The sequence below is a fragment of the Schistocerca serialis genome, chromosome 9 (assembly GCF_023864345.2).
Source record: "Schistocerca serialis cubense isolate TAMUIC-IGC-003099 chromosome 9, iqSchSeri2.2, whole genome shotgun sequence".
Lineage (NCBI taxonomy): Eukaryota > Metazoa > Arthropoda > Insecta > Orthoptera > Acrididae > Schistocerca > Schistocerca serialis.
In genome coordinates this window covers 82,610,067-82,682,155 of record NC_064646.1, presented here as the reverse complement: position 1 = coordinate 82,682,155, position 72,089 = coordinate 82,610,067, and the positions used below count along the sequence as shown (strand labels likewise).

At 43.0% G+C, this 72,089-nt stretch overlaps 1 protein-coding gene across 1 annotated transcript; it reads left to right on the top strand.

Annotated features, from left to right (window-relative positions):
* The first annotated feature begins 16,869 nt into the window (after window positions 1-16,869).
* On the top strand, window positions 16,870-53,450 carry LOC126419827 (serine protease inhibitor I/II-like). The gene is made up of 4 exons (XM_050087059.1): window positions 16,870-16,954; window positions 43,297-43,347; window positions 46,611-46,722; window positions 53,355-53,450. Exons 1-4 carry the CDS (start codon window positions 16,891-16,893, stop codon window positions 53,386-53,388), a joined length of 261 nt encoding a protein of 86 aa, XP_049943016.1. The 5' UTR covers window positions 16,870-16,890; the 3' UTR covers window positions 53,389-53,450.
* Window positions 53,451-72,089: the final 18,639 nt, after the last annotated feature.

Here is a 72,089-nt window from a genome sequence, read left to right as displayed (position 1 = left end):
AATCTTATAACAATCATAAATATAATTTATGTTTATATTGGTCAGTTAAAAGGTTATATCGAAGTTTGAGATCCATTCTAGCGCCGATGGGGATGCCTCCAGGAAGTCGGACCAGTTCCCTGCATATGCTCGCAAGGTGCGTTCACCATGGATGTGTTGGATCGTCTGTCTAGGGGCACCGCAGTCGCACTCTGGTGACATCGCTCTTCCCCATTTGTGTAGTGAATCCGCACACCTGTCATGTCCAGTACGTATTCGATTTAATGCGGACCATGTTTTCCGTGTTAGTTCCATTCCAGAGATGTTGCAGTTATAGCTCTCAAACCAGGTCTGTAGTTGGTCATTTGTCTTTTGGTTCCAATCTAGTCTCCATTGTTTCATGTGGTCATAGTTATTATTTTGAAGCTGCTCAGCTGTGCGTATGGGTGGCTTTCTTGATTTCAATCGAGTGTGTCGCAGTTGTGAGAATTCTTCTTTAATTGGTAGTTCTGGTTTTGTCTCAATCTTTCTGAATTCGTGCAGTAGGGCCGCTTTTCTACGCAGGTCCGGGGGCAGGATATTACATAGCACCGGTAACCAGTACGTGGGCGTTGATTTAACAGTTCCAGAAATCAACCTCATTGTGTTATTTAATTGCCTGTCAATAAGTTTGGTGTCACAGCTATTAATCCAGACTGGAGCGCAGTACTCAGCCACAGAGAACACTAAGGCGATAGATGAGGTGCGTAATGTTTTTGCATTAGCTTCCCAAGTAGTACCGCTAAGTTTTGGATGATGTTATTCCGTGTTCCAATTTTTGCAGTGGTGTTCTCCAGATGTTTTCGGCAAGAAAGAGTACGATCCAATGTTATACCTAAGTACTTTGGAAACTTATTATGTTTGAGGTTGGTGTTTCCGAGTTTTATGTTAATAATTTCATTTGCCATTTTGTTATTAAGATGGAATGTAGATACTTCAGTTTTGTTAGGGTTTGGCTTGAGTCTCCATTTCTTGAAATAATTTGTAGTATTTCAACGTCATTATTAAGGACTTCCTCTGTATTGAAGAGATACTTGTCTCTGGTAGCCAGTGCTATGTCATCCGCATAGCAAAATTTTCTTGACTTTGTGTTTGGGAGATCTGCTATATAGAGGTTAAACAGAAGAGGGGCCAATACAGAGCCTTGCGGAAGCCCGTTGTTAATAAGTTTTGTTTTGCTTGTCTTTCCGTTTAGGGTGACCTGGAAGGTTCTGTTACTCAGCATATTATGTATTAAGGATGTTAGAAACTGGAAAGGAATCACTCTTAAGAGTTTGTAAATTATTCCATCTCTCCAGCAGTTAACAGCAGCTATACTTTCTAGAACAGTATACTTTTATTACTGCTGCGTATAAGCCTCTTCTGTTTGGCGTCATCTCTTCCAGTTCTGCGCGTCCCGCATCCACACCTCAAAGCAGTGAAGCTATTGTTACTTATTACGTAAAATATGAAAACCAATCCGTCTTTTAGTAGGCTAGCATTATTAAATGATAGAGCTACCTATTTATTTTCTATCATATTTTCAAATAGTTGCGCACGAACTTAGTTCCATGCTTTAATCTGTCTTACGAGGCGAATGCCCTGCTGTGGTCTGATGACAGCGCACTAACAGACGCGCCATTAAAGCGTGGTATGCGGAGCGCGGGGCTGTGACCTGGTGCGGCGTCCCGAACGGGCAGTCGCGAGGGGCGAGGGCAGGCGTCGTTAATTGGTTGGTTGGTTGGTTTGGGGAAGGAGACCAGACAGCGAGGTCATCGGTCTCATCGGATTAGGGAAGGACGGGGAAGGAAGTCGGCCGTGCCAACCATCCCGGCATTTGCCTGGAGCGATTTGGGGAAATCACGGAAAACCTAAATCAGGATGGCCGGACGCGGGATTGAACCGTCGTCCTCCCGAATGCGAGTCCAGTGTCTAACCACTGCGCCACCTCGCTCGGTGCGTTGTTAATGGTTGTGTCCATACTGCGAGTATTTCTGGCGAATTTAATTAAAACATAGACTCAGTAGTTTGATGTTGTTTTGATATTTATCTACAGTGGCAACGTATCTGAGTTGTATTTAAATTTCATGTTTTATCATTTTTTGATGTACCTGTCTTCTGTTTTTATTTTATTTACTTAGCATTCCCCCGACTTGACGACGTTTGGATCAGAATATTACCACTTACATAAAACTTAAGCGGGCAATACATATTACTTTTTCTACTTCGTAGAGTTTTTTGTGTCCTTTTTAAGTTTCTGATTTAGCTTTTATTTCATACTTTTTAACCTTCATATTTTACTAGCAGACACAGTACAATGCACACTCTATCCTCACATTCACACAAATACTTTCCGGGGCGAAACACGAAATTAAGACACGAAATCTTTTAATTCACTCACACCGCGCGGGATTAGCCGAGCGGTCTTGGGCGCTACAGTCATGCACTGTGCGGCTGGTCCCGGCGGAGAACCGAGTCCTCCCTCGGGCATGGGTGTGTGTGTGTGTTTGTCCTTAGGATAATTTAGGTTAAGTAGTGTGTAAGCTTAGGGACTGATGACCTTAGCAGTTAAATCCCGTAAGGTTTCCCACACATTTCAACATTTTTTTAATTCACACACATTTTCACTGACTGTGTTTTAATATATATTTGACTAGTCCAGGTCACATAAGCAGCAAGCAGTGGCGATAATTCTAAATCAAGTGGGCTGGCCTTGTCCTCCTTTGCAATAGGTTGCCTAAATTATTAGGGCAAAATCATTTGTTTTAGTACTGGATTGTAGAACTGAAAAAGAACTATAAAAAGTCTCAGATAGGGTATGTTTATTTTTTACAGGTGAGTCATAATCATCCTTGTCCTTCTTCGTAGGCGCTGAAACAGGCGAAGTCAAAAATTATAATTTTTTGGTCAACCATAATAGACTTTTATTGAGATCTTTTTGTATTCTAGAATCGGGTAGTGCGGTACTTAATTTAGCTGATTGAATTTTAATTGAGTGAACTGACTTTCATGGAACATGGCTAAGAACCATCCCCATTCAACCAGCTACCAAACAGGAAAACTGCATATACATCGCCTGATCGTACAATTCTGGCTACGAGAAAAATTTGTTCGCTGTGAATGTAATTTGCACCTGTGGCATAATGTTAGTTATTGTCTTAACCAATATTTACACGATTACTGCATGTGGTGCGCTTTAATATGATGTTCAAATAAGGATTTCTTCTGTGGGATGCAGGAGCACAAATGGCGGCGGATTGTTGAAAGCTGAGCCTGAGATGTAGCGAACCTTGTGATAACTGAAGCACAGGTCTACGGTGCCGACGTTCTGCTGTCCTCGAATATTGCCGAGCTGGAGTGAAGCCCAGTTACACTGTCGCGTACCACTTCGTACACAACAGTAAGGAGAGATGAACTACAGACTGATGCAGCACCCATCAGCGCAGGAAAGCTGTACAGTAAGAGAACTGTTTGGAGAACAAGCAAACAACGTATACAAAAGCATTACTTGACTGGTAGCTTAATCCAAGCATACAAAGACCCATTACAAATAATGCAGCAAGGAACAGAGTTCAGCTAATACAACAGCAACAAGTATAAGGTTCTCTAAACTGTAGTACGAATGATGGTGTCGAAACTGCGAGTAGCTGGCGTCTGCATACCGTCACGTGGCACGGTGGCTCCGAGTGCGACCAACACCGACTCAAAGGAAGGCCTCGGCGCTTGTTGGTGACGTCACGTCAGCTAGGCAAGGCGAACGCCAAGTCTGTTGCAGGCAGAAACGCCTGGGCGTATTTTTGGACAAAATGTTTGGTATTGTTTTGGATTCTGCAGTTTTATTTAGATGAAAGATTTTCTTACTATCGTAAAGCTACAAATGAAGATCATAGTTCTGTATTACTGAATCCTGTCGAAACAAACGTAGATCAATATGAGAAGATGCTTTGCCCCGTTACAAGCTTCGGAAATTTTACATTCAAGTATTATATTTACTTGATCCATTTTGCTATCGAAACTTACCCCTACCCCATAACAATTAACTCGTTCCTTTTATTTATTTATTTATTTTCGTTTGACATCGTCACTGGAAATGTGAACTAATTTACATGTGTAAATGTCCAACTGTTGCCAGTCATTAGATTACAGTCGTTTTCAACGAAAGGAATTCTAAACAGGAAACAAAATAGCTTCATACATCGAAAATACTGCTGAGCTTAAACTTCTTTAAACATGCACATTATAAAAGATAAATATTCCCCTCTTGCAACTGAAAGGAGAAACTTCATAAGACAAAAAAATTTTATTTGATAAAACAAGTATCTCTGTTTTGCCTCTTCTTCTGTCCCCCACCCCCTCGCCCAACGTGTACAATCGCAAGATATTTAATTAACGTTCAGTGCTCCTCACCCCATAGTCAACCAAGATATCTAAAGAAGAGCACCAATATGTTCACAGTTCCTTGTAAAAGCAACCCAGTATAAACGAATCTTCCTCAGGTTTACAAATAAGGTAAAGAAGCACGAATTCTGTTGCTGCTGGACCATGAAGTTGTTTCTGTATGTCAATACTTCAAACAGGTGGAAATTTAAGTTCAGGAGTACACTATTTGTTAAGAAGTGTAATGAATTGCACAATTAATTGATTGCAGAAATCTCTCATAACAATGTGTGTTGGTCAACTACCGCCAATAGTTTCACATTTTCCTGTGTCAGAGAGGGAGACACCACCATTATGAGTAAGCCTGCAACAGACCTGGCGTTCGCCGTGCCTAGCTGACGTGACGTCACGAACAAGCGCCGAGGCCTTCCTTTGAGTCGGTGTTGGTGCGACTGGGCTGTCTGGCTGCTGCTGGCCGTCCTGTTTCGCAGCGGCAGAGGGCACCCGTGGTACAGAGCTTCTGAAAGCGTGACTCAGTGGGCGTGCACCACTGGGTCCGCCGGATCCCGCACAATCGCTATTGGTGTCTGACGGAAACTTGCGTTGCCGTTGCCACCTTTGAGACTCCCATGGAGTGGTATCGATAAGTGATACCACAGATACCAATGGGGGGTGGCAGGAGTGGGATGTTTTTACATTGTTGGATATGAGTCAGTACGGACACACATCCGTGCACTTCTGTCAGAGTTCACATCAAGCACAGTACTTCTCGAGTACTGCATCTGCATCGCAAACTTAGACCATCACTCCCTGCTTTTGTATGACCTCAGTCGTAAGGATTACAGGAACAACAGGAAGAAGATCGAATACGTTTCAGTTCTTATGCAATTTTCAAATTATATTAATCAAAGTTACCAAGATATTGGCTGAAATAAGCTACAAATCTTTCGCGTGTGATGTTAAATCGTGTTCCAAATCTTGAAATGTATTTCTTGAATGTTCTGTTCGCTCCAATAATTCAAAATATTCATCTTCACTAAGTTCTGTTTCATAAATAGTTATGAAGAATGCAAGCTGCATTTTCATTTAATAGGGCATTGTCGACGGAAAGTTCAGTTTAGTTCATAAAATATTCTCCAATTTTGAACGTAAAACTCAAGGGCATTTTCTATAACTCTGGTTCAAATGGTTCAAATGGCTCTGAGCACTATGGGACTTAACATCTTTGGTCATCAGTCCCCTAGAACTTAGAACTACTTAAACCTAACTAACCTAACGACATCACGCAAATCCATGCCCGAGGCAGGATTCGAACCTGCGACCGTAGCAGTCGCGCGGTTCCGGACTGAGCGCCTAGAACCGCGAGACCACCGCGACCGGCTTCTACAACTCTCCTGGGCTTCGCATAATCTTTTATTGTAACATTCTTTCCTTGCATCTTGTCTCGATTGCCGATACGGAAATGGTCTCATTAGATTCTCTTCAACTGCAAAATCTTTAACACCTGTAAGAACACAAACACATAAATCGCATTGCCTAGGAAGGCTTCTGTCTTTAGGCACATTAATTTTGAAACTTTAAAATCTTACCATGTTTGAAGTTTCAAAAACACCACTGTCACTGTTTATTCCGTAATCTCCAATGGCAACACATGAAAATCTGTAATCTGCTCCAGCGATTGGCAAAAGAATTATATAAATTTTTTTGAAGTGGGAGTAGTGATTAGAGCCACTGATGTTTGGACATTTGACAGTTACACGTTTTCCGTCAATACTTGCAATGCTTTTCCCGTTTTCTGTAGTTTCTTAGTTCCTCCAAATTTCATGGCGGTATATTTCGTCTTTGAAACTAAATGAAAAATTAAATGCAGTTTATTTTTTACCATACATGTTCCGCTTCTTTTATGTATGAAACCTCTTCAGTGGCCTGTAATACATGTTTGTTTATATGTAATGAGGACCGAATAAACGCAACTCCAGGATGACACACAAGGACCAGCAGAAATGGAAATCATAAGTAACACCAAACGATAATTTCACTCGACAAAACGTTTTCCGTCAATACTTCCAATACATTTTTTTGCGTTTTCCGTCGTTTCTTAGTTGCTTCAAATTTCAAGGAGGTATGTTCCGTCTTTGAAACTAACTGAAATGCAGGTGTTTTTTGCCGTACACGCTTCACTTCTTTTATTTATGAAGCCTCTTCAGTGCCATGTAATGCATGTTTGTTTATATACATAATGCATTATGGTTCAAATGGCTCTGAGCACTATGGGACTTAACATCTATGGTCATCAGTCCCCTAGAACTTAGAACTACTTAAACCTAACTAACCTAAGGACATCACATAACACCCCGTCATCACGAGGCAGAGAAAATCCCTGACCCCGCCGGGAATCGTACCCGGGAACCCGGGCGTGGGAAGCGAGAACGCTACCGCACGGCCACGAGCTGCGGACAATGCATTATGCAATAGTTACAAGTATGTTACTATGCTAGAACTTCTTATGGTTCTCTTTTGTTTTTCACGTTAGAAACTTGTACAGCAAAGTTGTTTCTAACAAGAGAAAAAGTGAGAAGATGTAACGTAGTAACATACTTGTAACTATTGCATAATGATATATATATATATATATATATATATATATATATATATATATATATATATATATATATATATATATATATATATATATAAAAAGAAACGTTCATTACACGGCACTGAAGAGGTTTGATAAATAAAAGATGTGAAGCGCGTATGGAAAAAAAACTTCATATCAGTTAGTTTCAAATACGGAACATACCTCCATGAAATTTGAGACAACTAAGAAACGACGTAAATGCAAATAAAAAAAATGTATTGGCAATATTGGTGGAAAACGTTTTGTGAATCATTGTTTGGTTTTACTTATGATTTTCATTTCTGCTGGTCCTTGTGTGTGATCGTGGAGTTGTGTTTATTCGGTCCCCATACTCTAGTTGGTCAATATCTATGTTTGTGTGTTTACAGGTATGTGTTGTTTCCAACTGTCGCTGTGTGTTTATCTTTCGTCTTTTGTCTGCGTTGTGTCTGTGGTTTGATATTCGTTCATTTGTTTTATGTGTGTGCCTGTGTGTGTGTGTGTTTTGTTACCTGCGAATGTGTCGTGTTCTGTGAGAATGCATTTTCTTCTGTGTGTGTCTTTTGTTATGTGTGATTGTGTTATTCTGTATGTGAGTTTGTGTTTGTGTGTTTGTGTTTGTGTATGTGTGTGTGTGTGTGTGAGAGAGAGAGAGAGAGAGAGAGAGAGAGAGAGAGAGAGAGAGAGAGAGCGAACCATAGATCCCCATAAACAATACAGACACTACAACACACACAGAAACGCAAAACAGTAAGACGCATGAGATGAGGAATAGAAACAAATGGTACATGTTAACATACAAACAAGATCAACACACAGAATAGCAAATTTACTAAAGAATCAAGGATTTCACATTGCATACAGAATAAGAAACACACTTCAGTCACATTTACAAACAACAATAGTCAAACCAGATTTATGACAGGCAGGAATTCCATAACTAGGTATAAAGAAAATATGACAAGCTGGAAGAATGAGAATAGTCATTCTACTTTTGCCGGACACCTGATAAAACATGGGCATGAACCATCGGAAATGAAACATGACGCGAAAATTATTGGAGTGAACAATTGCAACAAAAGACTTCTGACATTAGAGGAAAACTTTCATATACAAAGAGCCGTTGCAATAAATAAGAAAGTAATTAACGACCAAACCAATAAAAGCAATAAGTGACCATGTTATCCACTAAAACAATAACATACAGAAGTTTGAAACATAACCACAATCAGTAATTAATGAATCCTACCCCCCCCCCCTCCTTTCAGTTTGTCTCTCTGTCTCTCTCTCTTTTCTTCTCTCTCTCACTCTCAGTCTCTCTCTCTCTCTCTCTCTCTCTCTCTCTCTCTCGCACACACACACACACACACACACACACACACACACATGCACACCAACCCATACATTCACACACATTCATATTCTGTGTTACATTCATTCCGTGCTTTTCACATGCATCCCTCATCTTTCCTAGACAGGTTAATTCGAGCAGAAATTTTGACTGTTAGTGTTCAACATCTGTCAGATTTTCGATGTGGACTTTTTTAAGTGCTAGTTATTGTAATTTACGTTGTTTAACTTTAAGTTTCATAAGCTGAAAGAGAAACAAAGCATAATCCGAAATGGCTGTGCAACGTAACATTACATTCTCGTTAAAAAAATAAGAAAGCGATCAATGCTTAGTGTGAGAAGAACGCTAATACGAGCAGCCTGCACAGATAACACAGCACTTGACACACTGAGCGTTGCTAGCGTGAACTTCATATCTGCCGTTTTACGTAGGTTACTGATAAGTTAGTAGCTGTAAATGGTTCACGACCCCAACATTTACTTCTCAAGAGCCACGTCCGCTGTGTTTATTTCAGTTTATTTCCTTCGAAGTGGGAGTCATTCTCTTACGGTAAAGGAGTTCCTCTGCTACCGTGGCAAAATGTACACGTGGAAAGTGCTTTCTACCACATCACGGCGACGGCTCAAGAGAAATGAAATAACCAACTTCTGCGTGCAAGATCACACGACTTCTCGAAGCAGTCACCACCAAGGATATTCGGCCTAAAGTAATTTAGAACTTCTCCAGTCCATTTCTCCTTCTACGTTGTGAAAAAGCATGTAGTCTTTATAGACACGCAAAGAAGTACCTCCAACTGTGAGAGTAGTTTGCCCAGTAAATTCAGTTGCTCGAAAACGTAGCGTTAGGAGACATGAACTACCACTATATCCTGCTCTTATACTGCAAATATGAACTTGCAAGGAAACTTTCACGTAATCAAAATGGCTCTAAGCACTATGGGACTTAACATCTGAGGTCATCAGTCCCGTAGACTTAGAACTACTTATTCCTAACTAACCTAGGGACATCATACACATCCATGCCCGAGGCAGGCTTCGAACCTGCGACCGAAGCAGCCGCGTGGTTCCCGATTGAAGTGCCTATAACCGCTCGGCCACAGCGGCCGGCTCCATGTAATCGCTGACGAAAATGACCTCCTGAATCATCTCCATATTCGATTTACGTAATTTATATAAAGGTGAGATATAGATTCATTTGATACTAGTACTGCAAGAAGCAGTTACGCACATAAGAACTTGAACAAATTACATCTTGTAGTATTGGACCTGAAGATTTTCTGCATGTCAGATAAAGGCTTTCTTCACCAAGCCAACAGTGATTACTGTTTGGTTATACACCCATGTCTTTAGCAATGATCTGTAACATGTTCAGTTGCCTCAAAACCTCAATTCCGTTTCTAACTAGAGAATCCGAAAATTCTTGGGCACTTACTTGGATTTTATCTAAGACTGAGAAAGAAATTGTTTTACGAGTATTGCATTGTGAACTTCCCTTTATTTCAGTCACAAGCACTTTTTATGACGCAATCGTTACCGGTTTCAGTCTACATTTGACAACGTATGTAATGAACATTTGAGTCACCACATGCGTTCCGTTACCAGTCACGTCTAATGACAGCCAATGTAACGCTAAAACGGTTTTTACTACGTCGTGGAATGTGATTGTGGCTAAAGTAAGGGGAGCTTAACGTCAGTCACATTCTTGTACCACGAAATGTTGATTCTTTTGTAGTAAAATACCTAGAAGTAACCGTCCTGAGTGACCTAAAACGAAATGGCAGCACAAATGCAACTGGGAATTGCAGACGTCGTGCTGAGATTCACTGGAAGAATTTTATGGAAATGTAATCCGATCGGGAAAGAAGTCGCTTATAAAACACGTGTTCCTCCGATTCATGAGTACTGTTCTTCAGTCTTGGACTCTTACCTAGTGGAAATAACAGAAGAGACAGCGAATGCCCAGCGAAGAGCGCCACTTTGGTCACGGGCTCCTTTACAAAGCGTGAGAGCAGTACGGAAATGCTCGAGGAACTCCTATGGCAGTAGTTACAGTTGTGTGTCACGCAGAAGGTTGCTGTTTAAAACTGCGAGAGTGTACATCGGATGAAGAGTTTGGCATCATATTCTCCCTCACGCAATGGCCATGATGAAGGAACCAGAAGAATTATGACTGATATGAAAATTTATCTGCAGTCGTTCCTTACAAGCGTCATTCGTTAATCGATCAGATACAGGGAAAACTCTCGTGTTACCAGTGATAACCTCCGCCACACACTCTAAGATGTCTTACGGACTATAGACGCAAATGTGTAATTCTATAATTGGTTTGATGCAGTTTTCCGTTGCTGGCTCTTGGCAATTATCCTCTTGAGCGTGGTCTCGCGGTTCTAGGCGCGTCGTCAGGAGCCGTGTGACTGCTACGGTCGCAGGTTCGAATCCTGCCTCGGGCATGGATGTGTGTGATGTCCTTAGGTCAGTTAGGTTTAAGTAGTTCTAAGTTCTAGGGGACTGATGACCACAGCAGTTGAGTCCCATAGTGCTCAGAGCCATTTGAACCATTTGAACCTCTTGAGCGTAACTAATGCTTACCACCCCATCGACGAACTGCCTTACAAAGTGCAAAATCTGTGGCTGTGACGGCCATTCGTTTCTGCGACAGCAACTTCAAGTACGGTTTTCAGTAACGACTCATGTCTCATTATGTTCCCATTATTCAAATAGCTCTGAGCACTATGGGACTTAGCTTCTGAGGTCATCAGTCCCCCAGAACTGAGAACTACTTAAACCTAACTAGCTTAAGGACATCACACACATCCATGCCCGAGGCAGGATTCGAACCTGCGACCGCAGCGGTCGCGCGGCTCCAGACTGTAGCGTCTAGAACCGCTCGGCCACTCCGGCCGGCTCCCGTTATCTGGCTGGTGCATACGTTCGTAGGCTTTTTCCATAAATTCACAACAGATACACGTAACACAGATATTAGTCATCAATAATATGTTCTCCTTCACTATTTACAACAGTGTGCCCTCGCTGGGGTGATTTTCCGATTCCGCGACTATAGAAATCACGTGGTTTTGTGACGAAGATGTCGTCGAACCGTGGTCTGAGCTCATTTTCATCCAGAAAGGAATTTCCTTGGACGTTGTTCGACAGAGAGCGGAAAAAGTGTAAATCTGAGGGCGAAAGATCAGGGAAACAAGTTTGATGTGGAATGGTTTTCCATCCCAGCCCCTGTGCAGTATTTTTTGTAAATCTAGCAGATTGCGAGCGGGCGTTATAGCAGAGTAGCATCACCTCGCGCAGTCTTCATGGTCGTTGTTCTGGGATTGCGTCTACAAGACGTCACAGCGGTTGATTGTAAACGTTAGCAGTGATGGTTATATCCTGGGGAAGCAATTCGTAGTACACCATACCGTCGTTGTTCCACGAGATACAGAACATTATGTTTATGTACGGGGAGTTGCTGCTTTGTTTGGGCTCAGCCATTAATTACTTTTCCTCATGTTAGCCATAAAGATACCATTTCTGGACACCAGTAACGTTATAGGAAAGGAATGGTCCGTGTACTTCACGAGCCAGTTGATGACGACCAAGCAGTGATACACATATGACCACCCACCGAGTTTTGTGATTTTGGTTTAGGGGATACGATCCCCTTACACCCGATTTTTGAACCTTCTCCACTTTATGCAAATGTCGCACGATTGTGGTATGATCACAGTTCATCACATTTGCCGGTTCTCGAATACAATAAAGTGGATCATTGTGAATTAGTGCGTTTAAACGATCTCCATCAAACATTAAACATCTTCCTGAACATGGAGAGTCAGTAGTGTCAAAACGATCCTCCTTAAATCGAGAAAACCATTTTCCTGCCGTGATCCGTGCACTCGCATTATCCCCATACACGGCGCATATATTTCTGACTGTCACCCCTCTGCTGAACTCGTACCGAAGAATAAGCCGGAAATGTTCCAATTTCTCCACTTAGCACTCCATTTCCAAGCGTCCCCAGCTCCTCTCATTATCTCCAAATGACAGAATGACAATATGTAAGCTCAAATAGCAACAATGAACTATAAATGAAAAATGACAGTCGATAAATAAAGCCATAGCAACCGGAATACCAATATGCAAAACAAAAACCCCACGAACTTATCCACCAACGTAAAAATTTTACGTCTTCTTTTCAGTACTATTAGACTATTTTTGTCCTTGGCTCGTTGGAAGACGACTTCAGTCCCTATTCGACCGCTCCATGTGGACATAAAGTCTCCCTACCAAGACACTGTGAAGGTTTCGAATCGTTTACTTTTCTCTACCTAATTGTCCAAGTTTGGCTCCTTTCAGAGCTTTTCATTTAATAATCGCGAAAGCGTTACGGAGATGACAGATAAACTCCAGAGGAAGACTCTGCAAAAGAGACGCTCAGCAGCTCGGTACGGGCTTTTGTTTAAGTTTCGAGAACATACCTTCACCGAGGAGTCAAGCAATATATTGCTCCCTCCCACGTAAATCTCGCGAAGAGACTACGAGGATAAAATCAGAGAGATTAGAGCCCACACAGAGACATACCGACAATCTTTCTTTCCACACGAAACGTGTGAGGTGATCCACATGAGTTCCAAAAGAAATCCGTTGGAATTCGATTACTCGATAAATAGTACAATTCTCAAGGCTGTCAATTCAACTAAGTACGTGGGTGTAAAAATTACGAACAACTTCAGTTGGAAAGACCACATAGATAATATTGTGGGGAAGGCGAGCCAAAGGTTGCGTGTCATTGGCAGGACACTTAGAAGATGCAACAAGTCCACTAAAGAGACAGCTTGCACTACACTCGTTCGTCCTCTGTTAGAATATTGCTGCACGGTGTGGGATCCTTACCTGGTGGGATTGACGGAGGACATCGAAAGAGTGCAAAAAAGGGCAGCTCGTTTTGTATTATCACGTAATAGGGGAGAGAGTGTGGCAGATATGATACGCGAGTTGGGATGGAAGTCATTAAAGCAAAGACGTTTTTCGTCGCGGCGAGATCTATTTACGAAATTTCAGTCACCAACTTTCTCTTCCGAATGCGAAAATATTTTGTTGAGCCCAACCTACATAGGTAGCAATGATCATCAAAATAAAATAAGAGAAATCAGAGCTCGAACAGAAAGGTCTTGGTGTTCGTTTTTCCCGCGCGCTGGTCGGCAGTGGAATGGTAGGGAGATAGTATGATTGTGGTTCGATGAACCCTCTGCCAAGCACTTAAATGTGAATTGCAGAGTAATCATGTAGACATGTAGATGTAGACTGGAATAAAAGGGAGAACCGATAGAGGTACTCAAGGTACCCTCCGCCACACACCGTCAGGTGGCTTGCGGAGTATGGATGTAGGTGAGGACGTAGAACCTTTTTATGATCTCAAGCTTTATGTTTGTGAAAGTTAGCAGCTGTTCTATTCTTCTTGCAGGAAGCTATTTTGCTACGTACAATCCTTGCTACATATTCCTTAACTTTTCCCTTCTACTACCGAGGCCGGAAAATTCTTACACTAGGCAAAGGAAGCGAAACTGTATAGTGCCAGCACATTTCCGCCCCAGACAACAGTGGCGGGTTGTCCTTCTGCATCACTACCTGCATCATCATTATCAGAGTCCTCACCATCATTTGGCAGAGCAAGTACAGATTTACACTCCTGACATGTATGAAATACGTCAGACAAATTTTCATCATCTTCTTCTGTTGAGAACTGGAATCATTCATTCCCACGCTGTTATAGCGACAGAGGCTTTCATTACAAATACTGGCGGGTGATAAAGGTATATTAGATTAGATTAGATTAATACTAGTTCCATGGATCATGAATACGATATTTCGTAATGATGTGGAACGAGTCAAATTTTCCAATACATGACATAATCAAGTTAATTTAACAACATAATTAAGTTAATATAATAACTTTTTAAATTAAAAAAATTTTTTAATAATTTGTTTGGTTTTTTTTTTCTTTTTTTTTTCTTAATTTATGTCTAAAAATTCCTCTATGGAGTAGAAGGAGTTATCATTCAGAAATTCTTTTAATTTCTTCTTAAATACTTGTTGGTTATCTGTCAGACTTTTGACACTATTTGGTAAGTGACCAAAGACTTTAGTGGCAGTATAATTCACCCCTTTCTGTGCCAAAGTTAGATTTAATCTTGAATAGTGAAGATCATCCTTTCTCGTAGTATTGTAGTTATCCACACTGCTATTACTTTTGAATTGGGTTTGGTTGTTAATAGCAAATTTCATAAGAGAGTATATATACTGAGAAGCTACTGTGAATATAGCTAGATCCTTAAATAAATGTCTGCAGGATGATCTTGGGTGGACTCCAGCTATTATTCTGATTACACGCTTTTGTGCAATAAATACTTTATTCCTCAGTGATTCCCAAAATATGATACTACACTCCTGGAAATGGAAAAAAGAACACATTGACACCGGTGTGTCAGACCCACCATACTTGCTCCGGACACTGCGAGAGGGCTGTACAAGCAATGATCACACGCACGGCACAGCGAACACACCAGGAACCGCGGTGTTGGCCGTCGAATGGCGCTAGCTGCGCAGCATTTGTGCACCGCCGCCGTCAGTGTCAGCCAGTTTGCCGTGGCATATGGAGCTCCATCGCAGTCTTTAACACTGGTAGCATGCCGCGACAGCGTGGACGTGAACCGTATGTGCAGTTGACGGACTTTGAGCGAGGGCGTATAGTGGGCATGCGGGAGGCCGGGTGGACGTACCGCCGAATTGCTCAACACGTGGGACGTGAGGTCTCCACAGTACATCAATGTTGTCGCCAGTGGTCGGCGGAAGGTTCACGTGCCCGTCGACCTGGGACCGGACCGCAGCGACGCACGGATGCACGCCAAGACCGTAGGATCCTACGCAGTGCCGTAGGGGACCGCACCGCCACTTCCCAGCAAATTAGGGACACTGTTGCTCCTGGGGTATCGGCGAGGACCATTCGCAACCATGTCCATGAAGCTGGGCTACGGTCCCGCACACCGTTAGGCCGTCTTCCGCTCACGCCCCAACATCGTGCAGCCCGCCTCCAGTGGTGTCGCGACAGGCGTGAATGGAGGGACGAATGGAGACGTGTCGTCTTCAGCGATGAGAGTCGCTTCTGCCTTGGTGCCAATGATGGTCGTATGCGTGTTTGGCGCCGTGCAGGTGAGCGCCACAATCAGGACTGCATACGACCGAGGCACACAGGGCCAACACCCGGCATCATGGTGTGGGGAGCGATCTCCTACACTGGCCGTACACCACTGGTGATCGTCGAGGGGACACTGAATAGTGCACGGTACATCCAAACCATCATCGAACCCATCGTTCTACCATTCCTAGACCGGCAAGGGAACTTGCTGTTCCAACAGGACAATGCACGTCCGCATGTATCACGTGCCACCCAACATGCTCTAGAAGGTGTAAGTCAACTACCCTGGCCAGCAAGATCTCCGGATCTGTCCCCCATTGAGCATGTTTGGGACTGGATGAAGCGTCATCTCACGCGGTCTGCACGTCCAGCACGAACGCTGGTCCAACTGAGGCGCCAGGTGGAAATGGCATGGCAAGCCGTTCCACAGGACTACATCCAGCATCTCTACGATCGTCTCCATGGGAGAATAGCAGCCTGCATTGCTGCGAAAGGTGGATATACACTGTACTAGTGCCGACATTGTGCATGCTCTGTTGCCTGTGTCTATGTGCCTGTGGTTCTGTCAGTGTGATCATGTGATGTATCTGACCCCAGGAATGTGTCAATAAAGTTTCCCCTTCCTGGGACAATGAATTCACGGTGTTCTTATTTCAATTTCCAGGAGTGTATATTCAAGCAATGAGTGAAAATAGGCATAGTAAGCTAATTTACTAAGATGTTTATCACCAACATTTACAATGACCCTTATTGCATAAGTAGCTGAACTGAAACGTTTCAGCAGATCATCAATGTGTTTCTTCCAATTTAATCTCTCATCAATGGACACACCTAAAATTTTTGAATATTCTACCTTAGCTATATGCTTCTGATTAAGGTCTATATTTGTTAATGGCGTCACACCATTTACTGTGCGGAACTGTATGTACTGTGTCTAATCAAAATTCTGTGAGAGTCCGTTTACAAGAAACCGCTTAGTATACTAACGTTCTCAAGAACTATAGAAAATCATTATGAAAGTAAGTGTTCCATTTCAAAGAAGGAAACAATCTTGTTTAAGCATCTCTTTACAAAGGTCAACCATATTAACGAGCGCCGTCTTTGTCTCATTATTTTGTATCAGCCAAACAAAGAATAGAAATAAAGACATACAGTGGAGGGATTATCCGAGAAGAAATGGCAGTGTATCGATGTGAGTACATTTATGCGAAAAGCGACCGCTCCACTCCCTGTGCCGTTGCAGCCATAAACGCAGCAGCAGAGGGGTGGGGACGGCCGACCGCCCGGTATATAGGGCGCCACCGCGGCGCCTGGGACAGTCGACTGCCGCGTCACCACCGCCGACGCAGCCACCACCATGAAGCTGGCGCTCGCACTTTGCGCAGGGTTCCTCTTCGTCGTACTGGTCGAGGCAGACCGGGGTGAGTTCTGAGGTTGACGTGTTCCTTGCAAAAGCGCTGTCCAGCGGCTGGTCCAGGTTAGGGCTACTATCTTAACGGCTCTTTCTTCTACTTGAGGTACTGATATTAGGCCATAAAGCAAAGCAGCCATTGTACGGCACTTCTTCCTGCAGCATAAAACAGACGGTAAATGTTTCCTTAGCCACACTCCCCAGTTTTACCACGTCGGCGCCTCATATGCTGTCGTCACCATGACTTGTACATAATTGCAGGGTACTGTACAGTGCCTGGCGGAGCTTACTCTGTGCTGTTCCTGGTCATCCCCTATCCTGCAGCACTCTCAACTAGTGCAAGCAAGATTTACACTTTATGATTATTGGAACCACTAGAATTTGCTAACTGTAGTAAAGTCTCGGTATCCCTCCTGCCCCTCTTCCACACAGTTCCCTCAGTTACCAAATTAACTGCTCTTTTATGCCTAAAAATGTGTCCTATCAATTTGTCCACTCCGTCACTCTCGCTATACTTTTGTTGACGTCCATCTTGTAACTGCTTTTCAAGACCAACTATTCATTCCGTTCAATTGATATCTCTAGGTTTTTGCTGTCCCTTACAATTCCATCGGTGTACCTCAAATATTTCACTTATATGGCAATTCTTTTTCCAAAATTCTTCATTACTGCTTTCTCTAAGTACAGATTGAATCGCATGAGAGATTGCCTACAGCCCTGTCTTACTCACTTCTCATTTATTGCCTACGTTTCATGACCATCTTTAATTTCTGCAGCCTGGTTTCTACATTACTTCATACACTTTAAGCGAATGTATACGGTCATTTTTAGTGGACGTTAATATGGAGTGAGTCTATCTTTCTTCTTTATGACGGTTTTGATGGGGACTCATTAAATGAGGTGTCTGAATGTCTGTAGAGGAGTGACATCCCTTTCACCCTCAATAACGAAAACCGCATTGTTATACTGATGCAAACAATTATCTTCTCCAAACTATTTGACGACTGTACGAAGTACACAGTATTGTAAAATGTTCAAATGGATCTGAGCACTATGCGACTTAACTTCTGAGGTCATCAGTCGCCTAGAACTTAGAACTAATTAAACCTAACTAACCTAAGGACATCACAAACATCTACGCCCGAGGCAGGATTCGAACCTGCGACCGTAGCTGTTGCTCGGTTCCAGACTGTAGCGCCTAGAAACGCACGGCCACTCCGGCCGGCATTGTAAAATGTGTACATATCCTTCTGCCCTTAGCATTTTGATAAGGACAATTAGGAATCATACCTTAACGAAGTAAAACACCTCCATGCCGTAACACCACCTCCTCGCTGTTGGAACCATACAAGATGGCAGGGAACTTCCTGCAGGCATTCGCCAAACCCAAATCCTTCCATCGGATTGCCACAGGGTACAACGTGATTCACCATTCCATTTCACTCGTATGCATCATAAACTACTGATTGGCGTCGGTCTCTACACCAGCACTAATGTCGCCCAGCACTAACTTCAGAAATATGTGGCTCATCTGTAACTGTTGGACCCCTGTGCTACATTCTTCTTAACACCATACGCGCAGTCATTGTGTTAGCTGGACTTCTGATAGCACTTTGGTAGTCACGGGTCATTCGTAAGTTGCATTTCAAGTGATCATGTGATTTTTTACAACCCTCCTTAATGCACCACTGTCCCTGCCTGTCAGTACCTTAGGTCATCCACATCTGCATCTACACGGATACCCTGCAAATCACATTTAAGTGCTTGGCAGAGGGTTCATCGAACCACCTTCACAATTTTCTATTATTCCAATCTCGTGTAGCACGCGGAAAGAACGAACACCTACATCTTTTCGTGAGAGCTCTGATTTCCCCAATTTTATCGAGGTGATTGTTTCTTCCTATGTAGGTCGGTGTCAACAACATATTTTCGCATTCGGAGGAGAAAGTTGGTGATCGGAATTTCGTGAGAAGATTCCGTCGCAACGAAAAACGCCTTCCTTTTAATGATGTCCAGCCCAAATCCTGTAGCATTTCAGTGACACTCTCTCCCATATTTCGCGATAATACAAAACGTGCTGCCCTTCTTTGAGCTTTTCCGATTTACTCCGTCAATTCTATCTGGTAAGGATCCCACACCACCCAACAGTATTCCAAAAGTGGACGGACAAGCTTAGTGTAGGCAGTCTCCTTGGTAAATCTGTTACATTTTCTAAGTGTCCTGCTAATATAACGCAATCTTTGGTTAGCCTTCCCCACAACAGCCCCACAACAGTTTCTATGTGCTCTTTACAATTTAAGTTGTTCGTAATTGTAATTCCTAGGTACTTAGTTGAATTTACTGCCATTAAATTTGACTCATTTATCGTGCAACCGAAGTTTAACGAATTCCTTTTAGCACTCATGTGGATGACCTCACTTGTTTCATTATTTAGAGTCAACTGCCAATTTTCGCACCATTCAGATATCTTTTCTAAATCGCTTGGCAATTTGTTTTGATTTTCTGATGACTTTATTAGTCGATAAACACCAGCGTCATCTGCAAGCATCCTAAGACGGCTGCTCAGATTGTCTCTCAAATCGTCTGTATAGATAAGGAACAGCAAAGAGCCTGTAACACTACCTTGTGGAGCGTCAGAAATCACTTCTGTTTGATTCGACGATTTTCCGTTAATTACTGCGAACTGTGACCTCTGATAGGAAATCACAAATCCTGTCACATAACTGAGACGATATTCCGTAAGCACGCAGTTTCACTACGAGCCGCTTGTGTGGTACAGTGTCAAAAGCCTTCCGGAAATCCAGAAATACGGAGTCGATCTGAAATCCCTTGCCAATAGCATTCAACACTTCATGCGAATTAAGAGCTAGTTGTCTTTCACATGAACGATGTTTTCTAAACTTATGTTGACTGTGTGTCAAGAGACCGTTTTCTTTGAGGTAATTCGTAATGTTCGAACACAATATATGTTCCAGAATCCTGCTGCATATCGACTTTAATGATGTAGGCCTGTAATTTAGTGGATTACTCCTACTACCTTTCTTGAATATTGGTGTGACCTCTGCAACTTTCCAGTCTTTGGGTACGGATCCTTCATCGAGTGAACGGTTGTGTATGTTTGTTAGGTATGGAGCTAATGCACCAGTATACTGTGAAAGGAACATAACTGGTATACAGTCTGGACTAGAAGACTTGCTTTTATTAAGTGATTTAAGTTGCTTCACTACTCCGAAGATATTTACTTCTACATTACTCATGTTGGCTGCTATTCTTGATTCGAATTCTGGAATATTTACTGCGCCTTCTTTGGTGAAGGCATTTCGGAAGGCTGTGTTTAGTAACTCTGCTTTGGCAGCACTGTCTTCGATAGTATCTCCATTGCTATCGCGCAGAGAAGGCGTTGATTGTTTCTTTCCGCTAACATACTTCAAAAAGGACCAGAATCTCTTTGGATTTTCTGCCAGGTTTCGTTGTGGAAACTGTTATAAGCATCTTTCATTGAAGTCCGCGCTAAATTTCGAGCTTCTGTAAAAGATCGCCAATCTTGTTGATTTTGTGTCTGTTTAAATTTGGCACGTTTGTTTCCTTGTTTCTGCAACAGTGTTCTCACTCGTTTTGTGTACCAAGGAGGATCAGCTCCGCCGTTTGTTAATTCATTTGGTATAAATCTCTCATTTGCTGCCGACACTATTTCTTTGAATTCAAGCCACATCTGGTCTACATTTTTATTATTAATTTGGAAGGAGTGGAGATTGTCTATCAGAAAGGCCTCAAGTGAATTTTTATTCGCTACGACAACCATGTATTCACTAATCCCTATGTCCGTTGTGATGCTACTTATTAACTCAGGATTATTTGTTGCTAAGAGGTCAAGTGTGTTTTCACAACCGTTACTATTCCCGTAGGCTCATGAAGTAACTGCTCGAAATAATTTTCAGAGAATGCGCTTAGCACAGTTTCGGATGAAGTTTTATGCGTACCTCCGGTGTTAAACATGTATTTTTGCCAACATATCCGGGGTACATTAATGTCACTACCAACTATAATCGTATGAGTTGGTTACATTTTTGAAATCAAACTCAAGTTTTCTTTGAATATTTCAGCAACTGGATCATCTGAATAGGGAGGTCGGTAAATGGATCCAATTATCATTTTATTCCGGTTGCCAACAACGACCTCTGCCCGTACTAACTAACAGCAATTACCTACTTCAATTTCGCGACAAGATAAACTACTTCTAACAGCAACAAACATGCCACCGCAAGAACCATTAGGTTTTTTGCAAAAATTTCGGCTGAGCGTATCTCCGGCTTTGGGCGGCTTTCAGTGCCTATAACGATTTAGGCATCAGTGCTTTTCATTAGCGCTTGGAGCTCTGGTACTTTCCCAACACAGCTACGGCAATTTACAACTGTTATATCGATGGTTCCGGTATCTACGTTCTTCCTGTGTTCAGCCTGCACCCTTTGTGATTCAGGCCCTTCTTGTGCTTTCCCAAGACTCTCTAACCTAAAAAACCGCCCACCTAAAAAACCGACTGATCTTGGTTTAACTGTGATTGATTCTTCATGATTACACTTCACAGTCGTCTCACCGTCTCCATAATTTTAACCCTAATGATATGAGACACACTGCATGCTCAAACGTATGCCTTTTGAACAAATGATACCATTTTTCGAAGTGCTATTATTAATATTATAGACGGATATAGTTCCAGGGATTTTTCCTCTGAGCATGACTGACACTTTTCTCTCGCCTGCTCATTTTCATTTCTGTTCCTTTCAACGCAGGTGATTTACTTTTTAAAGGTTTGTCAGACAATCTCTGACGTCGGTATGTTGTACAAGTTAGAGCTACACTTTATAATCGAATATTATGAAATTTTTGAAGACCGAAAATCTCCTCTGTTGATGTTAACTTGGGTTCCGAAAACAACGATCGTGTGAAACCCAGTTCACTCCGTTCGTCTACGAGACACAGAAAGTAGTAGGTACAGGAGTCCAGGTAGGTGCCGTGTTCCTTGACTTCTGGAAGGTTTTCGAGACGCCTGTACGAACGCATACAATATCAGACCAAGTGTTTTACTGGATTGAATACTTTCTAGCTAACAGAAAATCCTCAGGAGCTAGAAGACTTCAATGTAAGTGTAACTTCGGGTGTGCTTTAAAGGATTGTTATAGGACCTTTACCTTTCACAATATGTAGAAATGACTTACTGGATAATATCGGAAGTTCTATGAGACTCTTCGCGGCTTATGGTGTTGTATACAGAGAAGTTGTAGTAGCGCTATAAAACTGTAGCGATTTGCAGACGATAGATGTGTGGTCCAGGCAGCAGCAGTTCATCATCATTATAAACAATTGTAACGCAGTGCCAATAATTTACAATGTGATGACACGATTGCGGAACAATCATTTGAAGATGTCACATCCATAAAAAACAGATACGTAGCGATTAGAAGTGGAACGACCGCATCAAATTGATCGCAGGTAATGGAAGAGCTTACTAAATCCTTGTTCGATGAGTACCTGTATATTGTTCACCAGTATGGGAATCGTACAAGGTAGAATTGATTGAGGAAATGGAGAAAATCCAAAGAACAGCAGCGCGGTTCGTTAGAGGTTCATTAAGTAAGGGCGAAAGCATCGCAGAGACGCTCAGTTAATTCCATTAGTAAGAGAGGCATTGTGCATCATATTGTGGTTTGGTGTTAAAGTTTCGAAAGCGTACGTTCCTAGAAGAACCAACCAATATACTGCTTCGTTCTACGTATATATCGCGGAAAGGCCATGAATCTGAAATCAGAGAAATTCAGTTTCTCACTGTGGTTTAACAACAATACTTCTTCTCCGGAGTCATTCGCGACTGTAACAGGAAGGATTGGGAGTGATTGTGGTATCAAAGCACCCTCCACCACACATTATAAGGCGGCTTGCGGAGTGTAGCGGTAGACGTAGATGTATAGATTTTAACATGAACACACTTTTCTGTCACTTCAACTCGTTCAAGAGAAAGACCAGTAGTGTAAGCTACAAATAACACATGATGATGGACGATAGCGGAGATGCATAATGTAGTATTGAAGCACCCAGAGGGTGGTTTACTCGAATGTTCAGAAGTGTGTGAATTCCGAAGGGACTAAACAGCCGAGGTCATCGGTCTAGAGACTTACACACTTCTTAAACTAACCTAAAGTAACTTATATGAATATATGAAAAAGGTATCTGTTCTTTCGGACCGTGAAGCTCTCTAGAAAGAAATGATAATTAAATCAAGACCTTAAGCTGCCAACAGGCGTTGATATTCATCAACGGGGACAGTTGAAAATGTGTGCCCCGACCGGGACTCAAACATGGGATTCTCCTGAAACTTCCTGGCAGATTAAAACTGTGTGCCCGACCGAGACTCGAACTCGGGACCTTTGCCTTTCGCAGGAGAGCTTCTGTAAAGTTTGGAAGGCAGGAGACGAGATACTGGCAGAAGTAAAGCTGTGAGGACCGGGCGTGAGTTGTGCTTCGGTAGCTCAGATGGTAGAGCACTTGCCCGCGAAAGGCAAAGGTCCCGAGTTCGAGTCTCGGTCGGGCACACAGTTTTAATCTACCAGGAAGTTTCATATCAGCGCACACTCCGCTGCAGAGTGAAGATCTCCTTATGGGATCTCCTGCTTACATGGCAGACGCTCTATACATCTGAGCCACCGAGGGCGCAGAGGATAGTGCGACTGCAGGGATTTATCCCTTGCACGCTCCCCGTGAGACCCGCATTCCCAACTTAATGTCCACACACTACATTCGTAGTGCCCCTGCCCATTGCAGTCATTACTCGCGGCAGACAATCTTACCGAGTCCCGTAAGAGTTCGGGCAATGCTTGTGCATCCGCACAGAAGAAGGTCAATGGACGGTTAGCCTTAACTATATGAAGATGGTATCTGCTCTTTCAGACAAGTCTGAAAGAACAGGTAGCATTGGTGACCGTGTAGCTCTTTAGAATGAAATGATAATTAAATCAAGATCTTAAGCTGCTGACAGGCATTTCATTCTAGAGACACATTTCGACTGTCCCTGTTAATGTATATCAACGCCTGTCGACAGCTTAAGGTCTTGATTTAATTATCATTTCATTTTAAGCTAACTTATACTGCGAACAACATACACATCCATGCCCGAGGGAGGACTCGACCTCCTGTGAGAGGGGCCGCGCAATCCGTAACATGGCACCTCAAACCGAGTGACCACTCCGCGTGGCTAGTGAGAGTGTACACGGTATTATATGGAACTGGTGTCCCAAAGAGACCAATGTTTCTACAGTGAGGGTAAAAGTAGCGTCTTCTATCAGTGTTTGTGAATATAATGCTGGCTCTCACGGAGTTATTTTAGAAAAAATTGACAAAATTAGGATTCAAATATGCTTATCCAACAGCAGAAGCATCAGCAAAAAAGGACAATGTAGCATTGTAGCAATCTGAAGTGAAATATTCGAAAAAATACAAAGAAGTTCGTCGAAAAATTGATGTTGCAAAAATCGGAGAGAAGAAGCTATATTTGAACGTGATAGTAGTGTAAACTAAGATGTCGGATTGTTTTGTAGAATCTTGTACCGCAAGGAAGCAAGGGATAAGAAGTTGCCCGCATCTCGTGGTCGTGCGGTAGCCTTCTCGCTTCCCGCGCTCGGGTTCCCGGGTTCGATTCCCGGCGGGGTCAGGGATTTTCTCTGCCTCGTGATGGCTGGGTGTTGTGTGCTGTCCTTAGGTTATTTAGGTTTAAGTAGTTCTAAGTTCTAGGGGACTGATGACCATAGATGTTAAGTCCCATAGTGCTCAGAGCCATTTGAACCATTTGATAAGAAGTTGTTATGGGTGGCCAGTATCCTATTTATACAACACAAATACACACGTGCATAAATACGGTTCTTTATTTACATGAAGATTTACGTATCTTGAATAGAGTCCATGTGTTGTGGTACAAGCTCATCAGTAATAGTCCTTTTGCAGACAGTCTCGGTAATCTTGCTATTACAAACTTCAGTCTCACTGCTTGTCCCGCTGTAGTAACTAAATCTTGTCACTGTGTTCTGTCGTAAGCTGCGATGTGAACTGAGCTCGCTTTGCGTGTGGACTCTCAGACGCCAAACTGGAAAAGTGAGTCAGTGACTGATGCCCCCAACCCCCGTCAGCGGCGGCGGCTAAATACATGCTCTCCAGAGGGCGTTGGCGGCATGTTGTTTGTCGGTGTGGTTTTGGCCTCTCTTGTTGCAGGTGCGCTTCATGCCGCGCCTACTATCAATTTTCGCGCTTCATCTTTGGCGACCGGTGTGCTGGCGACAGCTTATGTCAGCACAGTTTTGATGTAATTTCGCATTATGCACGCATGTCAGTGATAACTAACAATTTCACATATGTGTCTGAAAAATAATAATGTATGAAAAAAATTTTGTTTAGCAAATTTCATTTACCCATTTAATTCTGCATGCCAAGATATGTTATGAAACAACTTCTCAGCCACTTGTGCTTTTCTACTATTGGTATAAAATTTCACTGGTATCTCCCCTTAAAGACAACTGTATCATCTGCAAACAGTCATATGGAGCTAGTGACGTTATCTTTTAGATTATTGATATATATTGTAAACAGTAACGGTCATACGACACTTCCTTTGGGTACTCCTGTAATTACCTTTACATTTGCAGAATCTGTACCGTTAAGAGCGACGTGGTGAGTTCCTTTCGCAATCAGGTTTGGAATCCCGCCACAAATCTGATCCGATGCTCGGTAAGGTCGTATTGTTTTTAAGTGAATGGCAGTGCGGGACTATGTTAAACGCCTTCCTGCAGCCAGCCACGGTGGCCGAGCGGTTCTAGGCGCTTCAGTCCGGAACCCCGCCACCGCTGCGGTCGCAGGTTCGAACCCTGCCTCGGGCGTGGATGTTGTGACTTGGCAAGACAGCCAAGTCACTATGCGAGGATGCCGAAATGCACGCTTTTAAGCTCACGCAAACTGGCGTGAGGTCTGGAACAGGACAACGTAATTAATATAGCCAATAAGATACGTTGCTGCTGGAATACTTAACTTTAATCCATAACTGGTGTACATCGCTCTTGACGGTACATAATTAAAATCTCAATATAAACTGGTAATGGCGCCTTGCTAGGTCGTAGCAAATGACGTAGCTGAAGGCTATGCTAACTATCGTCTCGGCAAATGAGAGCGTATTTGTCAGTGAACCATCGCTAGCGACGTCGGCTGTACAACTGGGGCGAGTGCTAGGACGTCTCTCTAGACCTGCCGTGTGGTGGCGCTCGGTCTGCAATCACTGACAGTGGCAACACGCGGGTCCGACGTATACTAATGGACCGCGGCCGATTTATAGGCTACCACCTAGCAAGTGTGGTGTCTGGCGGTGACACCACAGTGGATGTGTGTGATGTCCTTAGGTTGGTTAGGTTTAAGTAGTGCTAAGTTCTAGGAGACTGATGACCTCAGATGTGAAGTCCCACAGTGCTCAGAGCCATTTGAACCCTTTTGACTTCCTGAAGTCGAACAACACTGCATCACCAGAGCGCTGCTATGGCTCTCATAAAGGAATAGAGCGAACTGAGTTTCTCAAGATCTCTGTTTGCAGAACCCATGTTGATTTTTGTAGAGGAGATTTAGCGACTGTTATGACCCTGGACAAGAAATTTGGACCTTCTCGAAGTGTTGTTAGCAGTTCAGCGCACAGTTAAACCCGAAGGCCTCGGTGATCGGCTTTCAAAGGCGAGGTACGAACTTCTCTGCATTTCGCCTCATGTTCATTTCATCAGTTAGGTTGCTAGGTTCATGATGAAACTACAACAATTTCACAGACTTCACGGAATGTCTGTCTTCTGTCCATGTGGATCACTTCACGTACTATTGTTATCGTTTCCGGCGCTGTGCGCGTTGACATTCTGACCGAATACTTGTTATTCGCCATAGAACCACTGCCACCTCTAAACCGCTCAAACCACCAAAAAAATTCTTGCTTTACTCAGGAAGCGATCGTCAAATGCCTCCCTCAGCACGCAGTGGGTTTTATTTGCAGTTTTGTGGGGCTTAAAAGAAAACTTAATGCAGTTCGTTTGGTCCTTCAAGTGAGCCATTTCGAATTCATGGGCACAGCGGAAAACGGAAAGAAATCGGTTAGAATGTGCACACCGATGCACTTGCAATGACGCCACTACCAGCTGAAAGCAAGGAGGTTAGAGTAAAAGATTATGGCGTTACCAAAGACGAGAAAAAGCACTGACTGCAGCCAGGGAATGGGGATGGTGGGGGGAGGGGGGGGGGAGGGTTGACGCTCCACTGTCTTTTGGAGACCAGGACGAGAGTTTCTCCATTAAAACCGTATGTGAAACTTAGCCCTCTCATCAGGGTATGTACTTCGATACGACATACTTTCTTTGAGGAATATTCGTAATCAGACAGTTTACAACTTAATTTACTGATGCAAAATTTCATTTAGTAGACATGAACTACATCGTGGTACCAAACCCCTTCTCATTAATTTAATCTGAAATATTATTTGTATTAGTTTACTACACAAACGGCCAAATATCTGGCCATTTCACAATCAGAATGAACGATTTTCGGTATGTAAGCACTGAAATGATGCTTTTTTAGCCGGCCGCTGTGGCCGAGCGGTTCTAGGCGCTTCATTCCGGAACCGCGCTGCTGCTACGGTCGCAGGTTCGAATCCCGTCTCGGGCATGGATGTGTGTGATATCCTTAGGTTAGTTAGGTTTAAGTAGTTCTAAGTTCTAGGGGACTGGTGACCTCAAATGTTAAGTCCCATAGAGCTTAGAGCCATATGAACCATTTCATTCTTTTTAGTCAGAGGAACATGTCATTATTATATGAAAGTCATTGGTTTAACTTAGGTACAATTAAGCATTACCACTACAATGAAAAGCTTACACTTAATGTAGGCAATGCCTGTCCTTGCCTCACACTTTTTCCTCTACTAAGGACTTTTAGATCATTGTACACAAAGTCAACTTCGTTTGACAGTTTTACAAATCAAGAATATGCTTTTCAGTCATCATTTTAACTTAAAATCACAGTCATTATTGTACGTATTTTCAATTATGATGTCTGTAAAAAGGAATGACAACAAGAAATGGGTTATACACTTAAACGATCATTTTATATGCAACGAAAAGTACTCTGTACTTAATGAAATGAATCATTTATTTCACTTTCACAAACAAAACAAACTCGCAGCTTATTAATCACTGTCTTTATGATAAATCTAATTGACTGTTCTTCGAAGATTATTAGCTTATTTTATTTGCATTTACTTTTGTTTCTGTGAGAAAAGAATTTCAGCATTCTCTATGCATGAGTTGTAGTAGACTGTATTACCAAGTGTTATTGATGTCTCATGTAAAATAAAGTTTGGTTTAAATATTTACTGAGAATTTCACTAACCATTAAATCAACGGATTACTATGGCCTGACGGAAAAAAAGTCTGAGCGCCAAAATACAATTAATGTCAGGTAATGAGATTTCGAGAATACTTTTGTCTTGGTAACATATTTATGTGATTAACACTGCAAGATCACAGTTTAATGTAAGCGCAAGATAAGCCATTACCAATGTGAAATGCTGGTACATTACGAGTAATAACCAGTGTAGCCTCTAGAATATTGCAAGCAAGCCTCCAGAATATTGCATGCAAACGTGCATGTATTGTTTTCTACGGGTGCTGGATGTCAGATTGTGGGATGGAGTTGGAAGCCTTTGCACTTAGCCGGTCAATACAGGGACGATTAATTCTGTTTGCGGATGACGTTGGAGTTGTTGTCCGATAATGTCATATACGGGCTCAATTGGAGGCAAATCTGGTGATCGAACAGGCCAAGACTACATGTTGACACTGTAGAGCATATTGGGTTACAAAAGTGGTATGTGGGCGAGCGTTTTCCTGTCTGAAAACACCCCCTAGAATGCTGTTCACGAATGGCAGCACAACAAGTGTAATTATCAAATGGCTCTGAGCACTATGGGACTTAACATCTTAGGTCATCAGTCCCCTAGAACTTCTTTTTTTTTTTTTTTTTTTTGGTCATCAGTTTACTGACTGGTTTGATGCGGCCCGCCACGAATTCCTTTCCTTGCTAACCTCTTCATCTCAGAGTAGCACTTGCAACCTACGTCCTCAATTATTTGCTTGACGTATTCCAATCTCTGTCTCCCTCTACAGTTTTTGCCCTCTACAGATCCCTCTAGTACCATGGAAGTCATTCCCTCATGTCTTAGCAGATGTCCTATCATCCTGTCCCTTCTCCTTATCAGTGTTTTCCACATATTCCTTTCCTCTCCGATTCTGCATAGAACCTCCTCATTCCTTACCTTATCAGTCCACCTAATTTTCAACATTCGTCTATAGCACCACATCTCAAATGCTTCGATTCTCTTCTGTTCCGGTTTTCCCACAGTCCATGTTTCACTACCATACAATGCTGTACTCCAGGCGTACATCCTCAGAAATTTCTTCCTCAAATTAAGGGCGGTATTTGATATTAGTAGACTTCTCTTGGCCAGAAATGCCTTTTTTGCCATAACGAGTCTGCTTTTGATGTTCTCCTTGCTCCGTCCGTCATTGGTTATTTTACTGCCTAGGTAGCAGAATTCCGTAACTTCATTGACTTCGTGACCATCAGTCCCGATGTTAAGTTTCTCGCTGTTCTCAATTCTACTACTTCTCATTACCTTCGTCTTTATCCGATTTACTCTCAAACCATATTGTGTACTCATTAGACTGTTCATTCCGTTCAGCAGATCATTTAATTCTTCTTCACTTTCACTCAGGATAGCAATGTCATCAGCGAATCGTATCATTGATATCCTTTCACCTTGTATTTTAATTCCACTCCTGAACCTTTCTTTTATTTCCATCATTGCTTCCTCGAAGTACAGATTGAAGAGTAGGGGCGAAAGGCTACAGCCTTGTCTTACACCCTTCTTAATACGAGCACTTCGTTCTTGATCGTCCACTCTTATTATTCCCTCTTGGTTGTTGTACATATTGTATATGACCCGTCTCTCCCTATAGCTTACCCCTACTTTTTTCAGAATCTCGAACAGCTTGCACCATTTTATATTGTCGAACGCTTTTTCCAGGTCGACAAATCCCATGAAAGTGTCTTGATTTTTCTTTAGCCTTGCTTCCATTATTAGCCGTAACGTCAGAATTGCCTCTCTCGTCCCTTTACTTTTCCTAAAGCCAAACTGATCGTCACCTAGCGCATTCTCAATTTTCTTTTCCATTCTTCTGTATATTATTCTTGTAAGCAGCTTCGATGCACGAGCTGTTAAGCTGATTGTGCGATAATTCTCGCACTTGTCAGCTCTTGCCGTCTTCGGAATTGTGTGGATGATGCTTTTCAGAAAGTGAGATGGTATGTCGCCAGACTCATATATTCTACACACCAACGTGAATAGTCGTTTTGTTGCCACTTCCCCCAATGATTTTAGAAATTCTGACGGAATGTTATCTATCCCTTCTGCCTTATTTGACCGTAAGTCCTCCAAAGCTCTTTCAAATTTCGATTCTAATACTGGATCCCCTATCTCTTCTAAATCGACTCCTGTTTCTTCTTCTATCACATCAGACAAATCTTCACCCTCATAGAGGCTTTCAATGTATTATTTCCACCTATCTGCTCCCTTCTCTGCTCTTAACAGTGGAATTCCCGTTGCACTCTTAATGTTACCACCGTTCTTTTAATGTCACCAAAGGTTGTTTTGACTTTCCTGTATGCTGAGTCTGTCCTTCCGACAATCATATCTTTTTCGATGCCGTCACATCTTTCCTGCAGCCATTTCGTCTTAGCTTCCCTGCACTTCCTATTTATTTCATTCCTTAGTGACTTGTATTTCTGTGTTCCTGATTTTCCCGGAACATGTTTGTACTTCCTCCTTTCATCAATCAACTGAAGTATTTCTTCTGTTACCCATGGTTTCTTCGCAGCTACCTGCTTTGTACCTATGTTTTCCTTCCCAACTTCTGTGATGGGCCTTTTGAGAGATGTCCATTCCTCTTCAACTGTACTGCCTACTGCGGTATTCCTTATTGCTGTATCTATGGCGTTAGAGAACGTCAAACGTATCTCGTCATTCCTTAGTACTTCCGTATCCCACTTCTTCCTAAATAATGTCTTGAACTTCAGCCTACTCTTCATCACTACTATATTGTGATCTGAGTCTATATCTGCTCCTGGGTACGCCTTACAATCCAGTATCTGATTTCGGAATCTCTGTCTGAACATGATGTAATCTAATTGAAATCTTCCCGTATCTCCCGGCCTTTTCCAAGTATACCTCCTCCTCTTGTGATTCTTGAACAGGGTATTCGGTATTACTAGCTGAAACTTGTTACAGAACTCAATTAGTCTCTCTCCTCTTTCATTCCTTGTCCCAAGCCCATATTCTCCTGTAACCTTTTCTTCTACTCCTTCCCCTACAACTGCATTCCAGTCGCCCATGACTTAGATTTTCGTTCCCCTTTACATACTGCATTACCCCTTCAATATCCTCATACACTTTCTCTATCTGTTGATCTTCAGCTTGCGACTTCGGCATGTATACCTGAACTATCGTTGTCGGTGTTGGTCTGCTGTCGATTCCGATTAGATCAACCCGGTCATTAAACTGTTCACAGTAACACACCCTCTGCCCTACCTTCCTATTCATAACGAATCCTACACCTGTTATACCATTTTCTGCTGCTGTTGATATTACCCGATACTCATCTGACCAGAAATCCTTGTCTTCCTTCCACTTCACTTCACTGACCCCTACTATATCTAGATTGAGCCTTTGCATTTCCCTTTCCAGATTTTCTAGTTTCCGCACCATGTTCAAGCTTCTGACATTCCACGCCCCGACTCGTAGAACGTTATCCTTTCGTAGATTGTTCAATCTTTTTCTCATGGTAACCTCCCCCTTGGCAGTCTCCCCCCCCCTTCCGGGGATTCGAATGGGGGACTATTCCGGAATCTTTTGCCAATGGAGAGATCATCATCACGACACTTCTTCAATTACAGGCCACATGTCCTGTGGATACACGTTACGTGTCTTTAATGCAGTGGTTTCCATTGCCTTCTGCATCCTCATGTCGTTGATCATTGCTGATTCTTCCGCCTTTAGGGGCAATTTCCCAATTTCCCACCACTAGGACAAGAGAGTGACCTGAACCTCTATCCGCTCCTCCGCCCTCTTTGACAAGGCCGTTGGCAGAATGAGGCTGACTTCTTATGTCGGAAGTCTTCGGCCGCCAATGCTGATTATCAAAATTTAGGCAGTGGCGGGGATCGTACCCGGGACCAAAGACATTTTGATTATGAATCAAAGACGCTACCCCTAGACCACTTAGAACTACTTAAACCTAACTAACCTAAGGACATCACACACATCCATGCCCGAGGCAGGATTCGAACCTGCGACCGGAGCAGTCCCGCGGTTCCTGACTGCAGCGCCTAGAACCGCACGGCCACCGCGGCCGGCGTCTAATTATCAGACATACAAATTTGCGTTCATGGGTGCATGGGATAGCCACGAAATTGCTGCTGCAGTCGTAAGAAATCACACCCTAGAACATAAATCCGGTGTAGGTCCAGTGTGTGTTGCACGCAGACAGGTTGGCTGTAGATAGTCAAATGACGTCCTCCTAATCAACACACGGCCCTCACTGGCGACGAGGCAGAACAAGCTTTCATCAGAAAACACAACATACCTCCACTCTGCCGTCCAATGAGCTGTCTCTCTTGACAACATTGAAGTCGGAAATAGCGGTGGTTTGGGGTCAGTGGAATGCACGCTACAGGGTGTTCGTCTCGCAGTTGTCCTTGAAGTAACGGAGTTGTAACAGTTCGTTGTGTCACTTTGGTGCTAACTGCTGTTCAAATCGCTTCTGCAGATGCTCCACGATGCGCCACAACGACAAGCCGAATGCGATGGTCTCCGCTCTTGGTAGTGCCACTTGACCGTCCGTAACCTGGTCTTCTTGTGACCGTGTATTTCCGTGACCACCGCTAGTAGCAGTAAGGTACAGTGGCTACAGTCCTGCCAAGTATCTCTGCAACATCGCATAAGGAACATCCAGTTTCTCAGAGTCCTATTACATGACCTCGTTCAAACCCAGTCACGTGTTGTCGCCCTTTTATGTCCGCACTATAACATAACAAATATTTCGTGATAACCAAATTTGTTTGACCTTCTGTCACTCAAAACAAAACTTAAGTTCGACTACACAACACATCGCTGGCTGTAGCGCCAAGGAGAAATCAGAGTCACTGGTAGAGAACACAAGTCCAAACCACAGCCAACCAGTCGATACCGACGCGTCGCAAGTTTCCAGCCAAGGAGTCCACAGTACGGTTCGGTCGTATGAATCCAGCAGCCGGGTAGTAACACAGTCATCGGCGAAGATTGAACTGGTTAAACGGGCTCAGGGAGCTCGCTTAAATCAGGAGGTCCGGCAATCAGAGTGTTGGCAGATAGCGCCCTTATACGGTTGCTCACTCTGGTGGCAAGGGCAGCGCCGCCAGGGTAATCCGTATCGATAGGGGTGTGTACGCTGCTAACCCCGCGACGACGCGTTCACTTGCGCCAGTTGTTGACATCGTGTGCGGCGCCAGCGGTACTCGCTGTGTGCCGCGTCTGTTGTAGCACGCCGCGACGAGTTGACGCCTGCTGTGCGGTGGCCGGTACGACAGCCCTAAGGGCATTCTTCACTAACATCAACTCACAACATCCAATCTCAAAGTTAACTAACGCTCACGATCGTTATAGCCTGTATTTAAAGCGAACTTGATTTGCATGCTCATAGTGGCGCGACTAACGCGAAATTGGGATAGACGTCGTCTTTCAGACGTTGAAACACGCCTACCAACGGTCGTTTGTGGCGCACAAATACTGCTTGGTGTTTCGATTTTTTTTCCGTCAGTGTATTTCATCACTTGTCAAACTAGGTGCAACATCAGCACTTCGCTACTATTCACTTATTATTTTAGGATATGGAGGCAAGTATCAGATATAGCTCGTATGCTGTTGTACAATAATGGTTGATTGCTGATTCAAAGGACCTCAAAGCTGAGCTACATTTTGTAAGAATGACCGAATTTGTTGTCTTGGCAAACCGGCGTGACAACTCTTCATTTACACCAGATACACTGTGAAGCACTGAAAATCTCTTTTCCTATACATAGATCTTCTTCTGTAAGGCAACAGTTTGGTTGCCGAAGAAACTTGATTTTCTTTTTGTATTGCATATTTACGTCACATACAGTGTACAACTTTTCTTTATATGAACAACAGTGCCACGAGTTTGGGCGTCCAGATTTAGGGAATATCATCTGGCAACATCAAAGAGAAGCAAAAAGGAATAAAACAAGCAATAAATATTGATTCCTGCTGTGTCCAAAAGTTATTATTACTTTCTGGATAAGAAGTTCCCAAAATCTTCCAATCTAACAATTAGCGAAATGCAGAATAACCATTCGCACACAAGAAAGAATTAATGTGCTGCAAATTTGAAATGAATAATTTGTTGCGTAGTCACAACATTCACTCGCTGGATTGTTTCAAATGGAAACATTGAAGTAAAATATGTAATGCATGCATGGCTTGTGTACATCAGCATACAACAAGCTTGACATCAACATCCGTCAAATAAATAGATATTGCCCATTGAAACATTACAGTGAATTCCACAAAATGTAACGGAACATACACCTTGCATGTATGAGAGAAACGATGAAAAAAAGCAAAGCTATGATGTGAGTGCATGAGTTTGTAGTTAGATCGAACTGAACTTTGCGAAAACATCAGAACGTGTTGTGCCATATTCAGCTGGTTTAGGGCTACTACATATCCCTGAAATACCTTGATCCACAAGCTTTTCCTTGCACTGTCCATCGTGAATCTACAAATTATAAACATAAAACTTGGAAACTAGTGAGTGAAAACATGGAAATGAACAGTCAATATTTCAAGCAAAAGCAATAGTTTAGCTAAAGTATTTATCTGTGGCAAATAACAGCAGGCTTTCCGCTTATGTTTGTGCATCCGTAGGTGAGATTTTTATGCAGATCTGCGTATGATACACACCTGCTGCTCACAGTGTCTTGATTTCCGCAAATGGCACACGGCGTAAGTTGCTAGCTTCACGTTTCTAACATCGTTGGTTGAAACAAAGAACTTGAGGCCTCTGGCAGCGTAAGTTTGTTTGGGCCCAATGCACTATGCAAATTAGTCTACTCAGTAAGTACCCGGAAGAGAAGTGTGTAGTGCATGGAATACGCCAGAATTTTTGAATTCAGGGCTTTGTTCGTGATAGGAGGCGAATATACTAAAGGTCTCCGCCTCTGGGGGGTGAGCTAACGGCCGGAGGGGGTGGAAAGGTCTCATTTTTTAGTTTTACGCTTATATCTCGGGAACGCAGAACTGTAGAAAAAAATGTTCCAAATAAAACGAAAGCCAGTTAGTTTCCTATAAAACGGTCTCTTTACGTATTATTAACATTCTCACCGGTTTTCCAGATGAACTTTATTGAAAATCGATTATTTCCGAAAAAAATCATTTTTACCTCACGCTTTCTGTCAAACATTTGCTTCTAGTGTCTCCCACGATCGTTTCACAGAAAAATTGTCAGAAACGAAGGGACAGAGAATTAAATTTCCTTCAATATCATGTATACCTTTGCCACTTTATATCCATCCAATCAAAAGCTACAGAGTTTCTAAGGTGTTCGCTGAATTTCGATGTTCCTCTAGAAATGACTGTTTTCAGAGCCTGTTGTGTTTTAACTGCTGAAACTTGCTATCACTATTAACAACGCTTTAACAATGGAAATAATGTAACTGCAATTGAAATACAACACTTCTTTATGATTATAGCTTTTATTATATTATTACGATTCATATAATGGAGGTATTTGCATGGACTGATAGAAATTAAAAAAATGAAAAACCTGTGCAGTCAAGGCAACATCTTGGTTTTTTTTTAGGCGAAAGCGTCGAGGCTCATTCTTCTACGTCAGCAGTGGAGACGTCGTCCAGCTAGAATGATAAATTATCGATGTCGTCGTCATCACCTTCTTCCTGAATTAACATTGCGATACCGTTGTTGCAATTGCCCTTGCAATTCGGGAATGTGATAGAGCAGTTTAACAATGCTTTTCTATAACCACACCTTGGACTGTAATACCCTTCAGTGCATTTTCAAAAAAATCATCTTCAAGATTTAGTCAGGGGGAGCGTGTAACTCCGATAGTTGGTCTTGGTATGAACTATCAAAACAGAACTGTTGAAGAGGTATGAGGATCACATATTTGTGATCGCAGGATGCAACAGATGCTAGGTACGAATAATTTGTTTTAGGGGCACCGGCTACAAATTGTTAGTTGCTATGATAACAAGAAAAATAACGAGAAAGAATAGTGACTCTATCGTTCGAAAAGCTACTGAGAAAAAGAGACAAGATATTCAGAAAGAAAGCTGCCAAGAGGATACAGATTCTCTCGCCGATATCTTCAAACCTTTGAGGAGACTATGTAAAAAAAAAGGGGGGAAGAAAATTTGATGAACCAAAGTTAAATGTGTTGCTATTGGACATGCCATCGCATCCGTTTCAGGTTTCGTACCTTCTTGTCACCAATATTGAAAGGCAATCTACCTTCTGCTAACAGACAGCTATGGAAGGAGGTCTTCAGAATGTGACTGTGGCACTCACTGATGTACCAGAAGAGCCACCACATCCTGCACGACATGCCATCCTGTGGTTGGCTGACACATAGGAAGGTATTGCTGTCCCGAATTGGAAGAAAGAGGTACATGCACTATAAAGCAAGAGGAAAATCAAGTGAAAAGACTTCCGTTATTACTCTTCCTTTTATAAATGCTCCTCCATCAGACTATGACACAGTTCATACAGAGCTGCACTACGTACGCAAGTTGTATGACGAAATTTATGAAAACCATGTATTCATAACTTTTGATCAACTCCTGTACTGGAAAGCTAGGGATAATTTTAGAGCTGTAACGAATACATCACACGCTGAGCTGTCCAGCTGTACGTCTCGTTGGATTTCTTCTTCTGTTGTCATTTTTGGGGTGTGTGGCTTACTTCTAGATGGGAGCTGGCTAGAAAGATGTTTTGTACTCTATATATTCTCTGTTATCAGTGGACAAAATGCTGAATGGGTACGCCTCTGCCAGAGCAGCGCGCGGTAAGTTTACTATTGAAAATACCTTTTCAAACAAGTTACGACGAAGCCCAACTTTCGGAGGGAGAGCTGACATGCATCAGCATCCTTACCTGCCTCACTGAATTCTGAGAACCAAAACAAATTACTCGAATCATTGGATAACAGATTTGCAGAAGCGATGGTCAGGATCAGCAACAATGGACCCGTTGCAATGCTATGGATCAAGTAGTTCATAATGGTGAACTGGACGTAAAGGGGTACATCCATGCACATAGGTCTGGCGATTTCCTTGCTCACCTGAACTGCTGTAAGCGAATGTTATCCTCTTTTCTTTTTGCTGGACACTTCCCGTATGCCAAATCTTGCTGCTTATAAGGACATTACATGAGAAACCTCTATTGACACCAGAGGAGTACGAGAAGTTCGTGAACAAAGCCTACTTCACTGAGAGAAGACATGACCGGTTCTGGCGCGTCATGTGGTCAGACATTACCGTTGATACAACCTTGATGTGGTCATTCTCAAGCCGAGGTGCTCCAGCTCGTGGTAGAAGTATGACAGATAGTGCTCTCACTAAATGGGTAATTGGTATGATTGCAGCTTAACTCGAAGAATATTGTGGTGTCTTTATCAAGTAAACAGCACAAGGATTTTGGCGAAGCTCGCCAAAGGAGAGACACAAATGACATTGGCAAGCTTACACAAAGGTTTGATAATCACCCTCCCTTCCTGAGGACCGAGAGAAACACATCGATAGCGACAGGAATCGTGGGAGATGATTCAATCTTATGTCATGATTTAGTCACAAATGGCAAACAGACAATGGTAAAAATGGAAAACTTGCCCTTCACAAATATCACTCTTCCTCTATCCTCAATCGACAATCAAGATGACAATGAAAAAGTTGTCGTGGACCCTTTTTGCCTTTTCTGCCAGTTTTTACTACCAACAAGTCGGAAGAGGAATTGAAGAATTATGTGCAATATGAACTGGATCCTTATCCCCTGGCATTCTGCAACGAAAGTGTAGTGAAAAATTGCAGAAAATCAGCGCTATGATCATTGTTGAACAAACTGATGAGGACGTTGATTTAACTGTCTTGGAATTTGTTGTTGGTGGGGGATTCTCAGACCACAGAGGTGTTTAGCAAAAAGAGGCAACTCTATCAACGATTTTTGGTGGTTACGTTATATTTCTGAAGAGCCATTAAAGTGGGAGAGGTTGTAGAGTGGTTTTGGATGGGTACACTGCCACACCACAGACCAAAAAAACAGCTAAACAAAGTCGGCGATATCGACTTGGCAGGTAGGTCAAGAGGAGTGTATGTTTCTCACAACCGCTGCAGAAGGAGTTGAAGTTGAACATGAAGAACAACACCCATTTGTTACTCTTACATGCATTCACAGGCTATGACACAACATCCGAAGCATATCGCGAGCCTGAAGAGGGTTTTATCAAAATGTACCAGAAGTCCGAAATCACACAACGTGCAGCTTAGATATCTGCAGTTCTTCTTTGCCTGACCCCATTGAGACAGCCGGGATGATGGTTACTCTCTCGGTACGGCGCTCCAGTCACAGAAAAATCACTCGACGAAATTCGCTACAGATCATTTATCGAATAGCTGGAAACATGAAGCCTGATCTCTCAATTCTCTTTCCAACTGAGGGAGTTGTTAGGCAGCATGCATTCCGGTCGTACACCGAGTGCATCTGTAGTTAGGGGAGGTATCTAATGGTGGGGTGCTGAATTGTTATTGGGAGAGAAGGAATGACCAACTATTTCCGGAACTGGATGCTGCCCCTGACGAAAACTTGAAGATGGTTTTTTGCCGATTCACGAAAGGATGTGACAGTGGCAAGTGTGGTTTTAGAAAAGCGTGGTTAAACTGCTCTGTCACATGCTCTAATTGCAAGGGCAATTGCAGCAGTGGAGTCGCAACGTAAATTCAGGAAGAAGGTGACGGCGATGACATCGATACTTTACCGATTTCATTGAACGACGGCTCCACTGATGACGAAGATTAATGAGCCTGGACCCTCCTCCCAAAAAAAAAAAAAAATACTATTAGACAATTATATGAATGGTAAATATAATGAAAGCTATAGCCATAACGAAGTGTTGTCTTTCAATTTCAATTACCTAAAGTGTTGTTAATGACGATTGAAAGTTACAGGACTTAGACAACAGGCTCTCAGCACAGTCATTTCTAGAGGAACATCGAAATTCATTGAACATATTGGAAATCCTGTTGGCTTTTGAAGATAAAGTAGCAAAATTATTTATAAAGTTAAAAAGAGAAACGATGGTTGGAGACACTAGAAGCAAACGTTTGACAGAAGAGGGAAGGTAAATTTTTATTCGAAAATCATCGATTTTCGAGTACGTCTATCTCGAAAACCGATTGGAATTCGACAAATATGTACGAGACAGTTTTACAGGAAATTTAATTTACCTTCATATTCATTCGGAACATTTTTTTCTACGGTGCGGAGTTCCCGAGATATAAGCGTATAGTTTAATGAAGTTTCGGTAGGTGGCGGCGCTATAGGCAGCCTTGAAAATAGCGTCTATAACGTGCACTCCAAGAAATCCACCAGGGTACCCGAGAGCGCTAATGTTTTGCTCCTTGGACTCGGGTAGGCAAGCGGCCCCCCTAGCGAATCCGCAAGGCGGATTAACGACGAGGGCCAGTATGGTGGCCAGCCTGGATGTGCTTTTTAGGCGGTTTTCCACATCCCACTAGGTAAATACCGGGCTGGTCATCACGTTCCGCTTCAGTTACAAGACTCACAGACATTTGAAACGAGTGCGCACTATTTTATGGCTTACACTAGACGCAGACAGCTTGGGTACACTACGTATGTCCGGGGGGGGGGGGGGGGGTTCGGGGTGGCGGCAGGAAGGACATCAGGCCACCCTCTGCAGCTAACATTGCCAAATCCGTAATAACACAACTGACCTATCTTTGAAGTGGGACAAGGCCCAAAGAGAGAAAGAAAACGTGCGCTCCAAGCAGACAACTGCCGTAGTGTTATTTTTGGGGGAAAACCAGAAATTCTCCAGACAGTCATAGGCTCTTGCAGAATGTCTGCGGTGAGAAAAAGGATAATGAGTCGTTGGGCGAGGCATGTTGTCATCATCGCCACAAGGTCTCGCAAATCTGTCCGACCTCTCTTGTGCCAGTTGTTCGTCCACAGCTGTGACTCCTGCAGTTCTGGAACGTGCGTCACCCTCACTCGAGGTGATCGACGCATCACAGTCAGACACCCCACTGCACAACTGGATGTCTCTATTGGTATTGCTAACACATTCCTCCACCATTTGGGGTACTCAAAGCTGCATGCCCGCAGGGTTCCTCGCCGCCTAACAGAAGACCACAAACAGCAACAGAGGGCCATGTGTGCGAAAATGCTTGCGAGTTAAAGGGCTGATCGTGACTGTTTCTTTTTTTATCAAACATTGTCACAGGCGATGGAAAATGGCTTCATCACTTCGAACGGGAAAAAAACATGCAATCCACGCAATGGCACCACACCACCTCTCCTCTGAAGAAAACCCTCAAACCCGCACCCTCAGCCGGTGAAGTCATGGCGACGGTGTTTAGGGAGTCTGGAGGGCCTCCTTTATGGTGCTGTAAGAACTTGGCTCCAAAGCCGACCGGTAGAAGGGTACCATGCGGACATGTAGGTTCTCCCAGTAAGGTTGAATAAGACCGTCGCATCCAACGGAGATTATGTTGAAAAGTAGAGTTTTGTAGCCAAAAGAGTGGGAGATAATGAGGTATATTGGACTCCTGAATAACGCCAATAGGCCTTAAGAAAAAAATGTTTGCTTTACATACTGAACGCCCCTTGTTAACCAATCAAGTCTATGCAGGGCTTCTAATCTGCATTGTACGCAGTATTGGATCACTTAACCACGAAGATGTAGCCGTCGGCAGCTCAAGTACAATGCAGAAACCTCTTTCTCCATCTCCACTGGAATCGCCGTCGTCTGGCAGACAACATACACTCCACTGGGTAGTTTGTGTTCACACAGCGGTCCCGGGCGGGACGACCTTTACGGCGTGCAGTAGACAGCTCGTTGACGTGCGAGTTGCAACAAGGCTCCCCGTTCTTGGGCATGCACCAACTGCCGTGCACGCCGTCCGTCGCTTCTCCACCTCGACTCCAGCGGCGCACTCTCTGGATTCCAGAACAGCATTATACCAAACATAAATCTCTGCCCACGGAAAAGACATACATGCCATTCGACACTGAACAATTACATGTAAAACTGCATTTTATTTTATAGCTCCGTGGCTGTTTTAGAAATAGTGTCGCAGTAGCGTACTTTGTAAATTAATTATCTCGTTCAGTGATGATTTACACACAACAAAAAAAGTTTTGCTTCACCCTGGTTCCCAGAATTCCTTAAGATAGACGTTGACTGTAGATATTGTATCACAGACACAGTCCCTTAGACTATTCAAAGCTGTCACTGAACGCGCCCACAGATGTAAAAAACCATGCATGAGAAGCGCCTATTAGACGGAGGGACTCCGGCAGCCGATCAGTTTCAGTCATTCCACCTGGAAGGAGGCACACGGCTCGTTTTGTGTTTAGTTCAACCATGCCTAGATGGTCAATACCGCGGATTGATCGCGTCCGCGTTGTTAGTTTGTGCCAGGCGTCTCGGAGTGAACCAAAGCGTTGTTGTTCAGACATGGAGGAGATAGAGAGAGACAGAAACTGTGGGTGACATGCCTCGCTCAGGCCGCCCAAGGGCTACCCACGGATTATGGCTCGGAGGAACCCTGACAGCAACGCCACCATGTTAAATAATGCTTTCGTGCAGCCACAGCACGTCGTGTTAAGGATCAAAATGTGCGCAATAGGCTGCAAGATGCCCAACTTCACTCCTGACGTCCATGGCGAGGTCCATCATTGCAACCACGACACCATCAGCGTGGTACAGATGGGTCCAACGACATGCCGATTGGACCGCTCAGGATTGGCATCACGTACTCTTCACCGATGACTGTCGCATATGCCTTCACACAGACAATCGTCGGAGACGTATTTGGAGGCAACCCGGTCAGGCTGAACGCCTTGGATACCCTTTCCAGCGAGTGAAGCAAGGTGGAGGTTCACTGCTGTTTTGGGGTGGCATTATGTGCGGCCGACGTACACCCCTGGTGGTCATGGAAGGCTCCATAACGACTGTACGAAACGTGAATTCTATCCTCCGACCGATAGTGCAACCATATCGGCACCTTATTGGTGAGGCTTCGTCTTGAAAGACGACAAATCGCACCTCCATCGTGCACATCTTGTGAATGGCTCCCTTCGGGATAACGACATCGGTCGACTAGAGTGGCCAGCATGTTTTGCAGACATGAATCCTGTCGAACATGCCTTCGATATAAGTGTGCAGGCTTTCGTGGCCGTTGTCACCGAAGTTAAAATCCTCTGGGTTATTAGGCCGCGTCGTATTTCTTCTAAAATGATCAACGTTTCGAACCCTCTGCTGGGATCTTCCTCAGGATCTTCTGGTGTCCACTTCTGCTAGAACTCGTCTCTGACAGTGTTCTAGCAGTAGTGGACACCAGCGATGCCTGTGATAGATTGGAAAAGGGCTGTTTATAGACGACGTGACCCACGAACCACTCTGAGAGATTTATGCCGAAACACCGTTGAGGAGTGGGACAATCTTGACCAACAGTGCCTTGATGAAGTTGTGGATAGTACGCCATGGCGAATACAGGCATGCATTAGTGCAGGAGGAAGTGCTTCTGTGTATTAGAGGTAGCGGTGTGTACAGCAATCTCTGAAGATCTCGATGTACGGTGGTAGAACATGCAATGTGAGGTTTTCATAAACAATAAAAATGGCGGAAATGATGTTTATGCTGTTCTCTATTCCAGTTTTATGTACAGGTTCCGTAACTCTTGGAACCGAGGTGATGGAAAACTTTTTTAGGTTTTTGTGTATTCTGTTTTGTTATGGATGAGCAGTGTACCATAATGTGAAGTAATTGTATCTGTCCTAAAGCAATTTTGCGTAGAAAGCTTACCAACTACAGATAGGGACCGATGTTACAGTAAAATTCATGTGTCTGTAATGACTTGTGCATGTTACAGGGGCGACACCGCCGAAGCCGGCCCAGAAGAAACCGCCGCCGACCGAGGATGGTAATTATGCACTTACCAAAATAATCTTGCACTTATGCGTGAACTCAATTTATTCGATGCTACTCACTTCCATTTTTCTTTACATCTACTCATTCGAATTTTCTTGACGCTGTTGCCCATATTAAGTTCGTCAGTTTGTGGTACAACTCGACCTAGTGTGCTCGCTATTTCCACTTCATTTGTTTTCGTTTCTCCTTCTCATTCCACTTGATGCTCTTGACTCGACTGCAAAACGATGACTTGATTTCACCTTGACGAGATATTTGCGCCTGCACGTATCAGCTGGTATCCCGTATCACTAGGAAGCTGTAGAGGCCTTCTGCGGTAGCAAGAATCCCTCTGATGCTCCGTTGAGTTGCAGAGTGAACATGCAAGCGGCTGATTTTCGCATGGAGTAACCGCATTAGTCTGACTGTAGGAGAAACCGTCGCTTGACTGAGGTTTATTAAAATTTAAGAAAGTGTTATTCATCCACGGAAGAAGGGACTTGCAAAGCCCATAAAACCGATTCTTGCGTACTGTTCGTCATTATGGGACAATTAACAGGTAGAATTAATAGAAAAGATAGAGACGATCCAAAAACGACCGTCGTGTTTCGTTATGCATTCGTCTTAGTAAGCGATAAACAGTCAACAAACATAGCGGCAGTCGCTACAGAAGCGTTGTGTACAACAGAGATGTTGACTTTTAGAAAAGGGCACGATCCGTGAAAAGTCGGGCAACACATTGTTCCCTCCCAATACGTCTCGTGAAACGGTCACGGTGGGAAAAATCAGGAAAATTAGCCCGCATGTTGAGGTTTCACGACAAACGTTTTTCCCACACACCATTCGTGATTGGAACAGGGATAGTGCCAGAAGTACCCTTCGCCACGCACTGTACGGAGCAATTTGCGGAGTATGGATCTATGAAGGTCCGGCGAAGTGTAGGCGATCTGTCAAAGGAATCGCATAGAAGACGCTGTTGAGGCCTTTTCAATCATGACAACAGACATCTGCTGATGTGGTAGTTGAAGGCACTTTCTGAATTAAAGAATGCTCTGCTAAGATCTTAACTGGTTGGTGTAGCCGATACGAAGGTTATCAGTGATGGTCCGTGATCTTAAAATGCGAATATTATGAACGAAGGCGGCGTTGTCTGATGATATCTTATTGGGTAAATTTAAATAACTGGTGTTCAAGGAAACCTGCTGGGTCTGTAGCACAAGGTGCGTCTGAAAAGTTAGGTGAATGGTTTCAGAAAATAAACAAAAGTTACATACAAAAATCTTTACTGCCCTTCAAAGTAATCATCGTTAGCTACAACACACTTATGACACCCCGGATGTAAAGTTTTTGGAACCGTTCCAGGCACCGTGGCCATGCGCAGCGTCTGCGAAACAGGGAAATAAAAATAAGTCTGCAGGCGCCAAATCTGGAGACTGAGAAGGCTCAACAGCCATTTGGCGTTGGAACAGAACGTTGAGGACGCAGACATCGTGGATTCCGAACAATCCTTGACAACGGAGCTTCGAGTGATTCCAAAAGAAGAGTTTCCTGACAAGTTCTAACGATTTTACAACCAGTTGTGTTGTAGCTTTACTCTGACGTCCAGTAAAAGTATTTTGATTGTAACTCTTGTATCCTTTATTCTCTGCGACCATTCCCCGAACTTTTCAAAGGCACCTTGCATATATTCGAAGAGATCATGAGAATAAGAGATATTGCGTGAAGTTCTATTGCGTACCCCGATACACTCTTTATAGTTATTCTCAGTTCATTGTTAGATCACTTCAGTAATGGAAGAGATAGAAAGATTTTCAATATTCATACGAAGCACCTTCCGTTCGGCACTCCTGAGTTGCTTACGGAACATATACACAAATTATATGGATATCAGAAGTATTATATTTCATGCAGTTGAGAGTCAGTCTACTTACCATGAACAAGAGTAGCTTTAGAATGTTGTTTGTTCTCTTCTTCAGTTCATGATCTGAATTTTTGACAACTGCGGTTGTAAAATTGTAAAGAAAGCGTCTCTGTAGTTCGAGGCTTGTCATTAATTTGTGTTACTATACGAAATGACTCAACTGGCTCTATGATAGAACACCGAGAAACACCGCAACTTACAGTACTGTTAAGTGACACTGCAAAGGATCTTTCTTCTTGCTACCGGTACCGATTAAATACGACACGAATCAGTTAGATCATAACCTATAATTCGGCAATATTCAAGACATTTATTAGTACAGAGACGAGAAACTTTGCTGTATTTCTTTTCTTTATCATAACTGTACAGTTACATTTGTGATTTTTACTCCAGTTATTTATGTCCTCTGGAAATGAATTTCCACTTTCATTAGAAAAAGCACTCAGTTTATTTGTTAATGTACACGGAAGACGTAACCACATCCTCAATAGGAGGGCTTGCTGGAAAGCTAACTATGAAAGCAAACGTACATGTTTCTGGATTCTGATAATGAACAGTGAACAAAAAGTTAGGTATTGTAAATGCGCTCTGCCGACGGTCTGTAGATCCTAGTCCAGGTAATGAAAATCTCTAAAATCAATATTGTTGACATGCAAAGGCAATTCACAACCAAATAATTAAAATAGGTTACCTGATCTTATTTTTTGTTTTGGAAAATCTTACAATGGCACTAAAAACAAATGTCCACACTTCTATGTTATAGCAACGTACAGTTGAGTTTATGAATTCATGTGTGTGTGTGTGTGTGTGTGTGTGTGCGTGCGTCTGCATATGTTTATATTTCAGTTAATAATTTTAAACATAAATGCAACATAATTATAAACTACTAAGTAAATTATTACAATGTAGAAAATATAGCCTTTTTATTACATCACGTGACAGGTTCAAAAATGGTTCAAATGGCTCTGAGCACTATGGGACTCAACTGCTAAGGTCATTAGTCCCCTAGAACTTAGAACTAGTTAAACCTAACTAACCTAAGGACATCACAAACATCCATGCCCGAGGCAGGATTCAAACCTGCGACCGTAGCGGTCTTGCGGTTCCAGACTGCAGCGACTTTAACCGCACGGCCACTTCGGCCGGCGTGACAGGTTCCAAATCATAAGAACGTACGAGAAACATGTTGCAAGAAACATGAAAATAACCAACAATAGTCTAATTCCATACCATCTTCATGGGCAGAAATCCCTGTATAGTTACGTGTTCCATCTTCAAGATAGTACTTTGTAAGAAACATATTATTCTCGAATATATACATACATACATAGATGGCTGATTGCATTCGCTTGCAGGGAAATGCTGTATACCCAACCAAACATACAAGGAGGACTGTAACGTGTGTTTGTGTGCAGCGGATGGGATAGGAGCAACCTGTACTCTACGCGCCTGCGTTGGAGATAATTGGTAAATACTTTTACTAACCCATTTCATAATAAATTCACAAAAATACTGCAACGAAGGCACACCTTACGCGATGTTATAGTTTGCTTACTATTAAGTTCACACTGTGGCTTTTAACTGACAGTAACACTATTCACAGCTGAAAACTGATGTTTTCCCAGAGGTACTAGTCTCTATCCTACACGGACTTCAAAATAAGCAAGCTTGAATACTTCCGAAAAGCACCTAATTTGGTACCACATTGATAACACACCGATCTTTATTAACAGAAATACTATAACGTGGCTTAGCAAACAAAATTTGTGACTGTATTCAGAATTTTTTGATAGGGAGGAGAACCACGAAGTCTTGGATAGAGAGACATCGACAGATGTAGAAATGATTTCAGGTATGCCCCAGGGAAGTTTATTGGGACACTTGATCTTGATGTTATTTATTAATGACTTGACAGACAATACTGATACTATCCTGGCAATTTTGGCGGATCATAGAGTAATATGTAATAAAGTCGGCATGTAAAAACGTCTGAACAGAGCTGCACAAAAATCCAGCAAAGTCCTGCTAGAATTTCGAAGTGGTGCAAAGATGGGCTACTTCCGTTTAATGTACAGAATGGTAAAACTGTACCCTTGAGAACACAAAGGACGGTAGTTTCTTACTGATAGCAGGTCAGTGAGGCAAAAGTGGACTCAGTTAACTCATGTAAATAGCTGGATGCTATAATTTGTGTGGATTTGGAATGGAATTATTACATAGGCTGAGTCGTAGGTGAAGAGGGTTACAGACTTTGGTTCATCAGCTGGATAATGTAAAAATACAGTTAATTTACAGAGTAGACTGTTTTCCGAGTACTCATGCAACCGATCCTAGCAAGTGTGTGGGAACCAGGATGAACGTGGGATGTTGACTATGTACAAAAAAGGGCAGCACGACCTGTGAGAGAGTGTCTCTGAAATATAGAAAGGCCTGAATTGGCAGACGTTTGAAGATAGATGAAAATTATCCTACGATACCCTGCTTACTAAGTTTCAAGAATCAACATAAGGGAAAAACCTAGAAACATGTTTCAGTCATGTATGTATCGCTCCCATAGGTACTGCCGTTTACAAGCCGCGTCACTTCAAAAAGCTCTCTGGTTTTCGATAGCTATCTCCGAAATCATCATGAGGAGTCAAAAGCACTGACTACCGGGGCTGGCAATTTTTTCCTTTAGTGTTATTTCATCCTCCCTCCCCCCCCCCCCCCCCCCTCCACATGGGAGGGAGGTGGGCTGTCAGCGGTACAGTCAACCTGCTCTTCAGCGAAGTGACAAGATAATCTACAGGAGAGGAGAGAATAATAACCAGGAAGGTGAGACATGTACAATGAATTTAGGACTTTTTAAATGTGAAAATAAAGTGGAAATTTTCACATATGACCTTCCTGCCTGTTAAAAAACAATTGTAGTAAAAGTTAAATCATTAGAAATAGTATAAGATGACATTTGAAAGGATTTAAAATAACCTTTAAAATCCCTGACGCAGATCACTGACGTTAAAAAGAAGAAATTCACAGGCACTAAAGTTACAAGGATCAGCTGTGGGTTAGGTGGTCTGCTACTGAAGGGCAACCGTTGGTAGAACGGAAGTGGTATGTGAATGGGTGAGTGGAGGGGATGTATTGAGGGAGTGACTGTTAGGATACAAGAAGGGTTGGAGTGAAGAGCTATAGTGAGGTTAAAATTTGACGAGGAGAAGGTGCTACGGAAAGAAGGGTGGAAGGAAATAATGGGGGTAGGGCAAATGTGAGGGAGGGACGGTGAGGAAGCCCAGACGAAGTGGAACGGTTGGGGGGAGTTTAATGCTGATGGGAGGAGTACAGAGTTCATGACCTGGGAGGGCGAGGCGGTTGAAGTCCGTTGGGAAAGTATGTGGAGCGTGTGGGGTTAGTGGGACGTGATGGTAGAGGCAGCGTACTACGGTTGGATGGAACAGCGGAAACAAATGATTATTGGAGTCGAGTTTGCGGATGATGTAGGTTGTTCGGAGGTTTTCAATATGAGTTAGGAGAGGGAGAAATTTGATATGTAGGTAAAGGATCCAGGTGGAGAAAATTAGACGCACGGGGAAGGCGTGGTGTTCAGCGAACTAGAGAGACTTGCAAAACAGGGTCAGCGCTGGCACAGTTTCCCACGTATAGAGGTGCGATAGCAGCCTTTGGAACCTTCCAGACGATTAGTCCAGTGAAACATGCTTGAAAATTGCTGACCAGTACAAAACACAGAAAAATAGAAAAAAATATTGAGTGATTAATAGACGAATAACACTTTAGTTCGCGGACGGGGAAAGGTTAAAAAAAAGGTTCAAATGGCTCTGAGCACTATGTGACTTAACGTCTGAGGTCATCAGTCCTCTAGAACTTAGAACTACTTAAACCTAACTAACCTAAGGACAGCACACACATCCATTTCCGAGGCAGGATTCGAACCTGCGACTGTAGCGGTCGCGTAGTTCCAGACTGAAGCGCCTAGAAACGCTCGGCCACTCCGGCCGCCGAAGGGGTAAGGTTCCAGGGAAACAATGCAGAGACTGGTCTTGGTAACGGAATATAAATTGAAGATGGATTAGGATGTGTCCCTAGAGAAAGCTTTCATTAATTTAAAGTGGAACAATATGTACACAATTCTTGGACTATAGGAGTCAAAATCAAGAGAGAGAGACGAATAATCTACAGCATCTACAAAACCCAGGTGGGAGATATAAAAGTGAAAGGCTAGCAAAGACGTGTTAGCATGGGTGTCAGAGAGGATTGCAGCTGTAAACATAGGCTTCTGCGGCCGTTGACACAGTCAATAAAGTTCTTCAGAGTTTGAGGCCGCATTGTCGACCATAATATTCCGACGTTTCGGCGACTGTTGCAAGGCGCCTTCCTCAGGGTGTATTGCTAACAATACTCCCTGAGTAAGGCGCCTTGCAACAGTCGCCGAAACATCAGAATTTTATAGCCGACAATGCGGCCTCAAACCCAGAAGAATTTTATTGGGGACTGCAGCTATTCAACTTGGATGTCGAGGATATAGTTGAGAAAGCTTGATAAAATTTCTAAAAGGGAATAAATGTTCAAGATGAACGGATATCAGTGCTAAGGTTTGTTTCTGACCATGACGGAGGCGGAGTGAGGGAGGCAGCTACCGTCACTTTTCTGCTGGTGTTCATATAGTGTGTAAACATAGCCCCACACATGATAATGCATGCCGCTTCGCTGACTTGAGTGCTGAAGCCCTGTAACAACTATATGCTTGTTGGTCGTTGTAAAAACTAATATTACACACGCGGAGAATCGAGTGCGTTTTGTGTTAGTAGGCCAATCAGAAAAGAAATATTGCACCATTGACACAGAAGCGCAGTGGATTCCTACAATTGCACACGAAGAAGATAGCATTTCCCCAATTACACTCGTGAGTATCACCAAATCAGAAAACGGCAGAACGACCTAAACAATATCGTGAATGTAACTTATCAGACACATTTCCATTAGCACTATCCTACTGACTTTGGTTTTTGTACATGTCGAAACCCACTGATGATTTTAGCTACTGTACGCTTTAGTACCGAGCACTTACAGAGGACAGGTACTAATCGTGACCCAGCGTTCATCAGAGATGTATTCACTATCATCAAGAAGAAGTAGCCACGAAGTGCTAGCGCGTTGGAGACTAACCTGGAAGCTGTGGTAAGTAGCGGAGTTGCGTACCCAACTGTAACCCCTATGGTGGGCGGTACATCAGCTTCTGGCATTCATCGACGACGCTGGAGCTGCCCTCTGTGTAATAGATGATAAAATAACGCAGCAGTATGGCCGCTACCCTGACGTTTGCAAGAGCCACCCACGAGTACGAAACCGCCAAAAATGTCCTAGTTTAGCGGCTGAGTCCGTAGACGATGGTGTAAGGAGCATACAGAGTAACTGCCCATGCTTTCCCATTAAGCAAGTTGTCCTTGAACTGACTCAGTGAGCCGCCGCGTGGGAATTCTTCCTACCTGTTATTTGGAGACGCTCTCGAAGTCTTACGTCCTCCTGCAGAGCCGTAGCAGCGCCGTCGGACTCTGAAAGTGCAGTACTATTGTCTATGTTTTGCGTAATGAACCGGGAAGAAGCTTTTTGTGCAACTGACTCTTACATGGGACGCCACTATGGTGCGTTTATTTAAAACACATCGTAAAATGAGCTTGTTCACGCTGATTATAAGCTAACTATTAACGGTCTACCGCATGACTAGTTCGGGCAACGGCAGTGGATACACCGGTTCCGGTGAGATCACCGAAGTTAAGCGCTGTCGGGCGTGGCCGACACTTGGATGGGTGACCATCCAGCCGCCATGCGCTGCTGCCATGTTTCGGGGTGCACTCAGCCTCGTGATGCCAATTGAGGAGCTCCTCGACCGAATAGTAGCGGCTCCGGTCAAAGAAAACCACTATAACGACCGGGAGAGCGGTGTGCTTACCACACGCCTCTCCTATCCGCATCCTGAACTTAGGATGATACGGCGGTCGGGTGGTCCCTGTGGGCCACTAGTGGCCTGAAGACGGAGTGCATGACTAGTTCGAAAGGCATCCTATCAACGGCTACTGACCATGGCTCACAGTCTATAACTTGAGCATACAATCGGTATAGTTCGTAAAAGATCGTACATCTTCGGTTACGCCAAAGTTATTCATTTATTTATAAATATCGACGTTTCCTGGTATTGTAAAATTGCTGGAAGACAGTATTTATGACCGTAGACTCCTCCTGATGTTTGAGGGGGAAAAGGCAACTTTTGTTAGCAGATATTTGTTAATAAGAGTTACGTGATTCACTCCAGAATAAATGTACCTTCCCTACGTATCTCTTTGCTGATGTCATGAGCATTTCCTGCATCGGCACACCATCTCACTGACTCTGAAAGCACCAGCTGGCCAACCGCCTCTGCTAGCCAGCGCGGGGTGCTACCGCTCGCTCCTTACTCCATAGGCACTGCAGAGCACTGATACATTTAGTTCAGATATGTGAAATAGCATAACTGGAAATAAAGTAAACTGCGCTCTTATCTGAAAATAAGGAATATCTTACAAGCTCTTAAAAGCACAGACCTCAGAATATAGTTAACTGCCAGCCACGTCATTCCTCTGTCTATTACCTCATTCTTGCATCTAGCCATTCCTTCTATTCTAGAGCCTTTAAGAGGTTCATTGTTGCACACTGCCATTTTTCCCATTCTCCAACTCTTATTAATTCATTGATGTCACTCCTCCAATTCTCCAGCCCTTGTAAGTTCATCGATGAACCTTGCCATTCCTCCCACTCTCCAACTCCTAGAAGAGCGCTTTATAAATACAAAAAACACTGCACTCTATTTCACGTCTTTTTCCCGTTATTGCAGTGACGGAGTGTCGTTGCAGGGAACCTGGGCCGTAAACTAAGGATTCAGCGTCAAAGCGCAAATATTCAAGACGCATCGAGGCACGGGGCCCGAACTGCAGCCGTTGTCTCCCTGTTGCGTCAGCCAGATCCCTCGTCACCTACAAATGGCCAGCGGGACGTACAATGGAGTTGATCACATTGGATCTCAGTGCTTCAGTTCATACTGACTCGTTTTGTAATTCAAGCTCACAGTTTCACGTAAAATGAGTTACTTACACTTCTGGAGCTACAGAAGAATGCTGAAGATTACATGGGTAGATCACATAACTAATAAGGAGGTATTGAATAGAATTGGGGAGAAGAGGAGCTTGTGGCACAACTTGACTAGAAGAAGGGATCGGTTGGTAGGACATGTTCTGAGATATCGAGGGATCACTAATTTAGTATTGGAGGGCAGCGTGGAGGGTAAAAATCGTAGAGGGAGACCAAGAGATGACTACACTAAGCAGATCCAGAAGGATGTAGGCTGCATTAGGTACTGGGGGATGAAGAAGCTTGCACAGGATAGAGTAGCATGGAGAGCTGCATCAAACCAGTCTCAGGACTGAAGACCACAACAACAACACAACACAAAATTATTCAGTAAAGATTTTCTCCTGCTTTATCAGTTACCAAAATAACCATTTGTTATCAGGTGAGTTACACAATAGTGATCATTAAGGCTAAATGAGGCGGAATGATATGTGGAATGGAGTGGCGATTTCAGCCCAGTGTCACAAAATGTTCATATGTTTGTGAATTCATAAGGGACCAAACTGCTGAGGACATCGGTCCCTATACTTGCACACTACTTAACCTAACTTGCTAAGGACAACACACACCCACGCCCGAGGGAGGACTCGAACCTCCGGCGGGAGGGGCCGCGCAGTCCGTGACGTAGCGCCTCTAACCGCACGGCCATTCCGCGTAGGTCAGGGCCACACTATAAGGTCCTTTCCCGAAGGAGGAGCAGGTTACTTGGACACCTGTTAGAGCATTAACTTGCTATTGCAAGATGATAGGAGGGACATTTAGCGGGGCAGACAACAACTAGACATGCAGAACACATTGTGATGGACGTTTTATGTAGTAGTTACGTGGGGATGAAAATATTAGCACAACACGGGTACAGATGGAGGATAGGAGGAAATCGGTATAAAAATTTATAACATGAAAAAACAATTGCGTAACTGACGGACTTGTTTTCCTTGCAGGGAAAGTCGCCGGAAACAGCCCGATGGTGAATAACTCCTGCACATCGTGACACCTTCGTTGGGTGCTGCAACGCAGTCTTTCACCTGTTTACGCGGCTCTTCTAAAGGATTAACATCTAATGAATATTCTACTTCCTCTCAAACTTGTATCTTGAATATACAGTTCTTATGTTACGATTTTTAAATAATAAAGCATGCGCATCTATTGTCGTGTACTTACTTAAAGACATCCTGTGAAAAACTTCTCAAAAAAAAAAAAAAAAAAAAAGAAAAAGAGAAACAAAAACAAAAAAAGGCACGTAACATGAATAAGATGTACTCTCCTACAAGCAATCAGTCAGCACATTGGCTATGCAAACATCTGTAAAGTCTTTAACTCAAGTCTGCCACTTAACCTTTATGCTTCGTTGTGGATGAAATTCTCCAATTTACGATGATTTGACACAGCAAGGGTTACTTAGAGCGTTTCTAGAAAGCCCTCACCGATTTATTGTGGTTATTACATTTTTCGCTTGGAAACGATAAAATGTATTGCATTTCAGGAAATAAAGTTAGTCATATCCAGATTTATGAATATATTTATATATTTATTTATATATATTTATGAATATATGAATCATTTCAATCTGTAGTGGGGAATACCTCGGGATAGAGATGAGGTACAGGAAAATCTTTCAGATAAAAGTTGTAAGTGATAAATAGCGTTAAGCATTGCCGCTAATGGCCGTGAACTTGAAAGTGATTTTCACGATGATTTGGAGTTTAAAGTGATTTTCTAAAATGAAAACGGTAATATTTAAGATTTGAAATGATACACTATTCAAGGTCATGACAAGACATAATGGTCAAATAATCAAATATGTTTTTAGTTATAGTAGGGATTATCTCGGAGTAGAGGAGGGATACAGCAAAACACAATGTTAGAAACAAATTGGAAGGTGTGTAAGGAGTCACAGGTCACTACCAGTAAAGACGATCTTAATTGTCGAAGGTCATTCGAAGGTCGAGTCTTGTTGCATGGAATCCCCTATTTGTGACGTAGTATTTGGAAAAAACGAAGAAAAATTTGAACTTCCAGTTATAATTTACGTCTTTATTGGCAAAAAAAAACAAAAAAAAAAAACATGATGACGTACAGATGTTATTTTGACAGTTGAATCACACAAACACAACAATAAAATGTAGTTCATTGATTTAAAGTCGCTGAGTGGCTTCTTGGTCACTCACTCTTTGGGATGCCCCTTCCATCGTGTATCTAATACTGTATTTTGCTGCATCCCTTCTCTATTCCGAGTTAATCCCTACTAGAACTAAAAATGTATTTGCTTATTTGACCTACATTGAACCTTTCCTTGACCTTGAATAATGAATCGTTTTGTACCTCTTTTTAAATATTAAATCAAATATTAGAGTTCCCATTTAAGGAAAAAATCACTTTACTCTCCAAATCACCTCGGAAATCACGTTCAGTGTCACGGCCAATAGTACCAATGCGCGGTTCTCTTTGCCACCTATAGCTTTTATCTAAACCTTTTTACTGTATCTTATCTCTATCCCGAATTATTCCCCATTACGGATAAAAATGCTCCACCTACTATACTGACAGCCTATGTCATGTTATTGCAGTAATTACAAAATTTATCTAGTCAAATTTACGAAGATCTGGGCAGTATGAGTTCCTTTATCACTATGACTTTGGACCCCTTCTGGGCTGATCTATGGATATTGCTGGCAATCGGAATAATTCAACATCATGCAGTCAGCTCATAGAGACACAAAATTGTTAAGGCTTTCGTGGCCAGTTGTTGACAAACTGCCTATTGGCTTCTGTCTCGGGTTCTTCGGCCGACGTTCATCTGACGATTTTACTGACGTTTCGCCAGCACGAGTGTCTGGCATTGTCAAAGCTTCAACCTTCATTGCCGGTGGTGAACTGTTGTCGACCTCGCGGGCTCCAACATCCGAGGGCTTCTCAGTGGTCATTTCCGGTGCTACCTGCGACGGTTGTTCGCTGCAGTACGGGAAGCCAGAATCCGTTTACCTTACCTGTTTCTTATTGAAGCTGTTCGCGTGTTTTTGTATTTCCACAGCTTCTCTAAACAGAGTGTGATAATGCTTCTCTACAGCCAGAACTTCCGTGTGGGCGAATTTTATTACATGGTCGGTCTCACTCAGTGCGTGCTCTGCCACGGCCGGTTTCTCCACCTGCCCCAACCTAAAATGTCGCTTAGGCCTATGTTCTTTGATACTGGTGTTTACTGATGGTCCTGTCAGTCCGACATAAGCTTTTCCGCATGTGCATGGTATACAGTATATTCCCGTCATTGCAAGTGGGTCCCTTTCCTGCATCGAACGACCGTCGCAGGTAGCAAGAGGAGAACCGCACCGGAAATGACCGCGGAGAAGCCCTCGGACGTTGGCGCGCCAGGTACATGTAGTCCGCGGCCCCGAGCTCGGCTCCAGTTCACCACCGGCAATGGAGAGTGAAGCAATGACAATGCCAGCCACTCGTGCTGGCGAAACGTCAGTAAAATCGTCAGATGAACGTCGTCCAAAGAACCCTAGACAGAAGCCAACACGCAGTTTGTCAATTCATAGAGACACCTTTCATGTATTGTGTTGAAAAATGAGACGACGATACTGTCGTACACGAGGACACAGGATGTCTACTACGTCCGACTGTGTCGCCAGAGTACCCCAGTCACTACCAACGATGACTGGAAGTCATAATAAATGTCTCGTCACGCCATGTAGCCAGGAGCAGTACCGCTGCGCCACTCCTAAACGTTGGAAGAATGGGTCCTCACCGCAGGTCGCCGAAGTGTTCGTTAACGGTGATCATCCTTGGCAGTGCAGAACAAGACATTATGAAGTCTTTCATCAGCGGTCCATGGGTCAAAATGGCTCTGAGCACTATGGGACTCAACTGCTGAGGTCATTAGTCCCCTAGAACTTAGAACTAGTTAAACCTAACTAACCTAAGGACATCACAAACATCCATGCCCGAGGCAGGATTCGAACCTGCGACCGTAGCGGTCTTGCGGTTCCAGACTGCAGCGCCTTTAACCGCACGGCCACTTCGGCCGGCAGCGGTCCATGATTCCCGGTCATAACACCTTGTCAGACGCAGTAGTTTGTGTTGCGGTGTGGTGCGACACGGAATGTTGTAGGGAGCCTATTACTTGTGGCCGGGGGTAGGCACAGATGTGATGGTTCAAATGGCTCTAAGCACTATGGGACTTAACATCTGAGGTCATCAGTCCCCTAGACTTAGAACTACTTAAACCTAACTAACCTAAGGACATCACGCACATCCGTGCCCGAGGCAGGGTTCGAACCTGCGACCGTAGCAGCCACGCGCCTAGAACGGATGTAGCTGGTGCACAATACGGCGTTCCCACACTCCTTTTGTGGTCAGACGTGGTCGACTGTAATTTTGACGACGCGTATGCCTGTCCTCACGTTCCCATGTTGTCCAACATTGGCCCACCGTGTCCTTCAAATGCCCCACAAATCCAGTTACTGGATGTTTCGACCAGTCAGCCAAATAGGGACCACATGAGGCCCATTTCAAACTCTGCAACTGCTGATAACGCCCCCTTACACGAGTATGCTACATCTCCGTGTTCTTCACAGTGGGAACTCAACATATCATGTTGCTCACTTCCCCTGTATACCCTGCCAGACCTAGTAGCAACAGCAGAAATAAACATCAGTGATGCACATTGTTGGCGGCCGAGTGGTTCTAGGCGCTTCAGTCCGGAACCGCGCTGCTGCTGCGGTCGCAGGTTCGAATCCTGCCTCGTGCGTGAATGTGTGTGATGTCCTTAGGTTAGTTAGGTTTAAGTAGTTCTAAGTTCTAGGGGTCTGATGACCTCAGATGCTTAGAGCCATTTGAACAATTTGAACCACTGTTGGCTGTTTCATCCTTCACAGAGAATTGTGACTCTAGTCATTTGCATACTCACTGATAGTGCGTACATGCACTAAGTTACTCTGAAGTGCGCCGTCCATGTATTCTTGGTGGATCACTTTTTTTGTGAGGCGTGGGTCCATAAGCCATTTGTCAATATTGCGTCTGGTGTAATAATACGTAGTAAATAAATGAAAATACAAATTTATTACGTATGCACAAATATATGTTCATTTTATTTCATTTATCTACAGTATGCTTTTACAAGTACATAATAGTATCTACTATAAAACGGAACTGAGCAAATGTGAAAACCAGTCAAGAGCACTTCCACTCACTTGATGTAAAGTCCTCAGATCACCGTGAAATTCTCGAAGTGGACGCTTCTTGACAATATGATCGTTTGTTTGGTCCTCCGATCGGCAGTCTCACTCAACAGATATACCGAAACCCCACTTCTTCATGGCGTGTACGTACCTTCCTTGTCCAGTTCTAATGTGGTTCAGACTAGATCAGATTGGGCGTGGTACTTCGAAACGCTCTACCTCGTGTGTTGGATCTTGAACCGGGTGAGTGTTGTGGGGTGGATGTTCCTTCCAGCGTTGTAGCCATGTGTATGTCACGTCAAAAGAACCGATACTTTCTAAATCAATCCCAAGATTGTTTGCGCTATTTCAGACGAGTTGTTGGTGGTTCTTGCAGAGCGTCTTACAAGGGAGAGTTCTTGTGAGAAGTAATCTCTCTGAGCAATATCATCTCATTATTTTCATCAAATTATTTTCGTACGTCGTTATCCAAATAGTACCTATCCTATCCCTTTGTACGAACCGAGATAATCAGAAAATGAACTGAAAATCAAGTAAACATTAATTTATTAGATTATCAAAACATAATTTTGCGAACATTTGGACAATTACGTAATAATGAAAGCTTTGGCTGTAGTATGAATAATGTGAGAAATAGAATGATGAAAAAGCCAGTATTAATTCATTTGCTAAATATAGAGTAACTTTCATAATAACAAATTTATAGTGACACTTTACATAACTTGGACTCTGAATTCCACTGTCGAAGCAGAGTTTCTAATTTATAGCTTGTAGCATAATTTATAACTTTTATAACAAAGAAATATTAGAGTAACTGCTAGGTAAATGACAGTCCTTACCAATGAGCAAATTCAAACAATCTTTCTGCTTGCTACAGCTACGATAGTCAATATCACTGTCAGTAACGTAACAAAAAGTTTCTGTGCGCTGCCAGTAAACAATCTTACTTTAATTGATCTTTGAAAATTAATATAATATGTTATATGTGTTTGCTATTTGCTTATTATCTGAGTACTGTGACATGTGTGGTGTGAAATATTTGAAAGTATGCGTTAGGTATTGTTCCTACGCCATGACGCAAATAATTCTTACGCAAGATTGCTTACGAGTAAAAAGTTCAATTTCAGTTTAATTATTCTTGTTCCGGTGAGGAACTGATGACCATTGGTTATTTGCAGTAGTGAAATATTTTCAAACCGTTTTTTTCCAAATTTTCCACTAACTACTGTTAATTAAAAATTAGTTTACGTAATAAAAATATTTAAAGTTAACCGAACTTTGTTTCTAATCGTCATTGCTAAACTACTGAACAGTGGCGATTCGGATATAACTTCATCCACTTCTCTTGGTTTTGCATTATTCTTCGGAGTAGATGCCTTTTTCCCACAGATTTGGGACTTTAGGTACATGGTCTATAGAAAAGCCCAATTAACCGGAGAGGTAGGAGGGTTATAACCAGCTTTTGGCATGGAATGATTTGAGTAGACTTCAACATCAAACCATCCCTCCACACAGTGTCAATATTCAATGAACCTACAAAATATGCTGAAGCTGGTTCCCATCCTGTTCAAAGCAAAATTACATCTTTTCAACAATGAATTACAAATTTTGTCGCTCATCTTCTGGGACAGCAGGTTTTCGAATACCGTTTGGATTCGTTCCTTCAAATACCCAACACCACCAACATTTCTGATCTTCACGGAATAAGCCAATTTTTTTAGTGTCCCCAGGCTTAAAAATCCATGAATAAGATAACTGGGGACCGTGGAGCCCATTCGTAAATACACCACTTGCCAATTCATCAAGGTTTTCATTTAGAAAGTCTCCCACAGTACGTCCACAATTCGGGGGTGTTTCAACTGGATGCCAACTTTCCCTTAACCAGCTGAAGGTTTTCAAGAGGTGGACATTTTTTGTTCTAATAAGACTTTTTCGAGCATATACAGGTAATTTACAGAACTGACAGTATCGTTAAAAAATAATGGCTGATTAATTCAGTACAGTATAGTCCTGCCCGTACACTCACGCTAGGAGTGTTTAACTCTTTCTACATCGGCACATGTGGTTGCTTTTGTAGAACTTGGGCGCTGTTTTTTGTCGGATTGAGTACAACTAGCAAAATTCCGAATGCCTGTCCGGACGTTCTCCATTTAGGCCATGAAGTATAACTAGGACCATACGGTCTCACTGTCTGCTATTTCTGGAACCTTGGTAGGTTTGGTGCTGTTTCACACACCTTGAAAACTTTTCCCTGACATTTAGTCGGTGACTACGCAAAAAGCTGCGAGACAACTTTAAGATTCTCTTCTGTAGCAAAGGACCTCCTCTACTGACCCAGTATCTTCAAATCTTAAATTAAGTTTTTCGGATACCTTGTCGAAATGGAGGTTGGATGTTTGGAAAACGTTCCACAAACATCACCGTAATATTATGGTCATCTGTCAACCATGTTTGCACAACAAATCCACGCTGTTCTGTAGTTAATTTTCTGTTCGCTGTTTCTCTTACAACATAACCTCAAACTGCTAGTGTCAACTGACTCATGTGTGCAATGGACTAGTCAAGTTCGCAACTGACGATCAGCACGCTAGCCAAAACGAAGTCTAAGGACAGCTAGTTACGAATGACTTATGGCCCAATTCACATATCAAAAGTCAGGAGCAGAGTGATCATTCGTGAACAGACAAGTGACTGAGAGCAACAAGGAAGACTGACACAGTCTGAAGTGTGTTCCCGTGTGCAGGCGTCGATTATTCTTAGGCGCTTCCCGTTGTTCTCTGGGGTTGCTAAGGAGTTATGGTTGTGGATTTGTGCCGTTTAGATAAGAACAGTCAGAAAACGTGAACGTATTTGCTAGCTGGAAGGTGTGGTTCGATAAAAAATGACTAGCTTGGCTAGGGTTGTTTGATACCAATAAACTTCCCCTGTGTCTTTGCAAATCTGAGACTGATGTTTTTTGAATGATCTAATCACTTTTGACTTTGAATTGCGTTCATGTTTGTTGTTAGGGTCACAATCAACGGCAATTGAAAACCGCCAGCTGCAGATGATGTACTGAACTGTTGGCGGTGAATGCTTCTGGGCCAATGGTTGCATTTCGGAATTTTACCTGAAAGTATTTGGGTAGCAACAGGCCCGTTAATCACTGATGTTCAAGTATTTACTATCAAAAACAGTCCTGATCACAATTTATTTATTACGGTGACCGGTTTCGACCACTACTGTGGTCATCTTCAGACCTACAAGTCGTATAAAAAGCATTAATTAAAGGGCTACACACATTAAAGAAAATACGTAAAGTAAAAAAGCTATAAAACGATGAATTACCAATGGTTAAGAACATCCTTCTGCTGGAGAATCACTACTGGAGAACCCAGTGCACGTCTTACTGTATGTAATGGAGGGTCCGCCCACTTCTGAAGGTATGGTGTCATTACTAACCAATGAGTTATAAGTCGAATAACAATGTGAAATATCTCTCTTAAAAGAACATTGTCAAGAAATAAAAATAAACACACACTTAGCTTATTTAACAGCTTTTGTCAATTAAGAAGCGTTTATTTGTTTATAAGACTGGAATACAACATAAGTAATAGCACTGCCTTTTAAAAATTCGCATGTAATTTTAAAAAATTAAAAAATGAATCTACATACGAACTGCATAGACAATATTTCATAAAGATGCACAACTACTTCCTATCGTATCTGTGTAGCATATACTATACATGTTAGCTAAAGATTATTGCAGCCTACTCATTGAAAATCGTTTCAATAAATACATGTTGCTGCTCAATAGTACGTCGTCTGACTTGGCAGTCTTTGCCATCCAACTTTCGCAACAACTTCGGTAGAAAGAAGCCTGCTGCCACATCTTTGCACTGGCGTTTATCCTCACCATGGCAACCACTAGTTTGCGTATCGACTTTACAACAACTTCAGTGGAAAGAATCCTGCTGCCTCATCTTTGGAACGGCGTCCAACTTCACCATGGCAACCAGTGGATCCAAATGGTTCACTAACAGGCCTTGAGAGGGCAACCCATGTACTGTCAAAACGAAGTTCATTTATCCTACATGTTTAAATATTTTAACGCTTCTTAATTGACAATAACTGTTAAATAAGCTAAGTTTAGTGTGTGTTTATTTTTATTTCTTGAGAATGTCCTTTTAAATAAGAAATTTTACTTTGTTATTCGACTTACATCTCATTGGTTAGTAATGACACCATACCGTCAGAAGTGGGCGGAGCCTCCATTATACACTCCTGGAAATGGAAAAAAGAACACATTGACACCGGTGTGTCAGACCCACCATACTTGCTCCGGACACTGCGAGAGGGCTGTACAAGCAATGATCACACGCACGGCACAGCGGACACACCAGGAACCGCAGTGTTGGCCGTCGAATGGCGCTAGCTGCGCAGCATTTGTGCACCGCCGCCGTCAGTGTCAGCCAGTTTGCCGTGGCATACGGAGCTCCATCGCAGTCTTTAACACTGGTAGCATGCCGCGACAGCGTGGACGTGAACCGTATGTGCAATTGACGGACTTTGAGCGAGGGCGTATAGTAGGCATGCGGGAGGCCGGGTGGACGTACCGCCGAATTGCTCAACACGTGGGGCGTGAGGTCTCCACAGTACATCGATGTTGTCGTCAGTGGTCGGCGGAAGGTGCACGTGCCCGTCGACCTGGGACCGGACCGCAGCGACGCACGGATGCACGCCAAGACCGTAGGATCCTACGCAGTGCCGTAGGGGACCGCACCGCCACTTCCCAGCAAATTAGGGACACTGTTGCTCCTGGGGTATCGGCGAGGACCATCCGCAACCGTCTCCATGAAGCTGGGCTACGGTCCCGCACACCGTTAGGCCGTCTTCCGCTCACGCCCCAACATCGTGCAGCCCGCCTCCAGTGGTGTCGCGACAGGCGTGAATGGAGGGACGAATGGAGACGTGTCGTCTTCAGCGATGAGAGTCGCTTCTGCCTTGGTGCCAACGATGGTCGTATGTGTGTTTGGCGCCGTGCAGGTGAGCGCCACAATCAGGACTGCATACGACCGAGGCACACAGGGCCAACACCCGGCATCATGGTGTGGGGAGCGATCTCCTACACTGGCCGTACACCACTGGTGATCGTCGAGGGGACACTGAATAGTGCACGGTACATCCAAACCGTCATCGAACCCATCGTTCTACCATTCCTAGACCGGCAAGGGAACTTGCTGTTCCAACAGGACAATGCACGTTCGCATGTATCCCGTGCCACCCAACGTGCTCTAGAAGGTGTAAGTCAACTACCCTGGCCAGCAAGATCTCAGGATCTGTCCCCCATTGAGCATGTTTGGGACTGGATGAAGCGTCGTCTCACGCGGTCTGCACGTCCAGCACGAACGCTGGTCCAACTGAGGCGCCAGGTGGAAATGGCATGGCAAGCCGTTCCACAGGACTACATCCAGCATCTCTACGATCGTCTCCATGGGAGAATAGCAGCCTGCATTGCTGCGAAAGGTGGATATACACTGTACTAGTGCCGACATTGTGCATGCTCTGTTGCCTGTGTCTATGTGTCTGTGGTTCTGTCAGTGTGATCATGTGATGTATCTGACCCCAGGAATATGTCAATAAAGTTTCCCCTTCCTGGGACAATGAATTCACGGTGTTCTTATTTCAATTTCCAGGAGTGTATATTGTAAGACGTGCACTGCTTTCTCCAGTAGTGATTCTCCAGCAGAGGGAGGTTCTTACCCATTGGTAATTCATCGTTTTATAGCTTTATTACTTTATGTATTTTCTTTAATGTGTGTAGCCCTCTAATTAATGCTTTGTATACGACTTGTAGGTCTGAAGATGACCACAGTAGTGGTCGAAACCGGTACCGTAATAAATAAATTGTGATGAAGACTGTTTTTAATAGTAAATATTTGTAACACATTTATCACTGTCACTCCCATAATGTATTCAAAAGCAACTGATGTTCAAGGTTTGAAGATTAACCTGTCTCGCGGATCAAAGCGAGGCTGGCGACCCTTGTCGCAGACTGATTTAACGTTTTCCAGTGTAAGAAATCGACGTTTCCTAAAAAGTCTGTGGAGCAGCATGTGGCGTGATTAGTTTTCGCGAGCGGCACGCCACCCTGAGTGCGTGAGTCCTGTCTGGGACCGCGAGTGTGGTTTCGCGTGACGTGACACAAGCTCCGAAGAAGGACGAAGGAACGCCTCTGCGGGTTTCAACAGCTAACGTCCGCCAACAGTATCTGAGTTGATCAACCATTTCACCACCTTTATGTCCCAAGGTTTCACTTGGAGAGAAGCGCCGTGAGCAGATGCCACACACTAGTCTCAAGTGCTAAATGTCGAAACAGTTTGTTCTCGGCTAAAACCAACACGCCGCTTGCCAGAGTTCGAAGAACGGGCCGCACTGAATGAGCCGGCTGGAACCTGATCACTCTCCCCACCCCTCTCTCCTCGCCGCCTTTCACCCCGCTCCAGCAGATTCAGCGCTTGCACTTTGTTTCCAAGCAACTGTAGATCTCACTACGCGCATAGTGAAGCCCTATTCGCGGTATTTTATTGAGTTAGGTACAAGATTAAAACACGTTTTAGTCTTCCCTAAATCTTGGTTTGAAATATCAAGGTACATTAATGAAATATTCTTAACATCTAACTTGAAGAAGAGTATGGAAGGAGTAGTATTAGAAATTGAAAAACAGTGTTAGTTTCATTTGTGTTTGGATAAACCTAAGTACCAAGTCCGTTTCACTAGCACAAATGAATAACTACTACATCATTACATGTATTCAGAACTACTCTGCTACATACTACAATTATCAATGTCAAATATGGCCATCGACCTGCGGCAGCACCTGGTATATCACTTCTCGTAGCTCATGAACCAGGATTGGATATCAGCATCTTTTTCAAGATCAAAAACTTTTTCAAGTCTCAGTTTACATGTCGTACGATCTAATGTGATGTAATGTATGGTGTAAAACGTAGTGAACATTAAATTACACACAGTCATTCTGTACATTTTCAATACAACGTTCGTGGATCAAGTACGCAAGCTTAACTAACGGTGAGATTCACCAAGAACATGAGAAAAAACGGTAAGCGAAGAGCGAAGAAATATGCAATGTGGTTTCACAAGCTGCGACATGGTCGCGATTAAAACAGTGACCCGAATATAGAATAAATTTCTTTTACTTTACGTCTATGGTCAAAAACTTTTTGTCATCAGATTACAGGTTTCGGTCTTTAATGACCATCTTCAGATCTGTTTTATAAAAACACTATGTCTCTATGGCTGCAGTACATTAGGTCATGTTTTTATAAAACAGATCTGAATAAGGTGATTATAGACCGAAACCGGTAGTCTGATGACAAAACGTTTGTGACCATTGACGTAAAGTAAAGGAAATTTATATGCAACGTGGTTTCTGTCGACATTCATGTTGAGACAGAAGATGGTTCAGAACAAATCAGAAAATTATATTTAATGGGTAAACAATATTTTGTAACAGTATTCTGACGATAACTGCCCGATATAGACAACTATAGTTGTTGAGAATGGATAAAATGCTAGAAATTCTAACTCACACGTATTCTACAATGTATGGACTTCAGTAACTCTGATGAGCATTCAGTGTATATATTCTCCAAGAATTATACAACAAAAGAGGACAGAAATATTTACATGAAGAACCAAAATTATACACTGAAGCGCCAAATAAACTGGTATAGGCATGGGTATTCAAATACAGAGATATCTAAACAGGCAGAATATGGCGTTGCGGTCGGCAATGTCTATATAAGACAACAAGTGTCTGGCGCAGTTGTTAGATCGGTTACTGCTACTACAATGACGGGTTATCAAGATTTAAGTGAATCTGAACGTGGTATTATAATCGGCGCACCAGCGATGGGCCGGCCGAAGTGGCCGCGCGGTTCTGGCGCTGCAGTCTGGAACCGCGAGACCGCTACGGTCGCAGGTTCGAATCCTGCCTCGGGCATGGGTGTGTGTGATGTCCTTAGGTTAGTTAGGTTTAACTAGTTCTAAGTTCTAGGGGACTAATGACCTCAGCAGTTGAGTCCCATAGTGCTCAGAGCCATTTGATTTGAACGAGCGATGGGACACGGCATCTCCGAGGTAGCTATGAAGTGGGGATTTTTCCGTACGACCATTTCACAAGTGTACTATGAATATCAGGAACCAGGTAAAACATCAAAGCTCCGACATGGTGCGGCCGGATAAAAATCCTAGAAGAACGGGACCAGCGAATCGTTGCACGTCATAGAACTGCAACCGTTCCGCAAATTTCTGCAGCTTTCAATGCTGGGGCTTCAACAACTGTCAGTGTGCGAACCATTCAACGGAATATCGTCGATATGGGCTTTCGGAGCCGAAGGCTCACTCGTGTATCCTTGGTGACTGCACGACGCAAAGCTTTACCCCTCGCCTTGGCCCGTCAGCATCGTCATTGGACTGTTGGTGACTGGAAGCATGTGTCCTGGTCTGACGGGTTTCGTTTCAAATTGTATCTAGAAGATAGACGTGTACGGTTATGGAGACAACCTCATGAACCCATGGACCCTTCATGTCAGCAGGGGAATGTTCGGGCTGGTGGAGTCTCTGTAATGGAGTGGGGCGTGTGCAGTTGGAGTGATATGGGACGTCTGATACGTCTACGTACGACTCTGACAGGTGACACGTACGTAAGCAATCTGTCTGATCACCTGCATCCATTCATGTGTCATTGTGCATTCCGACGGACTTGGGCAATTCCAGCAGGACAATGCGACACCTCCACAGGTCCAGAATTGCTATAGAGTCGCTCAAGGGACACTTTTATGAGCTTAAATACTTCCATTGGCTACCAGACTCCCCAGACATGAACATTATTGAGCATATCTGAGATGCCTTGCAAGGAGATTTTCAGAAGAGATCTTTACCTCCTCGTACTCTTACGGGCTTATGGACAGCCCTGCAGGACTCATGGTGTCAATTCCCTCCAGCACTACTTCAGAAATTAGTCGAGTCCTTGCCACGTCGTGTTGCGGCACTTCTGCTTGGTCGTTGAGGCCCCACACGGTTTTAGTCACGTATAACAGTTTCCTTGGCTCTTCAGTGTACTTTAAATATGACCGGAATAAGAAGTTGTTGTCAGTTAGGAAATAAGAACGAATGAAGGCGAAACATCTTTCCAACGGCTAAAGCTTGTGGCTCAGATGCATCGTCTCAAAATCTTATGTAATAAAGTAATAAAATGTGGTAATCAAGTAAGGGCATCGCTCTCTTAAAATTACACTTGCGAAAGTACCACATAGTTGTACTGATATTATATTAACAGAATCTTCCGTCGGTTCTTGGTAGAACAACATTATAATAATAAATGAAAAGCACCAGTTTGCTTTTGTTCTACAATATTATTTTTATTGCTAACCGGTTTTCGGCTTACAAGGCCATCTTCAGGCCTTGTAAGCCGAAAACCGGTTAGCAATAAAAATAATATTGTAGAACAAAAGCAAACTGGTGCTTTTCATTTATTATTGTACTGATATTTTAAATATTTTAAAATGACCATAACAGGGTAGCGTTAGCACACTCATACAACGACTTTCTCGCTGTCATAAGCCGCAAACTGCAATATTAATGACAACAGTTAACTACAAACAATACTGTTGAATGAACATCCGCAACTGAGCATTGTACCAGAGGTTGAAAATACCACTTCAGTTGCATAAGAGCCCGAAACCGGTCATGTGACAATAAAAGGTCTTTACAACTGTAGCGGTATTTGCAACCTCTGGGACAACAGTTAAGTTTTAAATGCTGAACTACACTCATAATCATCAAAGTGCTTCTCCAACTTCGTCGTAGTAGAGATGATATTTCATTACACTTACGAAATTACAGCATATCATCTACCTTTATCAACAGTATTGTAAAAATCACAGCTTACCTTTCCCGAAGCTCGTCATAGTAATCCAGACAAAATAATACACGACAGATAGGAATGCAGTTGTTAAACTTTACCAAGGCAGTGAGAATGTGCAAATTTCGTTAATCTGTGCCCCAAGCACAAACCATAAATTTATATTGACAAAACATCTCCCTGAAATGTACTGGTTTTGCTGAATAAAATGTCGCTAAATATATCCACTATTTACTTATGACAAATCCTGCTACACTGTACTGCAGATGGCCAGTTTTCAGTTTGCAGAGCATTACCATTCGCAGTATGTTTCCTCATGTGCAAAAGTATTAGATAGCTAATCTGACGAATAATTATTAGCAGATGTGACACTACTATGATTACAATGTTTGCAGACACCACATATTACTTCATATTCAAAAGACCAAGCACAACTAAGAATCCCTTCGCACCAATCATTATGATACGCAGCCATGAAATAAATATACGTAACACAAATTATACAGCTGAAACGATTGCGGAGCAAAAACAGAGCATTTCAGTATGGCTACGTATCAGGATGTGTCAGTAGAAGCGTAATCATAGGCGTGGGTCCACGTGTGCTTCGTTTTACTTTTATACTTCTAAATGTGTAATGTTTATGTGCAATATTCGAATCATGAGAGTAACGCAATCTTTGGACTGCAACTTCTCTAAAATGATCAATATGTGCCAACGAAATTTGCCTGTCCAGATATCTGAAGTGTAATGGTACTGCATTTCCCATATTCAATGTTCTGTGTATAACATGGAATGTGACCTACCATCATCGAGTGATAAGTTGATAGATATTGTTTGGTCGCGCGAAAATTTATTAATAATTGCAACTGTGCTGCCGTAATACGTGAAATTCGTATATTGACACTAATATCCCAAAACCTAGTACCTGTTTCACCAACTGTGACATGGTCTAGTATACAAAGAGTGATCCAATACCGTCAAATGTTTTTTATTCCAGTCTTTGATCACAATATGAATTCTTAGACGATGACCGGTTTCAGTCCGTAATGACCATCCTCAGATCTATACTATACAAATATATACATCTAGTGAGCAGTATGTCTTTCAACATAATACAGCAATTCGTTTCACAATATACTATCATACAACCAGGGAGATGTGCAGAAAACACGGTAAAAGGTACCTTTTTTTACACCATGTCCTAAAGGGATAAGGCCATAATGGCATCGTCAAAATAAAAATATAATCAGCATAGCATCATCATATAGATCTAAAATAAGGTGTAGAATAGGCCGAATCGTCCAGTCATAATTGCAACTGGCTATTGAAGTACAGTAGCTACCAGATATCTGTTTGCCTACATCATCCCAGATTTCTGGTAGCTACTGTACTTCAGTAGCCAGTTGCAATTATGACTATGTGGACGATGCGGCCTATTCTACACCTTATTTTAGATCTATATGACGATGCTATGCTGATTATATCTATATGTTTAGACGATGCGATTATGGCCTTATCACTTTAGGCCATGGTGTAAAAAAAGGTACGCTTTACCGTATTTTCTGTACATTTCCCTGGTTGTATGATAGTATATTGTGTTACGTATTATGTTGAAAGACACATTGCTCACTAGGTATATATATTTGTATATTATAGATCTGAGGATGGTCATTACGGACTGAAACCGGTCATCGTCTAAAGAATTCATATTGTGATCAAAGACTGGAATTAAAAACATTTCATTAGTACCTGTTTGCCGGTTATGTGAAACTTCATTAGGTTAGACTGTAAATGGTAATTTGCAGTCTATTCCCTGGCTTTAGTAATTAGTGACTGAAACATAAGAAGTAACAACCTGCGAAACACACTACTCAGCAGCTTGTCCTCCAGTGTTCAAGACTACGTAAGGTTAACTGTCGCGTGTCAAGTCCACAAGAAGATACTGAAACAACTTCGTAATTATACAGAAACTGATATATGATCACTGTTCCCGAAAAACATCAGAGAATTGTTAATCATGGCCACAAATTTATGTTGTGGACGCCGAAGACTCAGAATTTAGGTGTTGGCATTTTGAAAGAGAAAGGAAGATTTGCCACGTAGAGAACATGTAATTAATGATACGGCACACGAAGGGCGAGACTCAGGTGGGTGGGCATGCTACCAGCAGCTCGGAGAAACCAGCCTAAATCAGTTATGGAGGAGCAGGAAGAGGCTGCGTGTTGTCGGTGCTGAAGAGAAAGAGCGTCTCTACCTCCGAAGGCTCATGCGACGCTTGCTATTGGTGCCTTGTACTGTACTGCAGGCGACGCGTGCTAGCGTGACTTGCTAGAGGTGTCCGGCCGTGGGAAGAGTACTTAGTCCAACTGGTGAGAGTCGCAGGAGTACGCTTCCAACGAGTAACTAACACCAACAAAAAGGAAATACTTCAATTCAGAAAATTTTCAGGAAATTTTTCCACATTTCTCCATGGCGGCTGGGCACAAGGCACAAAGTGTTTCAGATACTCCGGGGAAAGGCGGGTGTCAGGTAGGAGCCTTGTAGAATATACGAAGGCACATCATACACACTGAGGTGACGAAAGTCGTGGTACACCGATGAGCACAGATACTGACGGCAGAAGTATCGCGTACACGAAGTGTAAAACGGCAGTGCATTGGTAGCGCTATCATTCGTACTCAGGCGATCCTATGTGATGAAGTTTCCGACGACGAGAACTAACAGACTCTGAACGCGAATGGTTGTTAGAAATAGACGCATGGAACATTCTATTTCGGAAATCATTAGGGAATTCAATATTCCGAGATTCACAGAGTCAAGAGTGTGCCGAGAATACCAGATTTCAGGCACCACAACACACTGGCCGACGGCCTTTACTTAACGACCGAGAGCAACGGTGTTTCCATAGAGTTGTCACTGCTAACAGACAAGCAACTGCGTGGAATAACAGTAGAAATCAATGCGGGAAGTACGACGAACGTATCCCTTAGGATAGTGCGGCGAATTTCGGCGTCATTGGGCTCTGGGAGCAAAAGTCTGACGCTAGTGATTGTGCGAAAAACACATCGTCTGAAGTGCCTGTCTTGGACTTGCCATGCCTTACATGTGCATCCCTCTTTTTCTGTGTTTAACATCGTACTTCCATAACTAAAAGACGAATGAAGTACAACCTGAAATAGCCGTGCAACACAACACTGCAATTCTTGTTAAACGGCTTGAGAAAGTAATAACTACTTAATGGGACGAGAACAATGGCTCAGCTCAACTTTTGCTATGAAGTGGACTGTGTCACCTGTACAGATAACACAGCACTTGACAAACGGAGCACTTCATAACAGCCGTTTACGTACATTGCGGTATAGGCCGTAGATATAAGTGGTTTATGACATAAACACATTAACTCTCAAGAGTCACGTCCGTTGTGTTTGTTTTCCTTTGTTTCTTCCTAAGTGGAAGTGACTCTCTTACGGTAACAGACTTCATCTGATACCATGTCCAAATGTACAGATGTAAAGTTTCCTCCACCACGTCACGGTGGCGGTTCAGTGCAAGTAAAACAGTAAATACTTCCCTACAAATATCCACGGCCTGTCGGTGAAGTCACTGCCGACGATATTCGGCTTCTAGCGATTTAAATATTCCCTAGTCAGTTTCTGCTTCTAGGAGCTAATAAATTTACGAGGAGAAAACACGTTTTCTTTTTTAGACATGCAATGAACTACATCAATTTGTGCTAGTAGTAACTTGTCCATTGAATTCAGTTGTTCGATAACATGGTGTTAGCCACACCATCACTATATCATGCTCTTATGCCCATATGACAAATGATGTAATGAAAGTATAGTTTCCCCAGTACCAGTTGCATCTAAAGATTGCCAAAGCAGGGGTGAACCGCTTCTGAGTGTGTCATAGAATGTAATTGTAGGTGAAATTTTTTTTTTGAAACCCATATGGAATGGATGACTGGGGTATCGCGAACTGTTAAGTTAAACCGCCTAATCGGAAAAGATTTGGCCTCTTTATTTGCATTGTGCAAGAATTTTGTCTGTGTATCTTATGAGTGTGGATGATTATGGCGCGTGTGTCTGTCTGTGTGTGGGTGTGTGGGTGTGTAGGTATGTGGGTGTGGGTGGTGATGAACTTCACAGCATCAACTCCTCATTTTCCGGGCGGACGACGGTTCAAATCAGCCTCCGAACGTCCAGATTTAGGTTTTCCATGATGTCCGTAAATAGCTCTAAGCAAATGCCAGGATGGTTCCTTTGAAAGTGTAAGGTGTATAGTTTATTTTTCGGTATCCAAGGAAAGCAATGTAAACTCTGTTTTCATTGGATGAGTCATCTTTCGTACGTGTATACTGTATATTTTTCAAACAGATGTTTTCAATAGTCGATATGTTACGCCACAGTCGTTCCTAGTACAAGTACTGTGATCTTTTGGTTGTCAGTAACATTATCTTTGCGGCAGCACTCTAAGAGAAGCTAGTGCGTGAGCCCTATGTATATCTTCTACTGCGCACAGGGTAAAGGAACAGGGAAGCACGAAATGTGAAGTTTGATTCGGCAAAG

Excerpts from the sequence above, each read along its gene's own strand:
- LOC126419827 (XM_050087059.1), top strand. The coding sequence starts at position 16,891 with ATGAAGCTGGCGCTCGCACTTTGCGCAGGGTTCCTCTTCGTCGTACTG. Across the intron at positions 16,955-43,296 it reads ACTGGTCGAGGCAGACCGGG|GGGCGACACCGCCGAAGCCG; the intron begins GTGAGTTCTGAG and ends TGCATGTTACAG. Across the intron at positions 43,348-46,610 it reads ACCGCCGCCGACCGAGGATG|GGAAATGCTGTATACCCAAC; the intron begins GTAATTATGCAC and ends ATTCGCTTGCAG.